Below are 71240 nucleotides of genomic sequence, written 5' to 3' on the forward strand. Positions count from 1 at the left end.
CTGTATGAAGTACTGGTATATCTGTATATTCCATGCCATTTCCAACACATTAATCAACTTTCTGCTTGTTTGCATTATTATTATGCTTGAGAAGACAGAATTTGCTAGGTGTGCATAAACCTTAGGATTCTGGTGTTCTGCTTTGTTGATTTGAGTATGGACTAATATCTTACCTGGTGTGCCTAGACTTGTCACATTTTACCCGATTCATAATCGACTCAAATCCAACTTAAAGTTAGTGGGTCATAATCTAAAAATTTTGACCTATAACCCGAAAATGACCCAACTTATAAATACCTAAAAAATTGGGCCAACTCCAAACAAAATATAATTTGACTGCTTTGACCTATTTTCAGTTTTACGTCACCATTTTTTGTCAGGATTTATTATAATTTTAGTCAATTTTTATATTTTCATTAAACATTTCTTTATTTTAACCTTAAAATATGTGTATTGGTTCTTTTTATAAGAAAATACTTTTTTATAAATAAAAATATTATTATATGTAGAGTTTTTGAAAAAGGTAACTCGGTAAGACTCAATCCGAAATTGATTCAACTCAAAATTAATCCGATCGAAAGTGATCCAATCGTAATTTGTTCGATCAACCGTTTTGACACGACTAGTTAAATCTACTCTAATATTTCCTCCGTTCTGAAATACTTATTATATATGGTTATTGACTTTATTCATCGTTCAAACTTATTTTATACATTGTGACTAACGCATAAGAAAAAATAGTCAAATAAAATTTTATTTGAATCATTTAATCGCATACTTGATAATAGTAACCTTTTATAATTTTTATTCGGTTTTTGCTTCCTATGAATCTGATTTTCAAATTAGACCCCAACTTTTGCCAACTCGAATCTCAAAAGGCTACTCGTTAGTAGTTTAGTATATTCACTCAAATACTAATGAAAGTGAAATAATGGTGAAATAAAGTCTTTATACTCCGAAAACTTAAAAAGCATACGATTATGAAGAACTTTTACTTTTATTCGCAATCGTGTTAGTAAATTAAATTTTTCGAAAAGCCATCTTATCATTGTAAGGTTGCATTAATTATTAATAGTTTATAATAATTCACAAATTTTTATATAAGACGATTTCAGCGTGAGACATTTTTCATACTAAGATAAAACTGTCCAATAATTTCATTATATTATTTACAAGCATTATACTATATTTGTGAATATTAGTCTAAAATAACTTGTTATTCAACCCGACAACCCCATAGCTATTTGCCCCCTAATATATACTACACTTCAAATTCATTCTTGATATTAATGCATTTCTAATCATGGATTGATAATAATGCAAACTTTTAAGTGAATGATACAAAACACAAAACGTTTGCATAAATGAGAGATTTGCACCTTCCTCTTTGAATGACTTTTGGTCCAACAACATTGAAACTATATACTCCATCTTATCTTATCTTTTGTTTGTCTATTTTAAGTTTATTCATTTTATGAAATATTTTATGAGAGAAAAAAAAATTTTAATTAGGTTTTTAAAGTATGTATTGAAGATAAAATATATTCATATAAAATTTTGTTAGATTTGTCTTAATGCATAATATTTGAATATATAATTTTAAAAATTTTTTATAATGTATACTTAAAGATATTATGACTCAAAATTTACATTAAAATATGTGCAAAATGTAAAATTTACAAACAAAAGGAATAGAGGGGGTATTTCGTATTTTGTCTGTTCCTCTTAATTTGGCCCATCTTTTATTTTAGTTTGCCCTAAATCCTAATAAATTTGTCCTATTACTAATTTGAAACATGACCTCATTAAATACATTTTGTTGTTCATATTCTCTCTTATTTTTAAATGAACCCGCCTCTTTAATCTACTCTATTTAACGTTTTAATCTCCCTATTATTTTTGTTTGGCGCAAAATCAGGATTACTATCTAGATAATGAAGTATATTTTGATGGATACTCGTGAGCTTGCAAATCATAAAAGGATTTTGCTCCCATTAATTAAAGCTAAATTCCAAATTACCTTTGCGTTTTGTATTATACTTTATACTATTACGTCCTATTCTTAATTAGATAACGATAGTTTTCCATGAACGTCACTTATTTGAGGCTGTGGTGATTAGTGTGACTTAATATCTTTAATTATGAGTTAATATATTGTATGTTAAGAAGGGGTAAAGGGGTAAAATCTGATATAAAGATATAAAGCTTAAAAAATAAAATGAAGATTTGAGACATAAGCAAAAGCCGAGTCAGCTTTTCCCCTGGCCAAGGGAACACCGACTAGGCGTTATGTGCTGGAAAGTTTCAATGTTCTGATTTTGCGTTTTCTTGGTTTTCCTTAGTCATGCTTGTAATAAATAGGGCTAGACACATATAATTCATATATTGCTTTCATTCCCTCATTCTCTCTCTACATATTTCACTCTCTACTCTCTTCTTCCTGAATTGTAATCATCATCATTTATACATCTCCATTGGAGAACTTATTAAAGGAGGAATAAGACATCTAGACTGGGACAGTGGACGTAGCCCAATTAGCGGTGAACCACTTAAATCTTGGTGTGTTTTGATTGTGTTCTTATATGCTTGTTAATTGTTGTTCTTGAGTTGCACATATCCATATTCAGTTTTGAATGTTTGTGTAAGGTGTGTTCTTGAGATTAAGCCTTTGATCCTTGGGCATATAGTGGGTATTTAGATCACATGCGTATATTAATTGTATCCCTAACAAACTCATAGTTTTGTTTCGTCCCTTCAAGTGCAAGTTGGGGCTCTATACAATATATAATATAATAAGACTATAATTATTAGTTAAAAATTTTAATTGAGTTAATTCTTTGTTGTGGTATCGGAAATTAAGATGATGAAAAGTTATAGATTCGAATCTTATGCACCATGCCCTTCGACTACAATATAATATACTTTTTGTGCAATATATTTAGTGACATTTAATTTAAATGTCACTACTTTAAATTTCTAATGGTATGTATAGTGGATTTAATGACATTTATTAGATCCTTTAGTAGCATAATAAAAAATCATACTAAAATTTTTAGTGACATAAAATCTAGTGACATTTCTCACAAATGTCATTATAGATTATGTCTATAGTAACACTTACGTATGTTCCTAAAGACCAAATAAAAAGTCATTAAATCACTTTATATAGTGAAGTTTAAAATAAAAACCAACAAAACTAAAGATATAAAGTAGTGAAATTTTTTTAATGTCACTAAATCTTAGCGAAAAATTAATTTTATCGTGTCTTCGTAACTTTTCTTGTGAGGAGGCATGATTGGATGATAGCACATAACATATCACAAGGCTACAAGTCTATTACAATCATTAATTTAAAATTTTTTAGTTGAATTTTACTAACAAAATATTTTCATAATACAAGAAAAGTTTGACTTTTAGAAGATTGTTTAGGTAGATTTTAGCCTAGGTAATTTTTCTTAACCGGAGGCCTTAAATCCAACAATAAAGATGCGCTTACATAAACCAAAACAAAGAGCGATAAATATGGTTGTATTATTGTATAAACCAAAACAAACAAGCTTTTTATAAATCCTAAATTGTGGCAAATTAATACTTCCTTCGTACCTTTAAGAAATTCTCTTTTGTCATATTTTTCGGGTGTTTTATTATTGTTTCTACAAAAAATCTTTCTATATATATTAACAATTTTGAATAAAAATAAACTTGTCTATCCTAATTTTAATATTTTAATAATACTTTTGGTTTTTATATATCTTCCACTAAATTTATTTTAGCATTTTTATATTTCTTATAATTCCCACATGTTTTCTACTAATTTTAATATTTTTATATTGTTTATGGTCTTTATTTTTTCTCCATTGAATAATAAAATAAATCCATTATCTAAAAAATTTTAATTTTCTTAATTTTTGTGAACATTTCCTGTGAGAACTTCAATGAGAAACGAAAGAAGTAAATCCGAATGTGTGAAAGTAAAAAAACTCAAAACTAATTAAAACATAAGATTAGTTATGATAAATCAAAACATATTTAACTTCGAATACATTACGGATTGACCATCTATGTAAAAAGTAAATAAAAATGAAGAGATTATTAAATTTTAAAAAGTCGAGTATAAATGTGAGTTCCACTACGGCCAGAAAATAATTCCCTAAAATTCCAAATAAAGTTTGAGTTTGATAATACCACGGCTACTAACTCTTAACATACAATCTTTAAACGAAGATAGGTATATGTCACACTGCTTACACATTTACTTTTTGCATGTACGACACTTAACTCATAAATATCTTGTACCACTGCGGTTATAGTGCAAAAGTACGGTTTTGATAATGGTCGCAGTAATAGTCTCGAAACAAATTTCACGACTAATACATCTATACAGATGATTTCACGAACATTGTGGCCTATATTTTGGTTGCGGTATATTCAAAAACTTTTATAATAGGGCCGTTCCCGAGGGTAGTTTTCAAGTGCAATCGACTAAGACCCAGCTCATGATGGGGCCCAAATTGAGTTAATCTTTATAGAAGTAATTAATAATTAGTAGTTGCATAAATAGCTTCTTGCATGAATCGAACTTGCAGCATTAGATTACTCAGTTAAGCGCATGATTATTGAACTACGTAGTTGGAGAAAAAAATTCGAAACTTTACTTATATAAGGGTCCTTTCTATTTCTCGCCTAGGGCCCAAAATTGTCAGGAACGACACTTAACAATACAATCGCGATATGGTGATGCAGCCTTATTTTTACACTATAGAATTTTTATTAAGCATGTCTTATTAATACAAAATGACAAATCAAGGATAAAGCAACTTAATTAATAATTTTGAGATTGAATTAGTTAGAACAATTATATTAATCACATTCACACGTACACACACTATGATGATCGATATTCAATCGCCGAGATGATAGTAAGAAGGAAGGAGGAGAGGAATGAGAAGTAACCAAGGACAACAGCAGCAGCAACCTTGCGGCAGAATATATGAAAATGGTCGCAAATGGGCATCCAACCTGCATGATCATTTCCATATTTTCCTACGTACCCTATTGATGTTGCTGCCACACTTCCAGATAGCACCAATAACATCATTACCTGCACTTTCATTAATTTGTCATTAAGCAACTTTCGCTATTCGTCTTTTCAAAATAAATTTAACTATATATCAATCAACTCAAAATACGTTCAAAATAAATTCAACTATATATCAATTAACTTAAAATACACTCGTCATCTATTGGTGTTATTAACATTACTATGCTATGGCTCCATGAAATTTTCATCTAGCTTAGAATACTACTTGACAAGGTCTATAATTATGTTTTTGTCACTTTATCCATCAAACTAGCGCTATTATATAGATTAAAATGTTGGATTTTTAAAAAGAATCATAGTAGGAAGATAGGATGGGTAGCGGAAATATGAATCATTTAATGGATGAGCGAACATACCTTAAAGGATATAATTAAATACGATATGAGAAAAGGATTGGGAGTCGTGAATATTGAGGAGAAGAGGAAAGATGATTGTTTAAGATGCAATGGGCATGTACAAGGACTGAATATTAATGAACCGTGAAACCGAAGATAAAAGGTTTGGATTCGTAAAAACTCAAAAAAAGGATGAGGAAGATCAAAGATGATTTGGAGGGAAGGAGTAGAAAAAGATATGAAAGAATTAGACTTATAGGTTGAGATGGTAGAGAATCGAAATAAATGGAGAAAAAGAATTCATGCATGTGGCCGACCACTAGAATTGATGTATTGGTTAATTCATATAGCCGACATTAATCTTTTCGTATTGTTTTTATGTAGAGATATTATTTCCTTTAGATTATCTATTCCCATCCATTACCATCTGAAAAATTAATATTAGGTATTTATAAAAATTTAGGTAGAAAAACATACTTTAGGATGCATGAGAGCTTCATTAACATAGGAAAAAGACAACACATTTTATAAATATATATACCATGCCCGTTCAAGTAATGTCGATAGTAGAAAAACAAGAATTGTCAATTAAGATACTAAAAATAGTAATTTCAAAAAAAAAAAACTTAAAAAATGAACAGAGGAAATACCATAGATGGACAACTTTTCATATAGATGTAGTTAATAATTCAATGGTGGATTTGCAAAAACTTTTGATTCCATTCCCTCTGCGTCTAGTCTAGTTTATAAACAAGCTAATAAAACAAGGAAAAAAAAATTATTTTTTTTGTTTCACTGCATTTGCTATATTTGACTTTTTATTCAATCCAATATGTTATTTTGATTATTTATATATTAAAATATGCCCATTTAAAAATTATAAAACGTTAATTTTATGAAAGTATGAAATTAGGTGATTCAAATAAGATCTCACTTGCATATATTTTTTCGTACATATAAACCGTAATATATAAATTAAGTTTGAATTATGAAAAGTGTTAATCATAATATAACGAGTATTTTATGAACAAAACTATCTTTGTAATTCTGAAATAATATTATTTCACTAAAATAATGAGATTTTAGATAATTAATTACCAAATCATGCATGAAAAAGAACCAATGATGGTTAGCTTTGGAAGAAACAGTACTTCTGCGTCGGAGAAAAAAGGTGAAGCCCAATGAAAGAGCAGAACTGACACTTGCAATTGCAGTTGCATATGCGAAAAACCTGCCCAAAAGATTCAAAATTAGCATACTTCATGCACAAAAATTTGCTGTATTAACTATTCATGTAAATCATAACAATGTAAGTATGAAAATCACGTCTTGGCTCTGTCTCAATTTGAACATGTATTATTTATTTTAGATAAAACTAGTAGTGGTTTTAGGCTCATTTAAGGTGTGCGACCATCTAAGGCCCTCAGAAACAAGAGCCTCATATATTAACAAATTTCTTATATTTCATCAGTTAAGCGTAGTTTAATTGTTGTCTTGGTGATATGTCTTGCTTTGATATTGTTGGTTAAGGGTTTAAAACCTATCAATGTTAAATTTTTTTCGAATATTTTTGTCTATTTTACCATTAATAATGGTTGATAATAAAGGGCTTTAATTTTCTAAACATAAAAAAGTAAATAGCACCCTTTACTATTTGCTCAGCCCCTAAATAAAATGATTTGGGTTCAATTATTGCTACCCCTTCCCTTGCTCGGCCTACCCTGTATTCAAAAAAAATCATAACAAATAGTAGTAGAAGAAAATATACTTGAAAGCAGAAGAAAAGCTGTATTTAGCTTCCATTTGAATGCCAAATACAATGGAGGATTGGCTTGAAGTAAATCCAATACAAGCAGCAGTAATTGAAGCAACAAAAGATGATACTCTCAGTCCTATGCTCAATGAATCAACCCAACTTTTCCCTTTCTTTATCTGGAAATTTTCCTCCTGTTTGGCTTCTCCATTTGAATGCATTCTTAAATAAATTTATTTAGATGATTTTTACTCTTAATTTTTGAGGATGAAGGAACAAGAAAGGGAGGGGGGGATTTAGGATCAGGAGTAGACATATAAAACTAACACTGTTTATGTGAGTAACTGTGTTTATATAGAAGAAAATATGTCTTTAATTTTTTTTATAAGGGAAATACTCTTGTTCCTATTAGAATGCATCTAATGTTTTTTTGGGTAAAATTCAGTGAAAAGGAGAATTAGGTTGGAGAATAAAATTTAAAAAAATAAATGGATGATAAATTTAAGCGGTTAAGATGGAGAAAATAATAAGTTTGTGAATAAAATTAAAAAAAAAAGAATGTTACTATTACCTAAAAAGAAAATGGTACAAAATGAGTAAAATAAACTAATATAAAATAAGTAAAATAAACTAATATAAAAAATAGAACAAATTAGAGAGGCATAGAGTATTACTTTGGTTAAAAAGTGACTATGTGAAACCATGTGGATCTTGTCCCTTAATTATGAGGTTAAGTGTATGAAAGAAGTTTTTAATTCCAATAGTCTATTATATAGTAATTCTTGTATGAGACATGAGCCGATGAAACGGGTTCATAAAGTGATTCTTTTAAACAAAAAAATTGATTATTTTAGTATGATAATAAATATTTTAATTAATTTAATTGGTTATTTAATATAACTAATTTAAGATTATCTTACAGTAAGACAATCTGAAATGATACAATTTTAAGAGTTTGAAAAACCGAGCAACTAAACTTAGAAGTTGGCCCAAATTTGTATTCTTTGAGAAAGTGACTCCAAGAGTCCTACTATATATAAAAGGTGAAATTGTTAACGGAAATTAAGGTGGTTAGATAAGAATATCATACTGAACTCTCCACCCTAGAAAGTATATTAGAGAAGAAGACAAGTCGTTTGTAGTTGTAATTATGCCTTTTCTGGATTCAAGTAGTCTTCGAAAGATTGCTGCCAACTTAGGACTTCGAAGTATTGTTATTTGGTGCCACCAGTTTTCTTTCTTCATGGTAATATATCGTAAGGAAAAATATCACTATTAATAATAATTTTAAAGGGATAAAAAAATTATCACTATTGATAACAATTTCAAAGGAATAGAATAGGATGATGCAAAATGACTTACATTTAGCTATTTGGGTTCGCAATTTTATCACAATATACAAGTGTATACATAGGGACTAGGGGACGATCTAATGAAAATCATTAAAATGGTAAACACCTATTTTTAGGGTACATATTTGATGTAAATTCTTCGGATCATCAACTCACGTCGAACCAAAAATCGAGAGTATCGTTAATGTGTTGATTATGTATACAAATTCACTTTTGACTTCAAAAGACCTTATTTTTTGTTTAGAAAAAATTGTCGAAAATAATTCAATTTTTTACTCATCCATTGTGAATATTCTCACCTATTGATTATTTTCTAATAATCTCATCTTTAATATGTATTTATTCTTAGTATACCCTGTGCGCTAGGAGAGAGGTGAGATTGTGGTGGTTCAGGAGGCGAGATTATAGTGGTTTAGGTCATTGGGTATATTAGGAGGAAAAGCATAGCAACAGTTGAATCATTAGAAAATTGAAAAGTGAGATTATTCGCAGCAAATGAGTGAAAGTTAGATTATTTTCGACAAATTTTTATTTTGATTATCCAAACTTATTGACCTTTATCCCAACTTAATTTTTTCTAACACAAGTCACAGAACAGTCCTACAGACTGAAAATGTGAACACAATAGTAAAATACATGTAATTTCTTGTTATAAACAACAGGTCATCCATAAACTTGAAGATCAGACAACTTTTCAAGGTTGATATATTGTTAGACCAGCAAAATGTGGACATAGAAGCCGAATCATCTATTGCTCAAGACGTCCATAGATCGAACATCGCACTTTTTCAATCGGAGGGGGGGAATGGGTATAAAAACCGAAGAACTAACTGCACAAATAAACGAATATTGAAAATGAAAGATCTGTACAGATGTAGCAAAATACATCGATCTGCTGTAGAAATTAGAATGTAAGGAGTAGGAATGTACAAAGTGAGTTTATGTACAAGACAATGACGTTTTTCGAGGTTGTTACTTGCTGATGTCGAAGTATTTTGGATCTGATGGGAAATGGTATTCAACATTCAACTGCATCACCCGAAACCAGAAAAGAACCTCATTAGAAAACACAGTAAGCAGCAGCAGCATCATCATCGTACCCAGTGTATCACGCTCATACGAAACTATAATTAGGATTTGGGGAGGGAAGGAAGGTGACAACCCATACCATAAAGGAGGATACACCCGCTCAGAAAACATAGTAAGCATCAGATATTAACAATCACAACTTTGAGAAATATGGCCAAACTCAGGACAAGAAACGCATTCATAAGTGCACAAATGATTACAGTTAAGAACACTACATAAAAAAGGTCATGGGCAGGACATATGATAGTATAACGAGATCGAACAAAACAATTGTTCTCGAATCCGACAGTATATCCATTAATTTTTCATTTTGTCGCCTATTATGGTGGATCGGAACTTCATAGTTAGAGGTTAATACGAGGTGAGCAAAAGGGCATCTTTTCAGGGAGTAAAGAATGATATGAAGTCCAACGGGCTACTCCGTTACATTACCCAAAGCCAAAAGACAACGTGGAAGAAGTCGATTTACGAGTAATTTCAACAATTCAACTTTTAAGTTCCCATCATACATGCCTTTTGTATTATAAAGTAGACCCCAATAAGCCTTACGAACATGCATATAGGACAGAAAGAAGAAATGAAATTGAAATCAAATAAAACAATGAAAGAAAAAGCGTAGAAAAAGTGTTACAAAATATTGAGAGATAATCCATACCTTGCCTTCATCCGAATCTGAATGGCGTTGAGGAAACACCACCTTTAAGTCATTATACAAATAAAATCTTCGTTCTGCTTCTGTTTTTGCGTTTTTAACTTCAGGGGCAGATGAAGGATCGGATTTGCACCTTTGGACAGACCTTGACATTCTTTTAGGATGAGGACACACGAATCGCATATGAAGAGCATAGCGCAAAACACCATTGCCATTCGAACTTTCATTAACCTTTAAAGGACCGAGTGACATTTTTCCGGTCATGTGACCAGTATCCGATACCTCATCACTTCCTTGAGCACCGGAAGTGTTGAATTCGGACAAACAGGATTCCAGAATATGATCGGATTCGACAGAAGGATAACCATCGTGACAAAGACCTTCAGTATCCAACATTTTCATTCTCTGGTTTGAAAAGTTTACGATTGTCATTTCGTTTGAATGGTTTTGCACCATTGAAGGTTTAGCGTCATCTACCACCCTATGACATCCTCTCTTTCTGGGAGAAGCCTGAAATGAGGCGAGAGCTGTCTTTTGGCGGAGAAATGTCTATTGCAAGTAGATGATATATTTAATCAGAAGGATAATCATCGTGACAAAAACCTTCACTATCCAACATGCATATAAATTTGCTCAAATATACCCTAATGTGTTCTTTTACTTCTTTATGACACATTGTTAGCTTCCAAAAAAAAAAATGCTAACAAACCTTAACAAACTGATTCTAGAACAGGGCTTTCAATTTAGGCAAATGGAGATTGATTTTTCTTTTGATGTTTACAAATCCCTAGGCAAGAACTAATCCAAATTAGTTGATGGTAATAAAACCTATCACACCTTTAACGGATGGAACCTATCAGAGGGTGTCATCGAGATAACAAAAGGACATTAGGGTGATGTTGTGAATAGGAGCCCAACCTAACGTTCAATATCATGGTTAAAAGCTTATGTTAGGTCCCCAACTCCCACCCTTCCTTATCCCCAAATAACTAAAATACAATATGTTACAGCATTTTCTGAATTCTAACACAGAATATCATCAGGAGTCGATGACAGTATGACATAGAACATCTTCACCTTAAGTTCCCTCATTTCAATTGTAAAGGCGTAAACAAGTTCTAATATGTCACCGTATCGTATCGTCCGTATCGCAAATGTTTTCAAATTTACCGAACCAGTATTACCCACACCATAAAGGTGTAATAAAAACCGTATTTTAGATCACATCAAGAGATATTTCATGGTTTAGGCTGATATTTGGCAACACAATAAAACTCACCGTGTATGTAACTGCAAACGGATTTTTGCACTATGCTAATTAGTGATGTTTATAAGTTGTGTAGACCCCTAAGTATGGCAATTTTAATGATCATAGCATGGCCTATGGTGATGAACCTTTCAAGTTGCTATTCTTTTGTACACTATTTCTCTACCACGTTAGATGGTTATATGTTCTCAAGCAGTTGAATATTCAAGCCCAGTTTCCTTCACCTGGGTTTTACTATTTTAACTTTACTTTTTAGTGAGCAAACTGATTTTATTGAATAACATTAAGTTTTTTACGTTAAAAACTGTTTTGATTGATCGAAAATGATACTAATTTCATAGTTTTTGTTATCTACAACCGTTGATTGTTTTTATTCAAACTAAATTTATTGACTAAAACTGAAATACTAAATCTAATTTGGCAAAGTTGGAAAAATAAGGGCCATAGTGAAAGACCTTCAAAAAAACACTAAATCTGCACAAAAGGCAAACGGAAGGGTTGATACACAAGTGAGTAGCAAACCAATAGCAAGAGCCAACACAAATTTAAAATACAAAATAATGTTGGTTGAACCTAGTCAATACTCTGTGAACGAACTTTTTCAACAAATGATTCACCTAAAAAAGGGTCATATATGAATGTTAAAATGATAGACAACATCAACAGATCACTCCAGTTCTCTTAACATCCTCAAAAGTTGATTCTATTTGTTGGGGTGTAATGGATGAACTTTTTTTGTTCATTAATGACTTTGACATAGATTTTTTGCAGAAAGTCCAGGAAAGATTATAAGAGTATTAGTTCCATTTATATAGGCCTCAATTTCAACCTTTCAATCAACCATAAATTAACTTCAAACCTCAAGAAACATTGATAGATTTAACACCTAAAAAAGATTTTAGTGAGAGAGCACTTCCAAGTCCCAAGCCCAAACCTATAAGCACTTATTCACAGCTCAGAATTGTTGGGGCTTTACACTCATCCTCAAAAAAATGATTCATACATCTTCATGCTCTCATTTCAATTCTCAAGATAGTAAAGTTTCCTTTCTAGCGCAACCCATTCTTTTTATAATCTTCTTAATTATTTCTCAATCATATTGTTAACAATGTCTCCCATTTGGCAAGGGTTGAATCATAATAACTGAATAATTGTGGATGTTAATGTGTATGGAGTATCAATGTTAGAAATATCTTGTATTTTTTTGTTTCTTATTCATTAATCTGAAACAATTTATTAAACTAAAGTTCGAATTAATCAAGTTCGAATTTATTTGAAAATATATGATGGTGAATGTTACTCCAAACAGATGAATTTAGTAAAACAAAATTAAGCTAGCAGAGTGAAAGAACAGTAGAACTATTCCTTTTCAGACATAGAAAGATCAAAAAGTGTGAGAGTTAAAAAAAATGAGCAAGAATACCTTTGTACCGGGTGGCATATCGCTTAAATCATAATTGCAAAGAAAGGTATGAACAGGTGTTTTTTCTGGGTTGCTAAGAACCTGCAACAGGAATCCAGTGATCAAGTCAAACCGGAGTTCCGACACCCCATCTTTATCAATTCCTTAATGCCATGTTTGGAAACAATAATTCCATTTGAAAATTTGGAATTGGCTCAAATTTATTGTTTGGCAATCAAAACTTTTCAAATTTGAATTTGGATCAAATTTGAATTTAGATCAAATTTCACCATGGTTTTTAAAGTAGTTAAAGTTGAGAATTTGAGAATAAATACCCAAACCTTGACATTCTCAAATTCTTCATTTATAATTTCATAATTAAAATCTATAATTTGAAATGAAATACTTGTTCCCAAACACTACATAAAGTAAATGTTTCATTTTTATTTTGCATATATCTATAATAAATATATGCAGATTATCTCTGCAACTCATTGTCAAAGGATAAATTTTGGTTAACTAGCTTAAAATAATTTGTTTAAAAAAATAAAAAGGAGGGAGGATACCAGTTGAATTCGCCCCTTCATAGGTATACGGAATCGACTATGTTCAGATGGTGAATCGTTTAGACTAAGACTTCTTTTTATTTCCGATTTCCCGAGCTTTCCAGATGGCAGATGCCCAGCAAGGTCTATTGAAGAATAATAAAGCAAGTAATTCCCTCCATCCACACTAGTAACCGCAAAAGGAAGCTTTTTTGCCTTTGGTGAAAAACTTCCTCCACTTATGCTGAGTACGGCAAGGAAGCCATCAATTCTCTGTACATCATTGTTTCAATGATTTGGTGTCAGACCATGGGTGTTCGCTAAACAACTAATAGAAGCTCAAGAGCATACAAAGATATTTCATTACTCACCTAAACAGGCCCTACTGGTTAAATGTATGCAACCTTACCCTTGTGATAACAAAGAGGTTCCCTTGATAGCAATCACACATAAAATAATAAGTACAAATGATTTAAAGCGGCATTTTACTCTTGTCCACTACAATTCAAAAGCAAAAAACTATAAATCTTTGGCCCATCTTATGTCTAGAAGATATTATATACAAAAATCCAGACACAAGAATCTGACCTTACTAGCATACGTTGAAGCCAATCGACCAGACAAGAGGGATTCCTCAAAGGAGCCAACCAACGACCTTCTGACGGGCAAGCCAGTCAAAGTCCTTTTTGCATTTGGAGAACCAGGAGTTGAATCATGACTCCAGGACTGGATAATAGCAGCAGACTTTTTAGGAGTAAACTGATAATCCCCATCATTTAATGAATTATCCCCTTCCATGGTCATACCTTCATTTTTGGAGGAGAAAATGTGAGGGGCAAACCCACCAAGTGAGTTCTCAACATCCTTCAAGCTTATGTATTCAACAATGGAATCTTTCTTGGTATCAGGTGTGGTTAGCCTTGTCTCATGAAATTTTGGACCCAGTGGGGACAACGATAATGGAGATGACACCACTGTCGGTGTAGAAGCTGAAACTGGTACTTTCAAAGGTAAATAAGAGTTATGACGTCCCTGCTGCTTGTCCCCAAAACTATCATTAGGTGAAGTACTTCCTACCAACAGCGATGGACACCAAAACGAAGTATCTATACTTCTCGAGCTAACTATATGAGCTTTCTTATGCTCGTGTGTCAATAATATACCGGAATTCCCACCACCATCTTGTGAATTTCTTTGACAAGCATTATCATCAATGCACAATGAATCCCCATTGAATTTGTCCGAGCATAACATAGAATTTAATGGAGACAGTAACCTCTTTCTCGCAGAAGTTCCCTTTCCAGCAACTGCATTAATATTATTCCTCGCAACAGTCATAGGTGGGACACTATCAGTCTGACTACACTCAATTACACTCTGAGAAGTGTCTAATACCTTCGATTCAAAACCAACAACCCTCTTAAGAGGGCTGTGGATAGTTCGTTCGTTTTTATTGTTAAAACAGCTATTCTGATCTGTGTGGCCAATCTTCAAACGAAACATATCAGATGTAGAACCTCTATGCACAGTAGTGTAGTCTGCTTCTTTTGGAAAATCCACAATCGGGCTCTCCTGAAAATCTCCAAAAGAAGCACACGGAAAACTTCCCGGTATGGAGTTGCTCATATACATACCATGTACTCCATTCATATCATCAAAAGTGTTAAGACCGGACAGCCTATGGGAAGGCTGTACCCATGTGCTGAGCGATGCTGCAACTTCCTCAGAAATAATACTAGTTGTCACTTGAGGCAAGCCCATCCCGAAAATTAGCAGACTACGGTACTCGACAAATACAAGGATGGGCCTTACTCTAATGTAATCTACTTTTTGACTCTAACCTAAATGTGTTCTATCTTTCTTGCTTGACTTTGAAAATGGCACCCTTTTCCAAACTAACTAAAATCACTCTCTTGTCAAATTAACTAAACACAAGAGTAGAGCACTAATGTTCGTTGCTCCTTGACTTCCATACATCTGTAATACTATCAAACTACCATCGCAGCATCTTGTTATCTATCAACCAAAGGTATCAACATTCCAAACGCACCTTCTTCTATCGATCGCATTTCATTGTTCAAGATCGAGATAATAGAACAATTCACAATTTGCATTTCCTCCTTGCCGCAGTGTGCAGTGACAAAAGAGTAAGTCATTCTACAGAGTAGTGCCTGGTCCTGAATGCATCAAACCATAACAAGAATCACTTTCAAGGGAAAAGTGTATATTTCAGCAACATATTACAACGCCTAGTAAAAAGGAGAATAGTACAAGATATCACAAGTCAATGCACTTGTATCGACTATTACATACAGTTAAACTAATGAGGGCCTCTTCTAATTTAATCGAATGACATGAACTGAATGGGAACTCAAGGAATAATGAAAATATGAGAGCGAAAGTCTTGTACTGAATTGAAGTGAATAGATTGAAGCTGAAATGAACAACACAAAAATGCTAAAAAGCCTCAATCCTAACATATGGGAACCGGAATGAAATGTAATGAAAATAAGTCCTACGCAACAATCCCTTGGTGCTATGAGAACATTGGCATTGCACTAGTAAAAAGGTTATTGCAATCACTATGAAGGTACATCCAGAATCTATGTTCCAAGTTTGCAGCTATTTAGGACATGTATGCATAAGTAAAAGGTAGTAAATTGCTCCAACAGAATGGAAGGTGATCATAAAAATTGAGCTTGACCATAAATAAGACAATGTAGTACAAAACTATATCAAAATGAAGGTGAAAAATTAAAGGATTATCACTTGCCCATCCAATAAGATACATATGTTGCAGTTGAACTATCCTGCTGCCCTTGATATGTTAAGACTCACCTAATTAAACAACAGACAGCAAATCTAACCAAACGAGACAGAAATTCAAAGCAACTCGGTTCTTAACACAAAATTCAGTTCAAAAGTTAGATTCATTTCTCAAAACAAGACCAAAAGAGCCATGAAATCTAACTCGGTGCATTGTACGCAATCCTAGAAAGTTATCTAAATGTTAACATCCTGACGAGTAATTTCAAACCCAATCCAATCAATTAACTCCTAAAAAATCTCCTGATTGCTCATAAACGAATACTAAAGAACACTAAAACACAAAGGAGAGGAAAACCAGCTTAGAACAAACCCCTTCTACACTTGTATGAAATTCTAACAGATAAGAACATTGCTCCATCAATGTACCATGTTTTACAGGTCAATCTTTGTGCATAAAAGCTGGTGTACAACAATCAACTACAGTAAGCATAAAGCATCTAAACCACACAGCAAAAGCCTTACACTACATATCAATTTGAGAAGGTTGTTCAGATCATAGCTTCAGGAGAGCAGAAATCTAGCAACAAATATCAAAATGCAAAGAATATGTGCAATAACAGCAACATCAACCAAATCCAATGAGGAAGATGAAATCAAAACCACATCAACAGAAGTAAAATCATCTGCATTGAACATTACAATAAACCCATCTAAAATACAGATGAACACACAAAAGAGCAAATAGCAATCACCCCTAATCTGCAAGTCTCATTTCCTCATAGCACAAGTATTTCTAGCTGCTGATTGATTAAAACCCACATCAAGATGGGACCAATCAAAGAAGATAACTATATCCTTATGTTTTTTTTACCAGTTTTGTCATTTTTAAAGATACCCAAGTACAAAAAAAAAAATTACAAACAGGGCAAAAGAATTTCTAGCAAAACTTACAAAAAATAATCAAATTACATTAGCAATTTCAGAACACAGATATTAGAAAAGGCTAAACCCATCATCATCATCATCCCCATCATCGTCATCATCATCAATCATCAATCATAACCAAACCCAAAAAAAAATAAAAAATAAAAAATAAAAAATAAAAAACAAAAAACAAAAAACGCACCAGCAGATTGACTGATCAAAGAATTGAATGGTAAAAGAGGAAAAAGGGGAAAACCCAACAGAAATTTGGACACAAAAATGAAAACCCACAAAAGAAATTCAATATTTTGCTATGGTTTTCAATATCATCAATTAAGTTTTCATTCAATCAGGAAAAAATCAATATTTTCCTGTTCAATGCAAGTTGTTTGATTTATATTAATAACCCTATTATCCTCCTCTCAATGGGTGCAGGATTTATACCTCCCAATGTAAACAAGGTAATGAAAGCGTAACAAGAATAGTGATGTATTTATGCATATTTTTGGTTAGCGTTGCTTGAACAAAGGAAAGGGAGGGCCACCTTTGCCACATGGGTTGTGTGCCTCTACGCCAACTTCTTATTTTCAGCATGCGCCTCTCTTTTCCTTGTGGGTGTGCCTTCCCATATCATATTCTCATCTAATCTCATCTTTTCTTTTTTTTTTTTTAAAAAAAAATATTTTTGTTGCCTTGGGTGTGCAAATGCATGGACTTCCACACCTTTCTAATGTTTTAACCCCAATTGTACTTGTTTATTGGTAAAATTCAAATAATTTGTAGATTTATTAAGCGAGCTTTTTTTATGAGCTATTTAATAGAAAATAAGGATATATTATAGGAAACATAATAATTATTACCTTAAATGAAAATAAAGAATTTATGCGAATAATACAAAAATTATAGATAGATAGAGTTATAAAGAAAATAAAGCTAAAAAAAGCAGTTAGGGTAGATGATATGCGTATTGAGGTATGGAGATGCTTGGCGACGATTAGGGGTGATTAGCTAACTGATTTATACAATAAGATTTAGAAAAAATAAGATGCCTAATGAAAAGAGAATAAGTGCTCTAATGCCTATTTAAAAAAAACAAAGATGTCCAAGATTGCTCAAATTATAGAGGAATAAAACTCATGAGCTAAGTATGAAGTTATGGGAAAGAGTGATAGACATATGTATATGTATCAGAGAACTGATTTCGATTTATGTTAGGGAGATCTACAATAAAGGCAATTCATCTTATGAGACATATGATGGAAAGCTATAGGCTAGAAAAAGAGACTTAACCATGATTTTTATTGACTTGAAAAAAGCATACAACAAGGTATCAAAAGAAGTACTTTTTAGTGGGCAATGTCAAAGAAGTGCATTCCCAAAAAATACATTAATATAGTGCAAGATATGTATAGAGAAGTAAAGATAAATATTAGGACATACGAAGAGGCAACATAGCTTTGGTAGATGAGATAATTTGATCAATATAAGGAGATGTACCTTGGTGCATGTTGTTTGCTAACAATATTGTTTTATTAGATGAGATTAGAGAGGGATAAATGCTAAGTTAGAACGATGGAAATAAGAGTTGGAGTCACAATGTTTTAAAATTAATTCAAAGCAAGAAAGTGTACATGTAGCATAATTTTAGCACAAACGAGACAACGAGAGGTACTGTAAAGCTTGAAAATAAAGAAATCGCTTCAAGTAGATGATTCTAATACCTTAGGGCCATATATCGAAATTGCGAGGACATCCAACAAGATGTGATCCATAGAATTAAGTGTGTGTTGCAAAGATAGAGAGGGGCTATTGGAATATTATGTGATCAAAGTGTGTCCTTAAAGTTAAAGGGTAAGTTCATCAAACGACCATTAGATCGATGCTACTATATGGATCAAAATGTTAAAATTAAGTGTGTGAATGTGATCAATGGTTTTAAGGCTTATAGAAATTATAGCAAGTGGCTAAGTTATTTAGGTAATTCAAGTTATACAAATGCATCGTTTGAATGAGGCTTGTGGTACACCAAGTCACTCATGCGTAGATTGTTCCCTTCAAACTCAAGAAAATCAAACACAAAGGTTGTTGGCATGAGAGATTTAATTGCACCTTATCAGAGTTCGTCGTTCAATCTTAGAGTAAAATATATAATTTTTTAATGGCTACATTTTGCTATATTTTTCAAAATATTTAGTTACGACGTTAGTATTTACTATTTACTCCATTTCAAAATACTTGTAACATTTGACTTTTCACATAATCCAATGCTTTAATTTAATCCTTAATGCTTGTAACAATAATGTATAAAAAATTATAAAAATTTATAGAGTCTATTCCCATTATATTGCTCAAAAAAAAAAATAATTCCCACTTTGCTTGAAATGGGAAAATATTTCCCACATTACCGTCCACGTCAGAATTTTTTTTTTTTTTTTTTTTTCCAGACAAAACCGCCACTTGAGATGGCGGTTTGCCTTAAGCACTAAACCGCCACATGAAGTAGCGGTTTGCTTATTAATTTTTTTCTTTTTTTTAAAAAAAATTAAAATGACATGCTGTTTTGTACTGCTATAAAACCGCCACTTGAAGTGGCGGTTTGCTTACTTTTTTAAAAAAAAAAAAAAAAAAAATTAATAATGTTTTGTACTACTACAAAACCGCCACTTGAAGTGGCGGTTATCTTACTTTTTTTTAAAAAAAAAAAAAAATTAATAATGTTTTTTACTACTACAAAAAAATTAATAATAATGTTTACTAATTTTTTTTTTTTTTTAAATTAAAATCCATAAAACGCCATTTCAAGTAGCGGTTTAGTTCAGATCTCTTAACAAAACCGCCATTTCAGGTAGCGGTTTTATTAAAAAAAAAAAAAAAAAATTCTGACGTGGACGGTAATGTGGGAAATATTTTCCCATTTCAAGCAAAGTGGGAATTATTTTTTTTTTGAGCAATATAATGGGAATAGACTCAAATTTATATTAATAATATTTGTATGGAGACGAATTAAACAATATTTCATTTAACTATGTTTTAACTTATAGATCAAAAACTAAATACAAATTAAAAACGATAAATGAGTACCGTTTGATGTTTCAAGCAATTTGGAACCGAGAAAATATAAAAATAATTTAATAGACAATTTTTGGCCGCACCTGAGTAAAACGGGTGAAGATCTGCCACTGAATACCTCAACTCTTTATAGTTTTCCTTAATTTAGCCTTCGAATAAAATTCCCTCTTTTTTAGGTTTTCCTCCCTCCATTATCAAAACTCTCAGCTTAAATTCTCTACTCTTCTACTTCAAAACCCTAAAAAAAATTTGGTAACGAATAACGATGGTGGACTTTTCAAGAGTACAGAAGGAACTCCAAGAATGCAACAAAGACGTCAATCTTTCTGGAATTAGCGTCAAACCTAAAGCAGATTCTCTATCTCATCTTATAGGCACTATTCCTGGTCCTGTTGATTCTCCTTATGAAGGTGGTTCTTTCATGATCGACATTGTTTTGCCTGGTAATTTTCCTTTTTCCTTCTTTTTCAATCGAAATTTCACTTTTTTATTATGGGTATTTGAATTTTCAAATTTTTTTTGTTAAGCATCCCATTCTTGCTCATTAATGGAGTTTTCATATGGAAATATATGAATTCTTTCCTGTACCTTTTTTTTTGGAATTAATTATTCTTCTAGTTGTTCTGGATTTTTGCATAATATCTAAGGATGTTTATGTAAAATCATTCCAAATTGGGTATTTTGTTCGTTAAATTTTTTATCCATTTCCTTTTAGGGCCAATTTGCTTTCTTCTCTATTTCTATAACTTTCGTGCTTTCCTGTATTATGTGGTATTTCCTGGATACAATGACTTTTGATTACCTTATGTCATTCAGTGATTCCCACTTGAGCAATATTATGGGTTGAATGCGCATGTTAGTGATAACAAAATTGTTCATGAACAAGGTTTGCAACATCATTTGCAAAATTGCAACTTGCTATGTATATCATTTATTAATCCATTATATAGTCCTTAATAATTTAAAACCATCGAAAACAACAACATTCCATTACCCTAATACCGGTAAGTGGCTCCCACCAAGGCGTATTTGGAGGTCGGATGGACACAACCTTACCTCTGTCGGTGATAACAAAGAAATTGTTTCCAACTGACTCTTGATTGTAAACCACATATTTACGTAAATTAGAAAAGGCACATGATTTAACGACTCTTTGATATAACCTATTATAATTCAAAATTAGAAAACTATGAATCTTTGGCCCTATTGAAATAAAGGACAAATTATGTTCAGTAACCAAGGAACTATAAATCTTAGGGCTGCAACTCTTACTTCTCTTATGCAGTGTTATAATTATTTTACTGCAATTAGACTCTAACAATTGATGGTTTATAATCAATGCACTTCTTTTACATGTGCTATGCTTATTTCAATCTGCTTAGTTAGACAATGTTCATTGCTTATTATAATCAACAAGGAAAATTTTTTAACTGTCTTAACTTTTATTGTGTACCTAATCAATTGTTTCTTAAGGTAAGAATAAAATGGCTGATATTACCAGTGCTTTGTTCTTTCTTACAGATGGATACCCCTTTGAGGCACCCAAGATGAAATTCTTGACTAAAGTTTGGTAATATATTTCTTGATCCTTTTCTTTTGTTTACTCTTGTTGTCTACATTGTCCTTGCCTTCTTGTCCATAATATAGAAAGGAATAGTGACTATTCCAGTTATCTATTTCGGTAGAGCATGCGCAAGAGTATAACTATACAACTGGGGGAAAATGTTTTAAGTATAAGGCATGATTATTATTTTGATTCTAAGTTGTTCCATCTTTTTGAACTGATAAATTTATTTTATTTGTTGCGCATTTAACGTATATATGTTTGCCTGACATTTACATTATTTTCATTAGTTTTTATATTGCAATAATCATAGGTTTTCAGCAATCATAATTTTGTTCTCCCTTCTCTCTTGGCAGTGGATTCTACAAATGATGAGAAAACTAGAATTGTTAGTGATCCCTGTCTGATGCTTTTGTCCTGAATCATTGTGTTCTGATGCATAGAATGCACTGCCAAATTAAAACTTTACCGTTTTTTAAGTTTTCTTTCCTTCCATGTTTGCTCTCATGTAATGTCATTTTAAGGATTAACTCAACATACTATGACTAGCATTCACTTCTGGATTCATTGTGATTGAATAATGGGTTTTTTTTTCATGCTGATCATAGCATATTAAAACATTGGTTATACTTGGTTTTGAAGCCTAGTTTTTAATGGGAAAGTCAAAAGCTTTCCTCTCCAGACTGAAGATGAAAATGATAATTACACATTTGAACATCTCTTTTTTTTTATTGGTTAATATTGCCAAACACGGCAATAAATTAGTAATAGTGAACTAGGGGAGCATTGTGTTTGGCAAATACTGGTCTTATGTGACGTCATTTTAAGCATTCACCCAACATGCTATGGGCTATGGCTAGCTTTCAATTTGGATTCATTGTGTTAGAATTTTCTTCATGCTGATCATAACATATTAATGTATTAATGAAGTCGGGTTTACTTGATTTGAAGCCTAGTTTTAATGGAAAAGTCAAAAGCTTTCCTCTCCAGTCTGAAGAGTGAAAATGATAAAAATTTGCAAATACCACTAAAAATTTATTAACAGCGGAGCATTGTATTTGGAAAAGAACCGAGCAAGCTCCACTTTTGTGTTCTTCTTTTCTTATTTTGTTTATTTTCTACTCAATACTGTCATTAGTCTTCTGCTGCAGTGTCCAATTTATTTCCTGGACTCTTCATATTAGGCATACACACAATTGGAAGTGGAGGATCTTTTTTTGTTATTCCATTGAAGTTTACTCTTCCTTGAATAACCCTTATTGTGGATTGTAGTAAACCAACTCTTCAGCTGCCTATTTCTTGTAGTTTCTTAACACTTGTATTAGCGTCTGTATTCCAATTTTTACACTCGCTTAATTTACATTTGCAAGCATAAGATTTAAAAGAGGTTAGCCTTTTGGCTCTAGTGACTAGTTTGTGTAAATCATGCAATGATGATATATTACAAGTCCGAAGGGTGAACGTGGTCTGGGTAAAGTGGTGATACCATGAGTCCATGATACAGAAATTTTCTGCCTTAACATTTTGAAATGGACTTTTTTTTTTTTGTGGAATTCATTTAAGAATGCCTTTTAATTAGAGCTGTGCTATCTTCCCGTTTACAGTTTGGTGGATCATTTCTAGTGCTGTTGTGGTTTTGTTTTTTGATTAAATGTACGAAATTATTATAACTTGCCATGAGATCGTGGCTTAATGTGGGTTAGGACTTCTTCCTTTTTCTTAATCTCTCTGATTCAGCCATGTAGTGTCTTACAGTTACGAGGGCTTTTATTTGATTGATTTCTAGTGTGATGGACTTGCAGCCTGCAGGTGCTCATTTTTGTCCAATGGAAGAAACCTTATTCGCTGCACTTTTTGATGCTTATTTTCTTTTTCTAAATTTCTCTTTAAAAAAACAACTTAATACGTGCTACTCTCAGGCAATTACAAGCTTAATGTGTATTCATGCATTATATTGAAGGCATCCAAATATTAGCAGTCAGAGTGGGGCGATCTGCTTGGATATTTTGAAAGACCAATGGAGTCCTGCTCTTACTATGAAGACTGCTCTTGTCTCCATACAAGCATTACTCTCTGCACCGCAGCCAGATGATCCTCAGGATGCTGTTGTTGCTAAACAGGTTGCTTTGCTGTTAACATGCTAGCCTTTGGATTATTGGAACAATTTTGATGCTCCTATTTTTGTGTTTGTCTCGTGTTAACTTTTTTGTGCTTTGTGGATGCGAGCTTCGTGAGTTCTACAGCTTATGTTCTTGCTTACTTGTGATGGTATGGATCAGTTATTTTAATTTTACTTTTACTTCCATGAGTGCAGTACCTCCGGGACTACCAGACCTTTGTAGGCACTGCTCGTTATTGGACGGAAGCTTTTGCAAAAACATCTTCAGATGGGATAGAGGAGAAGGTAGAATAATCACTCTCTTCAAGGAGGATCTTTTAACTTTTTCTATTGCTAGTTTCTTCTGTGAGTATGTCATTGAGTGAACCACATAAGGGTTGTCTGGTACTTGGCTTTTACAGTCTTTTTGGTTGGTTTTTGGTTTTTAAGCCAAAATAAAAAAGCTACTCTATTTAGTTTTTTTTTGATTGGTTTTTGGCTTGTTGGCCCCTTTTTTCCTCTGATAAATAGCCAACAGTCAATACTTAAATTTACCAAACATCTTCATAGTTGTCCTTCCTTTTAGAAGATGTCATAGGGAATTGAATATCTTGCAGGTACAGAGACTAGTAGAAATGGGCTTTCCTGAAGCATCGGTAAGGAGTACCCTAGAAGTTGTTGGTGGCGATGAAAATCTTGCTCTTGAAAAGCTTTGCTCAAGCTAAATTCACTGCATTCACTGCATAAGCTCTTTTTGTTGCCGATGCACTGTCTGCAGATCTTGGTTGAACTACATGCCAATTTAGAGCTAATATTTCTACTTCATCTTTACTCGACTCCTTGCCGAAATTTCTTCTTGATATTTTGTTGCTATTGATGATGAGCTTCTTGTGTATGTACAAGGAGTCACAAATGCTAATTTTTATATAGAATGCTTTAAGGATGAATTAAGAAATACTTAAAACGACATTCCATAGATGTTATCTGACTCCTATCTTAATACTTCTATAACCATTTTGATTTTAAGGTGTTTCTCGTAGCTTAGCATTGATTTGCCCTCTTGAGTCTCGAATCTCGATGTGTTATACAGTTATACTCCCTCTGTCCCTTGAGTTTGCACCTTAAAACTCAAATATGTGAGCATTTTTTGGTTCAAAGGGTAATTGTTTCAAGTATTTAAATAGTAACTAGAGTTAACAAGATTATGTCATGTAATGTCTCCTCTATAGAGTGCTTTGATGCTTGATATTAGAGGTTTCACTCACTAACCAATTGTATGTGTAATACCATTATACCAACAGTCTTGTATATCTGTTCAACGCGTTTTTCAACGTTAATATACTCCTTTGTCAACTCAATTCGTTATAATTTTTTTAGTTATGGCACTTATTTTGTCATGATAATTTGTGAATTATAGTCCTAAATTTTAAGTATTTTGCAAATTACAGTTCTAATTTTTTTTTTATTAAATTACAGCCATAAAAATATCAATGTTTACGACATTTAGGTCAAGTTATAAGATTTTGACCACTCCTAAAATTGCGACCATTATAATAATCGAAATTTTGTAATTTGTTTTGAACGCTGTAAACTTTAATATTTTGATCGTTGTAATTCGCCAAAAAAATATTACGATTGTAATTCGCAAATAGTTTGAATTTTAGTATTGTAATTTACAAAAATCTTTTATTATATTTCTATTATGTCTTTGGTTTCATAAATTTAGATTCATAAATTTAATTTCATTTCTTTCTGATTTGAAGTGAATATTTCTTTATCTTCTTTTATTTGTCTTACAGAATGAAATTGGAATTTACTACAAATCCCATCAACCATAAAGTGAAATAATTAGTGTAATAGAAAATAGGAATAGGATTATGTTTAAAGGTGTTGAAAATTGAAAATAACATCAAAGAGTAGTGTCTTATTTTGCCATTATTGATGGGACAAACACTTAATCATCAGTTACCTAATTAATTAGACAAGAATCCAATGACTAGAATGTTAATCTGATTTAGCATTGAATTTTTCTGAATATGGGATCACTCATGCAAATTGCATATTATGTTGATAATATAAAGCCAAGTACTACTATGACTTAGTACTAGTAGCATATTAGAGATTTTCTCCTTACATCTTATTATTCACCGCAATACTATGGCCCTTTCTTTGAATAAAAATTCCAAATAATCACTGTAATTTGTAAATCATCATAAAAAGATAAAAATAACAATAATAAAATAAACAAAACAAAAAAAGATAAATTTAAACAACAAAACTTTCACCCTATCAAATCCTACCATATATGGGTGATTTATTAACCTCACAAATAATCGTTATTTACTAAGACTTTCTATTCTTTAAAAGGGTATAAGTATAAGTTGTTTTACCTCCTAAATCCTATTTTCGAGGGGATATTAGGATGACTATGACTATGATAATGGACCTTAGTGAACTGTGGAAGGATTCCAACCCAAATGGTAAACACCAAGAGAATCAAAATCAAATTGTTGAAGTATATAATTAGGCCTCATTATAAAGGGTATACGACATATTCTAAGGCTATAACTGTTAACTAAGTCATTTGTTTGTCGTTAAATTTTCATGGAATTTCTTTTATATACAAATTAATTAGCATATTGTTTGGTTATTAAATTTTTGGCAAAAAATTTAAGTTTAGTAAACGTTTAAATTCTTACAAAGTAATTTAATTATCATAAAGAGTTGTCCATAACTCCAAATTCCATTCTTAATTAGAAGTGTCAGTATTCAGCCAAAAAAAAATACATTTTTTAGGAATTCAACAAGTAATTACCAAGAAATAAGAAATTCCCGTTGGAATTTATTTCCCATCTCAACCAAACAACTTTAAACTTTGTTAGTGTTATTTTCATGAAGTCAATATAAAAAATTTATATCATATTTACACTTTATTTTAAGTGGAATTATCAGCGTAAATTATGAAGAAAACTTATATTTACTATGATGAATTGGGTCAAAGGGTCCAAAAACGTTATCGACATTTCACATTTAATTAGTCTTTTGTTTTGTTAGCTAGATTAGTTGTTATTTTGTAATTGTCTCTTGGGGCTTAGGCTATATATAGAGCCATCTTTATAATAATGAATTAGATTTTGATGAATTGAATAATAAGAAAAGTTCTTTTGGGAGTTAGTGGGCCGACTCGAATTGTCTTTAATATCTAGTTTCGGTAACGAGTCCAACTGATTTATATCCACACTTATATGTAGTACTCCTATATACTAGTACTATATACTCTAATTAATTAGAAGGATGAGCTTTTTGATAAAGGAAGTGCAGGGTTGGTGTTAATAAAGTTGATGCTTATGGGCTAAATTATGCACCCAACAAGCAAGAAGCAAGAAGCAAGAAGCAAGAAGCAAGAAGCATTCAGTAGAATTCCTTTTCATATTTATAGGATTGTTGTCAGTTTGGCATGATTTATGAAAGGCAGAGGCAGAGAAAGTGCCAGGACCTTGTGAGTTTCCTGGCAATCTTTTGAATTTGTAGTATCAACTATGAAGGACTCTAGTACACTACTACTACTACTACTAATGCAACTAAATGTAGAATGAATAGTGTTCTTTCTCATCAAATGAAGCTCAATTGAATTATATAGAAAGAAATTTCAATTATCTAATTATTTGAAAATAAGTAATTCATTCAAATACTAAATTTTAATTTTTGAATTATATATTTGACCTTTTATTTATTTTATAAAGGTTCGATATCTTCATTTATCCTATAAAAGTTCTACTAATTTGTTGCGCCTATTATAATAATTTATTCTAAAAATTAACACATTTCTAACTATAATTGGTTTGTAGTTTTTGAATTTATAAATTTTAAAACAAAAAAGTAAATAAAAAAATATTTTTGGATTTAAGGAAAAAAATAAACTCGCCCTTCTATGTACAAAAGCCTCCCCCCACCACCCATCCTAGGCCTGTCAAACAGATAAGTTTGAGTCGGGTTCGAATTCGGATCATATATAAACAGGTTAGAAAACTCTTGACCCAAACCCAACCCATTTAGTTAATTAGGTTGAAAATCACAACCTTGATCCGACTTGCAACAGATCAGGTTAACATAATTTCGACCCACTTAACCCGTTTATAATTTTTTTGTTTTTGTTTTAAGGTTTTTAATATTGATTAAATCTAATTTTTCAGACTTTAATTTTAATTTTATGTTTTTTTTGTTTATTTTGTATTTACTATGAAAAATAAGAATATATTAAATGAACTAAGTTTAGTTTATATTTATTGATTTAACTCGAAATTAACATATTTAATTAAATGGGTTATATAAGTTTTTCTCAGGTTTAAAATGTAACACCCGAATTTCTACACAAAACCAGAAGTCGTGAAGGAAGGGAGGAAGTTCGGGTGTTACATAAAATTTTGACCTGAATCTAACCCATTTAATAAACAGATCAGGTCGAATCGATCCATTTAATTAATTGGGTCAAAAGTCTCGACCCAAACTCACTAATTTCGGGTTAGGTTCAGATCGGATTAGCAGGTCGGGTCAACCAACCCTAACCCACCCACTTATCCACTATACTTCAATCGCCACCCCTTCTTCACCCCTTTCCATGTGCCACTGCCACCCTTTACCCTCTCTTTCTCATACAAAATCATAAATTCATTCCTAATTTCCCATCCGTCTTCAAATGAACTCAAATTCTAATTGATCAAATTTCACCCCAACTTTAATAGAATTTGATTAAATTTTGTCACAAATTTAATTGCAATTGATCAAAATTTTTCCCAATTTGAAAAGGTTGAGGTTTTAGAGTCGTGAATGCAATTGGTGTGGGGTTTATCGGTGTATGTGCTCTTATAGTTCTCTTGTTTGTCCTATAACAATGGTATTAGAGCCAAAGTCAGAGTGAGTGGCCCGCAGAGTGGGTGGCTTGCGGAATGGGTGGCCAGGAAGAGCCAGTTGTGGCCTGTGACCCAATGTGATCGTAACTCGATGCAGTTGGCCTTGATTGTTATGGTTTATTACAAGGTACGGAACTTGTCTCACATCGTCGTGAATGCAATTATGGTGGGGTTTTTGGCAAATAGGCTATCTCACGGCTAGTGTTTTGGTGAGCTCTCTTGTCCATCCTATAACAGAAAAGGATGGAGTGGTGCAAGAAAAGAGCAGAAAAAGGCGTGGCGCGACTGCACGGGAAAAGGGTGGGTGAGGGCGGAGCAGTGGTGAAAATATAATGAGTGGGTGGTGGTGGAGGAAGGGGGCTGTTCGGCGGAAGGGAAGGGAGGGTACAATTAATTTTTTTGTTTTTTTTTCCCTTCTTTCTCTTTTTTTATTTGTTTTTCTTTTTTTATTTATTTTTCTACTTTAAAAAAGTAAAAACTAATGAAAATATGAGATATGCCTTTCTTTTTTTATGAAGCAATTTATTTAGGGCATGTTTGGTTGGTTTATTTTTAATGATATGAAATGGTATCACAACCATTCCAATATTTGATTAGACATTTTTATATTATTAAGATATTTAAAAGATAATGACATACAAAAGTCGAATTTTTATCGGATAAATAAAACATCAAACTTTTAAAAAATAACCATCTAAAAATAAGATCTTTAGAATTAAAATTTTCAATCATAAATAAAAATTTAAGAATAAGATAATTACTTGAAATTGATAAATGACTAAAAAAAACTTGAATTTGATTAATATGCCAAGACAGATATCTCATGAAGTAATGATTGGGACTTGTTGGTCCTTAGAATTATTAGTAAAGTTCCTTTTGAAATATAAGTACTCCATTAGGCTAACTTTCAAAACTTTATAGAAGTAGATCTTAAATTAATTTACACTCCTGCTCCTTAATTGATCTACCCAAACTATGAGTACTTTAGTTTTTTTTAAAAAAATTGACGTTAATAATCTAATTTTTTGTTTGTGTGTTGTGAATAATTTCACCTTTAGCTTATTTGAAATAATCTAACATTTATTTTTAATTCGCTATTAATAATTTAACTTTTGTTTTTATTTACTGACAACATAACTTATTATTACCTAATATTAGTAATTTGGTATGCTATGGGCAAATATATGACAAATATTAGATTATTAAAAAATAATTCAAAAGTGAGATTATTTACGACAAATAGGTAAAAAGTTGAATTATTTATGTCAATTTTTCTTAGTTTTTATAGCTAAAGGTATCTTTTTAAGTCTAGTTATAAAATACTATCTTTGTGTTTTTTAATTTGCTATCTATAGTTATAATTTTTGGTTGTTTTTATTGTATTTACCTTTTCAACTCAGGTATTAAGCAGTACATAATTTCCATTTGCCATGAAATTTTGGATATTTGTCATGAAAAAAAAAAAAATTGTTAAAACTTTTAGAGCGGATGAATTATGATCGGCCTAACAAGTCAAGAATTGAAGAAAAAATAACTTTCTTACTTTTTAATTTTTCAAAAAATATATTGCTTTTAAAATTTTAACAATGGGATATTTGTTGATTGTAGAGTAGATTGAGAAAAATATTTAAAGAGCTATGTGACAATCAAATTTAAAATCTTACACGAAAAAGTAATATTTATTTTAAAGATAAAATTCAATTCTCAAACCTAAAAAAATATAAAAATACACAAAAGGCAAAAAAATTATAATGGGTTTGATCCCATTTGTATTGATCTTTAGATTAAGTTCTAATCCAACAAATTAATTGATAGTTCTACTAGCTAGGGAGTTGGGACTAAACCTGTCCAAATTATCGTGCAGGTTTTAGGTCTGACTATTTTTAATCAGATCAATTTAGAGTCGAGTTATTTTTGGTCGAATCATGTCATATTTAGATCAATAATTCATCATGAGTGTTTTTATAATAGGTAATATTAAACTTTTTGTTTTCTATTGATAATAGTTGACTAAATACTTACTTTAATGCTGAAACATAAAAAGTTAACTCAAAATAAAAATATCTACTAAAAATGTAGTATAAGTTTAAAATCCAACTTAAAATGATGATGTGGCACCGAATAGGTTGATGAAATAAAGAAAACGGGTCAAATGGTCCGATATGGGTTCCAGTCAAATATTTTCCGGGTTGAATCATTTTCGTATCAAGGGTTAAAATTTCCGAGTTAGAACCCACTAATTTTCGATTGGATTACAGATTAGAATTTGACATATTTACAATTGGGGTAACGTATTCCAATTATACTTTGACAAAAAAGAAAGTGAAGTATAAAGGCTTAAAAAACACGGAGAGACTATATAGTAAATCAATTTATTTTACACAAATAAATTGTAATGGGCAAATCATCTAATATAAATATTTAGTAAATTAATAATAGGTTGAAATATTTAGTAAATATTTAGTAAATTTTTTACACAAATAATTTATGATGAATGAACTATATACAAACAAGCAATTAATTTGTGAATTCAATAACTCCCAATTAGTGGGTGTCTTTCATTTGCCAAGCACCGAAAAGTAAAAATTAAATCCCTTTTCAAGTTTGGTCCTTGTCATTAACGTCAACAATACAACAATCTAAGTATTCAACCCCTTTTACTCTTCGCATTGTCACCCAATTTTCTTCCTCTCTCCAATCTCCAATCTCCAATCTCACAACCCTACTCTTACTCCTTTGTCCCACTTCAAACCCAAATCTTAATTCCAATTAATATTAAAAATAATACATAAATTTTTATTTCAATACAATTTTAAAAAATCAAACTAAATCAGTTAAAACATTTACTTTTAAGCACTACTCTTGTAAGAGACCGTATTTCGGCAATCGACTTCGAAATAAAAAGTTCATTTGGACTTTTTTTGTACTATTGAGCTATTTAAAACTTACTTCATCCGTTCCAATATACTTGCTACATTTGACTTTTTAATAATTTAATGTGTTATTTTAATCATTTATTTATTGAACTATACACATTAAAAAATTATAAAAAATTAATGTTATGAAAGTATGCGATTAGATGATTCAAATATGATCCCACTTGACTATACTTATTTTATACGTTAGTCGCAATATATAAAAAAAGCTTAAACAATGAATAGCGTCTATAACCATAATATAGCGACTATTTCGGAACGGAGAAAAAAAAATGCTTCTCATGATGAAATTATCTTACACAAAAATTTATATTTGTTCAAAATAAAAAAACTACTAAAAATCATTTTTTAATTAGACTATTTAGCCTATGTATACAGTACGAATCGTAGAAAGACAATTCTTGTGAAATAGTAGAAATGAAGATAGACTTTTTCCATCTTCCCGGGCTTCCTTTTCCCACTTCTCTTAGATTCTTTCTTCCTATTTTCTAAACTCCTTCAGAACAAGAAGAAATATCAGCTCAGCCTACTCTTACAATTAGTACAAACCTATTTATTATTTTTGTCTCCTCTCTAAATTATACAAATAAATAAATAAATAAATATATTATTATTTCTTCTATACAAAAAAAAAAAAAAAAATAATAATAAGCTCCTTCATTAACTGCTATCCAAACTCCAGCTAAACTACTCTCAACCACCATATCTCTCTTCTTCTTGTTCTTCTTCTTCAGTCTTCACTATTTATTCCACTTTCCGATGAGACGGCGTCGTTTTTGAATGGGCTGTGTCTATAGCCGGCGAAAAGCCGGTATTCCTCCATCGGCGCCGGATAATCATCCTCGTCGCCGTCGTGCTTCTTCTCTCTCTTTAAGAAGGGAATCTGTTTCACCCAATCATAAACTTCCACGTCACTCATCTAATGTATCTACCACTGAGCTTCGTCGACAAGTTATCGACCCTTATGGTGGTGGACCTACTACACACCATGGTTGGCCTACTTGGCTTGCTGACGTTGTTGGTGATGTCATCAATCAGTTCTCTCCTCGTCGTGCTAGTACTTTCCAAAAACTTGATAAGGTTCTTTCTTTTTTTTGAACTTGATTGATTAACTTTCAATGTTTTTAAAAGTACCTTTTTCGTAATTTTGAAAAAGTACCTTTTTCTAGTTTAGGGTGTGTCTGGTTTGACTAAAAAATCCAATGAAAAATTAAATGATTTTTTTTTTTTGTTTGGTTTAGTTTGATGGAAAAGCGGAGGAAATTTATTTTCTTTCACATTTGGGGGAAAATGTTCGATATCAAATCTGTGTTGAACTAAAACAAAAAATGGGGATTTTCTGAAATAGCATATCCCATTGGAAATGCTGGATTGAAGAATGGAGAAAATTGATTTCCTTTTAATTTTGGAGGAAAATAATGGCAAAACAATGGAAAATACGAAAATTAATTTTGGGGAAATTAATTTTTTCAAAACCAAACACCCCTTTATTAGTGTGTAAGTAGTATTAGTGTTACCTATTTAAAATTGAAGTTGTATGATTTGATGATTATATTTTAAAATTTTCTTTTGGGTTGGATTGCAGATTGGGCAAGGAACATATAGCAATGTATATAAAGCAAGAGATTTGGTGACAGGAAAAATAGTGGCATTAAAGAAGGTTAGATTTGATAATTTAGAGCCAGAAAGTGTAAAGTTTATGGCAAGAGAGATATTAGTATTAAGCAAACTTGATCATCCAAATGTAATTAAACTTCAAGGTTTAGTTACTTCAAGAATGTCATCAAGTTTATACCTTGTTTTTGATTACATGGAGCATGATCTTTCTGGGCTTTCTGCTTCACTTGGTGCTGGTAATAAGTTCACCGAGCCTCAGGTATTTCTTTCCTTTTTTTAATGAATTTATTGTATTTTTATACTGTAGTTTTGTTAATTGAGGACCTGGGTGATTAGTTTTTTTTCTTTGGATTAGTTGTGGTTGTCTTTTAGTTTCTTGGGTTCCTTCTTGATAGCTGTTTTGGCAGTAAATAAATGGAGAATCTTCAGCAATGAGGGGCCTTAAGTTTTGTAGTTGTTTTTTTATTGAACTACAGATTTGTGTGGATATAAAATTATAAATAGGTTTGTCTTCTTGTTTCTTAGGAAAGCAAGTGTTATCCTGTCTCCTTTTCTGCTAAAAGAAAATGCAAGCAGCTGAGTGCTTGTCTGCTAAATGTGACTGTCTCACTAGATCAGATGCGTGAGTTTCCCCGTAGCGCCCTGCGCTTGGAGTGGAAATTACTGTAGTTTATTAGATATTTTGTTGCACACTTGCACTTGGGGGCTTGTATCGGATATGCATATGTGTTCATGTGACAGATTCGTCTGTTTTACATGAGAATTTTGCTTGATGGGTTGTTTCGGATTCAAAGTGAAATGCTAGTCTTAAGGATCCGATATGGGTGAATGAGGTAAAATTAAGACAGTGTCGTTCCCGATAATTTTTGGGCCCCAGGCGAAAAATAAAAAGGGCCCTTTGTCATGCGCTTAACTGAGAAACCTAATGTTGTAAGTTTGATCCATGCTAGATGCTACTTATGCAAATACTAATTGAATTATAAGGATTAGCTCAATTTGGACCCCTTTATGAGCTGGGCCCTATGCGGTTGCACCTTAAAACTACCCTCGGGAGCAACTCTGAATGAAGAGCCCATTTAACATTTAAGATTCATTTTTCAAAAGTTTCGAATTCTTGAGCTTCATACAGTACTCATTTGTCACCCTTGTGTTGGTTTTTCGTTACTAGTTTCACTTAAGCTTGTCATCTCTTCTTGGATCTGTGATGCATGTATTTGAATTTTTTAAATATAACAACATAGCATGTGCTGTGCATTAGGTGGGGTTTGGATTCCAGGTGACATTTTGCTCATGTAATGTACTTCCTGCTAACCATGTATTGCTAACCATATCTGAACCAATAGAGATTAGAGAAACTATAGTTAGATGCAACACAATTTGGCCATAAGCTATTTACTGTCATCTATCGCATGGATAACATAAACAAGCTAGCAACTTCAGCTGAAACCCATTGGTTTGGGATTATTTCGTTATGCTGGTGTGACATTTAAGACGGAATATATTATTTGGGTTTAACTATTGCTTACCCAATGATCGGGACATCATAGATCACTTGGGTTACTTGCTCCGTATATCTAAAGGCACATCCTGGGTGCGTGGTTCTTATCCTTTTTTGCATGATGAACAAGACGTTGCATTTAGTTCTAAAATCAGGTCTTTGGACAGAGTATTTCTTGTGGGTTCTTAGAGGAGTTTAGGATGACTTGGTTGATAGACGTCTTTCAGTATCCTTACAGAGAAGTTTAGATATCCTTACATAACAAAACATTTTAACCCTTATTTAGTACCTTACTAACACTAGAATGGAGGATAAACGTCCTTCAGTTTACTGAAAAGAACATGTCACCGCAGGAGACAGGATTCACCATTGATCAAACAGTAAGTCAGTACTGCAGTCATTGGTGCCTTCTAGAGTCGGAGGTCCTAACTCATGATATGAGCTTTTCTGAACTGAGATGCTAGGAAGGTGGACCGGGACTGGCAAGAAAATAATTATACAAGAACTAAACAACATTAACTAAGAGTGTACCTACTCGTGGGCCTTGTGGCTCCTTATCCAACAATAATAATAATAACAATAACAATAGAAAACCGAAAAGTAAAATTAAATTTTGTTGAGGATATTGAATATTTGTAATTTAAATTCAATGAAAATGAAAATTGTTGTTTTCTTCACATTCTAGTGTTTATGCTTAATAAATCAACATTAAAAAGTTGAAACAAATTATTCTGGGAGCTTTTGAAAATTTGGGATAAATTTAAGGACTTAATTTGTGTTTCTGTTGCTGGTGGAAGGTAAAATGTGCATTTATAAACAATTGTGATAATTACAAGGTGTAAACTTTATTATTATTGTTATTTTGCACATATAGAGCTGCTATCTATATTGCTGCTGGGGACAGGTCAAAATAATTGGACCATAAGCAAGGAGGGCAGTGTTAGCCCCCACTATAGGCTCAACCTTTTGAGCAAATCTTGTATTAGACCGTGTTAACATACAAGGAGTCCAAATTCAAAAAAAATAGTGTTTTAATATCTAAAATGTCAATTTTAACATTTAAAATGACGTTTTGAATATTAAATAATTATATATAGGTGAATATTTGATGTATAAAAAATTGATGATTTAGTTATTTTAGTTGTATTATTTAGCCCATTTTAGAACACCTCACGGTGAAACCTCCTTAAAATGAGAATTTGTGCTACCTTTTCATAGTGAGAAAGGGGTAGTTATGATTTGAGTAGCATGAGATGGAGTGGTTTAAAAATGCTGCATTTGTGCCTGTTTGATGTTTGTGATATGATGAAAAGTTATTAGTCCCTTTCAATAACAAGAGTAAATAGTAATTACGATGAAAAGCCTGAATTAGGACGGCTGAAGGAAAGAGAGCGTGCTGTTTGAGATTCGTTAGACAGGCTCATTAAACCATGTACACGTATCATATTTGTGAACTACCAAATGATGTTTGTATTCAAGGAATAACTGGAATATTCTCGTTTTTATTACAATTGTAAGGTTGCATACATTTGACACCTTTTAGACCACCTAGGCAGGATTCATTGTAGTGTCATTGGAGTGATGTAAATGTTGTTGTAAGAGGGTCTAACTAATGGGACTCACTATTTAAGATAAAAAAGCAGTTATGGAGGGCTATTGAGACTAGAGGTGGCTATTAACCAAGGAGGCTGGATAATCGGTTTAGGCTAAAAGTGCTTGCATGACCTTTATTGTACATGAATATAGTTCACAGTGAAGTTTGTTGATCCCTTATTCATTACTTTTTGTTGAAAGTACTTGTTTGGTGTTCTTTTCCATATACTAGTAGTTGCTCGTTTAAGACGAAGAGTTGACTGATTAGTTATTTACTGAATGTGACTCAGGTGAAGTGTTTCATGAAGCAGCTCTTCTCTGGGCTAGAGCACTGCCACAACAATGGTGTTCTGCACCGTGACATCAAGGGTTCTAATCTCTTAATTGATAATGAAGGAACTCTTAAAATAGCTGATTTTGGATTAGCTACATTTTATGATCCCACGCAAAAGAAGCCTATGACCAGTAGAGTTGTCACCTTGTGGTATCGTCCTCCAGAGCTGCTTCTTGGCGCCACAAGTTATGGTGCTGGTGTTGATCTTTGGAGTGCTGGTTGTATTCTGGCCGAGCTACTAGCTGGGAAGCCAATTATGCCAGGACGGACTGAGGTGTTACATATCTATAAAATTTGAGGGTTCATTTGGCATTCCATAACTTTCATTCCTGCTGCATAATATTTTTTCTTTGATGAAGTATTTTGTTGATCATTGGAGCATTATATGCATTGTCTTACATTGCCATTGATCAGATGTTCATATTTTTGAGAGAATTTCGATCTTTTTGATTGCAAGCGTTTCTTTTTTTTTTTCTTTCAATTTATGTTATAGACTGATAATTGACCTTATCAACTGTGTGGCCAGGTAGAGCAACTGCACAAGATATTCAAGTTGTGTGGCTCTCCATCCGAAGAGTACTGGAAAAAATATAAGCTGCCAAATGCAACACTTTTTAAGCCACAACAGCCATACAAGCGTTGTGTTTTAGAGACCTTTAAAGATTTTCCAGCTTCTTCCCTCCCACTTGTTGATGCACTTCTTTCAATCGATCCTGAAGGACGAGGCACTGCTACTGACGCCTTAAATAGTGAAGTGAGTATTTTTATAGACACTGCATGTTATGAGCTTCAATTTATCTATTATTTTGAAAAATGGCAATGGGAAATGGGAAAATGAAATTGTTCTTCCATAATCCTTAATCAATTTGCTAAGGATCCGTATCATCGACTGCGTATTGTGGTAAAAGTTTTCACATCACTGAACCAAGTAACTTGCATCCAAAGAAGGTGTAGCTTAACTTATAAGCTTACCTATATTTATTTGTTTGCCTGCGTATGCAGTTCTTTTCCTCCGAACCTTATGCTTGTGAGCCATCCACATTGCCGAAATATCCTCCCAGCAAAGAATTGGATGTAAAGCTACGGGATGAAGCAGCAAGAAGGTCCGTTTCTGTCACTTTTGTTACATTCGTGTAATCATACTTCACCCGAATCAGCCGCTTTCTTTTCAAGTGCTAACTGTTGAATTGCGAAATTGTTCAATAGGCAAAGGGGTTCTAGCGGAAAAGCTAGTGCTGCCGATGGTGTTAGGAGAGTTAGAATGCGTGACCGAGCTGGTCGTGCAATTCCTGCTCCAGAGGCCAATGCAGAGCTACAAACGAATTTGGATGTATGTTAACATATCTTTATTTACCTACTTGTTCTGTCATCTTTAGTTTCTGTCAATATGTTTGGTTTATTGAAACATAATTCGCTAGTTCGTTCGCCTTTTGAATTCGCAATTCGCTCAAATGGTTTAAAATGACCTAAAACCAAGCATATTTCGCTTTTTCTATTTGCGATTTGCGAGACAATTAGCGAATCATATGACACTGGTTTGGTTAGTGAAGCAAATGGCTTGCTTTTGGATCAATTATTGGGATGCCTTCTTTTAGTTTTCTTAACATCAATGTTCTAAATCTGATTTTCGATTCACTTTATTGTCTATTCTAAAACAACTAACAACGCATGCTTATTTATTGTAGTACAATAAAAAGCATTGGCACCTAAACAGCTAGCTTTAGGCATATAGCTAGTAGGGTATAAAAACATTAAAAGCATTAACAGCTAAGAAGCAAGATATATTTAGTAGGGTATTAAAACACCAACTTATATTTCATAGCAAGAACAAATTAGCTATCTTTTGTAAGGACACATTCGTTTTACTTACTTTATTTGTCTCACGAAATTTGCCCCACTTTTTTATAATTCGTTCTATCAAAATTGCTTCACTTTTATTTTTGGCCATAACTCACGCTCTTTCATTGATTTCCATCCACACTTTTAACTTGTACTCTCATCTGATTCACACATGTTGTCTTGCTTTCCCATAAAATACCAATTTATCCACTTTTTTGGTTTCACCATCAAATTTGCTTACGGGACAAATTTGATGGGACAGAGGGAGCAAGTGTTAGTCACCTAACTATTATTGATTTGCCCAAGACCCTGTCCCTCCTTTAACATCCTAGATCATACACCTTATAGATGAACGATTCGTTATAGGTTGCAGTAAATGATTATTTTCTTATACATGTATATATTTTTAACAGAGGATGAGATTTGTGACTCAAGCAAATGCCAAGAGCAAAAGCGAAAAGTTTCCGCCACCCCATCAAGACGGAGCTGTAGGGGTCCCAGGAGATACCACAAATAACGGTCCACTATCGTTTGGGGCAGCCGAGCATTCATTCGATACTGCACATTTCAAGCCAACCTTATCGAAGTCCAGAAGCGTAACGCCTGCTGAAGGGACCTCTAGGAAGAAAAGAATCCATAAAGAGCCAGAATTGGCCTCTTCATGGAAATTCTTCCATGCTTGGAAACCTTCAGCCATTGGGATGTCTATGGATCTTATGTTCAAGGGTAAAGGATCAATGACACGGGTTTCGAGCAGCCGAAAGTAAGAGAGTGGTTGAACTTGCCCCTCGTCCACAAAATTATAGGGGGTTTTGAGTTTTGGAGGAAGTTTTTGTATACTATTATACCAAATTAGTTGTACAGTGGCCCATAGCTAGTGCTCTATGTTTCTTTATGTTCATGAATGAAGAACCAAAATGATGCCAATGCAATGCAATATTTGTTTTTCTCTTTCAAACATAAACATGTGTAGCAAAATGCTAGATTATATCTTAATCCAATCACTCTTTTACCCTTTCGGGATGCTATTTTATCTTGTTCTGATTTTACCTGATAAAGTATATAACATATTTTAGGATATAACTGTCAACTTAAACTTTATTCTTCGATATTATATCAAAAATCAACTATAACTTTAAGGTGAATGTTGTAGCTTGATCTTGAAATATGTTATACACTATTAAATTTGTTTATTTTTTTGATGTTTCTGGTGCTTCTTAAGGATTTAATTACATATGAGGTTTTGACTTTTGACTTTATTTTAGTCAAATGTGATCAGTAGATTGCAGCTAAGATTAGTGGATTTCTTCTCTTATTCATTATATCTTTCAAGATTAGTGGCTTTAATATTTGACTGGTAATATTGTTCCTTATTTCCAGTCAGGAGTCCGGATATCATGTTTCAGCTGTTGCATACAGACAAGAATCAAGCACAAATCAAATACCAAACGCTGAAAATCTACAATAAAAAGTGATATTGCGGAAATTTTCTACACAAGTTGGCTTTAAAATTAAGTAGTCTCAAATGATCGGTTTCTGGATGCCATTGCATTCAACATTGATATGGAAACTTATTACAAATTATCAAAGAGTGGTCCTTTTTCCTTACTGAAAAAATTCTTTTACTACCAACTATCAAAATTTGGACGTATGATTAAGATTCGAGCGATTATTTAATGTAAAAGTTCTTTACATGAAGAATTATCAATGTTAAGTCTTAAAGTTTAGAACTTTTACGAATTACAATCATAATGTTTATTTTTTGTAAATTACAACCACCAAAGTATCAAAGTCTATAGTGTTTAGACCAAAATTCTGACCCTTTTAATGGTTGGAATTTAAGGCTAAGTGGTTAGAATTCTATGACTTAACTTGAATGTTACAAACTTTGATATTTTAATGGCTGTAATTCGCAAAAAAATAGACAGGCCGCAATTTAAAAAAATAAACATGGTGTAATTCACAAAAGTCTTAAAACTTTAAGAATGTAATTTGCAAATTATTCTAAATTAACCTTAAACAGTTCTTGAAGGCCAATATGTTATGTATACTCTATAACGCTCCCTTAGACGTTAATGGTTCAAACCCCATGATACGATAAGGGTTATATACTCAATCAACAATCAAAGCTATAGGAGGATTTGGCAACCGATAGTTTAAGTAGTAAAACTAATCAGGAATCCAAATACAATCAGTTAGAAGTACTCTAAAAATTGATCGGAAACTTGGCACATGTGCCATCATTTTCAAAATTTACTTGAACCGAGAAAAATCAGAATTCACATTCAATCAACCATTTAGTAAAGTATAGCTAACATCATCCCTGTTGTCAGTCCCATTTGGAATTTCTGACGTATGAATGTTTATCAAAATTTATTTCGGAGACAAAAAGGCAGCTGCTCACCCCTCAACAATTAACTCAAAGCAGCCACGCCCAAATCCAGCGGCATCAATTCATGAATAATAGATTACATCAATATCAGTGTAGGAAATTTGAAAATTTTGATAGCTACTGAAAATGCACTACTTAGCAGATCTGAAGCATGCTCGTTTGGCAGCTCGAACGATATCCTCAATCTGCAATACAGTAGGAAATAAGGTCGATAAGCAACATAATTTTCACATATAATCTGCTTTTACAATATATGCACTTCAATTTGAAAAACTAAAATTCTATTTCTACATTAACATTTTAATGTTTTAGATATTTAAATTTTTCAGTAGAACCAAAAAAGACAGTAGAAATTGATCAAGCAATCATGAAAGACAGAGAAGACTGACAGTTCTTAGTTTCTAAGCATGAATGATGAATTATTATGAGCAACAAAGATGATATAATTTGGACCTGCGGTACAGCCATCTTTTCAAAATTTGCGGCGTAAGGCATGGGAATGTCTGCACCAGCTATCCTCTCGACTGGTGCATCAAGGTAACCAAAGCTATCTTCAACCACTGATGCACTGCAGGGGCAGAAATAGAATGGTTGAGCAATACATTTGCAGCAATATAAGACTCAAATGAAAACAATTGATCAAACTTCAACAATTGCTACAATTCAAGATCCAACCCAAACTTGAAGGGAAAATTATAGTTGACATGAGAACTAGTAGCTAAATCAGCTAAAAGCTTAATAGCTTATTGTACATTGAAAACATAACAGGTATACATTTAACACAAAAAAATTGGACTTGCAGGCAGCAAACCTAAATAACTAAAGACACAATACCGCATTAACATCAAAAACAGAAGTTGACCAATTCCAATCATGCATTACTCAAGGAAACTAAAGAGGCCAAAATAAACCAAGATATTCAAAGTGATGAATACCATATTTCTGCACCAACTCCATGCTGTGGAAAACCCTCCTCGACAGTTACTAGCCTATTTGTTTTACGGACAGATTCATTGATTGTCCCTCTGTCAAGGGGACGGATTGAGCGAAGGTTTATTACCTGAGCAAATTAAGGCATCATTTAAAGTCCCAAAAAATAAACAGTACACACTGGAAAGCAAACGATTGTACCAAGTAAGAAAACCAAATTGATACCTCAGCACTAATTCCTTCTTCAGCCAAAACTTCAGCTGCCTGTGGGGAAAAAATTGCAAGATCATGAATGTGACTCACAAAAAAATGAATAAAATTTTTATTTAAAGATGTGAAAGAAAGTATGACACTGAAGGGAAAATATTTTATGACAAACATACCTTGAGAGCATAGCCCACCATCTTAGAGAAAGCAGTGATAGTGACATCCTTTCCTGGTCGTTCTATCTGTATTTCATGGCCACGACAATAAAGCATTTGTACAAATTTAAAATCAATGTTCAATAATGAAAAATAACATTGAGAAAGCTATAGAAAGCGTAATCTGCAATACCTTTGCTTTCCCAATCGGAAGGGTGAAATTGGGGTCAAGAACTTCTTCTGAAACAGGAAAAGATTCCCCATATCTGCAGAAACATGCACATCAAAATTTCATAAGTAAGACAGAGAATAAACTGACAGTTTACACTTACAAAAACTTGACATAAGTATAACTAGTCACTTACAGCAACTCATTTTCCAAAAACACGACAGGGTCTGGATCCCTGATGGCAGCTTTAAGCAAGCCTCGTGCGTCTTCTGCTGAATACGGAGAGAGTACCTTTAAACCAGGACATGAACCATACCAAGCTGCGAAACACTGCAAAGACAAACAGCAGGAACCATTAAATGGAGGATTTAAGTTGATCCACAGAGCAATCAACATCCCAATTCCACTAGTTTAAACAAGAAATTGATAGAACTTGATGTAGAAAAAAAGTGCAATATAGAAAAAGAAATCGAAACAAAAAGGGATAATTTCTTAGATATGACCACTTGAATATAAAAATCCCATAACAAGATTGTCAAACCTTGCATAAATGATTAAAATATTCACAAAAATAGAATAGTATTTTGAAGAAAGTTACTCATGTTTTATTTTCTCACAAAAATCACTTTCGGCCCGTCATTTGTACACTGAAATTATTTCTAAAAATGTTTAAAGGTTGGCAGCTTGGACAAAGGTGGTAATTTAAAATGTCAGTAAATTTCCAGGCTGTTTTTGTTCTTATCTACAAGGCGCTTTAGATTTCCAAATTAATTTAGCCGCAAAAACTAATAAATAGATGAGGGAAATTATACCAGGCATGAGTAAAAAGACGCACAAGAGAAGCCTTTAGAAATGTCAGGACTCCAAGACCATGAGTCCGAATTCTCGAAAAGGGCAAAATTTTGAAGAATGGATTACATGTCAACAATCGTTTCAAGGTCTCTTTCAAAAGGATGATGTCTAAAGAAAAAAGACCACGCAATTTGGTTATCACCCCCACATATGAATAGAACTCATTAAAAGACCTTTGTGCTTGTTAAATTATTGTTTTCGTGTGGTCTTATATTCTCTCTTCTGATTTCATCCATAAACTCATTCTTTCTCTTTATTTGTTTGGATAAGTAAAATGACCTATAAGGACATGAAAAAAAGTGATTAGTTGTTTGAACATTACACCGTACTCCCTCCCATCAAGCCTAATTATCCTATCACCTTATTTGGCTAAGTCACCCTAATGTTCCATTTTTTTGACCTTATTTGGCTAAATCACCCCCCATTAATTTCAATTAGAATTCCATTCTCCCTCGTACACAAGTGGTCTTATTAGAATTTGTGTAAAATGAAATGAGATCATTAGGTTGAATAGGAGGAAGTAGTAGGTTTCACAAGTGCCTATTCAACTTTTATAATACAATCATCCATCTCAAAATACTCTCACTTGGCATATATTTGAAATGAGAGGATTTATCTTTAGCAAATATCTTCAAGAGTGCATTTGACTAATAAAACGTCTAAATTCGGTCCATTCATCTAAAATTTTGATGTATCCTCTATATTTTCCCCACCAAACAAGGCAAATAACTCATTTAATTTGCTGAAATTGTAGTCTCCGATTGCTAAGAGTAATATGCATTTTTTAAAATCTTGAAATGGCATTGTGGCTATATTTAGAGAGATTGTTTTAGAAAATTTTAAATATGAAGACACAACAAGAGTTTTGCATTTCACTTAGTTGTAAACAAATTGAAGTGGGTGGAGGTTTTCACCTTTACAAGAAGGCGGTTTCCAGAATCTAAGTTACAATTTTAAGAGTCTTTTAAATTACTATTGTCTTGTCTTTTTCGTGGTGAATAAAATCATTCTTAACCAACGGGGAAAATTAGTAGTGGTCTAAGTGCGACATGAATCACTTATTGTTCGAGAGTTCTTTGACTACTACAAATTTTTACTAGTCAGCTATTTTTTTTTTCATTTAATTATAGAAAAATTTGACTTCTAACCTAAATTAAATTTGACATCTAACCTCCTAGAAGCCCCCATCTAAAGTGTGAGAAAATACAACACAATTACAACCTTTGGTCACCTTTAATTCAAATTTCAATAATGAAGCAAAATGAGTAAGTCCAACGGTAGAAGTGTTTTTCATACAAATCCCTTCAAATAATGAGGATGTACGAAAGTTGTTAGTATTATCGTGATGCAATTGTGTAACAATTCACATGGGTTCAAGATTTATTGGACTAGAAAGCTACTATTATACTTTCCATTTCTTTTGGTATCATCATTTGTTTCAACATTCCAAAACACTGAGTATAAAAAAATCAACTAAAAGATACTTCTATGTGGGACAAATAAATCAGACATCTTTAATAGTAGTTTAGAAATTATCTTGAAAAATGATAACGCAATTAATTTCATTCCATTTATATGTCAAACATCAAAAACACCTATCCCAAGCCCCCAAACCACCCTCATCCCACCATCTATCCCAATTGCAAATATCCGGTTATTAAGTCTGAGTAGAAGTCAATTATCTGGAGACTACAATGCACAATATGTCTGATGTTGAGGCATACATTAGAGAAAGATAGAGGCACGAATTAGACCTGGGAATGTTGAGCACCAACTCCAGCAGCAGCCCCATTTGGACCTCTAAAAACAATAGGTACAGATATCTGCCCAGCAGACATGTAGTTTGATTTTGCAGCAGAATTTATGATGTGATCAATGGCCTGCAATAGGTACGATAGACACTTGAACATAAATCACACGAGCAACACCACATAAGAGAGTAACTTTTTCTGTTCTACTTTACAATAGATTTTGCCATCATCACACCAAAATGCATCCAAGAAAGAACATTAAGATGCCAAAGATACACAACAGAAAAGTCATTGTAAAGGAAGGGTTTTCTGCAGAAAAGGTGATGCCATTATGAGCAAAATAGAAAAAAATATGCGAAATAGGTCTTAATGCTCAACTCATATTTGCGCCACTGCATCCACAACATAATTATGTGAGAGAAAAAAAAAGTTTACAACAAGTGAAAGGTTGATCACACTTCTCGATTATTATTTATCTTCTACTTTGACCATAGTGCAAAAATGCGTGTGGCCGCCGTAAGGGAATGGGAATGATGCAGTTATTGTAATGCCTAAGTATCAATCAAAGGCAAGAGGTATTCCTTGATACAACCCAAAACACGATTTTTTACACCATTACAACGCAGGAAATATCAATACGTTATTTTCGAAAAATCTTTAAAACAAAGCCGATACGATGCTACCTTATTTTTGCACTATGGCTTTGACTCGTCTAGATATTGATTCCCAAATACCGACTTATTTCAAGAAAAACAACTATAACAAAGCCTTTAATTAGCTATACGAACCAAAATAAATCTATGTGGAAATTGTAATAAGTCAATGTGGGAAATCATAGCTAAGATAGACTATTTGGCCTTCTAATACAAATAATAATACCACTTACTTGTCAACAGCTAACCAAATCAATTCCAATGAACATCTACATATATTTTCCTCTAAATATATAGTCTTACAAAATCCCAATATTCCTATCGTTCTTTAATCTTCACTCCTATTATCATGTCATATTCAGCCTACCTCATTCTGATTTAAGCTCTTCTAACATCCAACATTTCACTCTTCTAATTGGTGTATTTATCAATCTTCTTTGCATATAACCAAACAAACATATATTGTCTCACTTCTCCTCCAAACGACACCAAAACACTTTCTTATGTCTTCGCTTCAAACTCTACTCTTTTTGACATATCCACTCATCAATCTTAACAAAAGCATCCAATCACCCTTATTTTCTAACATTCTAACTCATATCAATGTTAGATCGTTAGTCCAATGAGAAGTCTCATAGAATTTTCCTATTAGCTTTAGTGGCATTACTTGATCACACAATTTCCCGGTTATACCTCTATTAGAGCCACACCGCTAAATCTTATGATTAACAACTTGATCAATATCTGTTTGTAGAAAATTAAGTAAAGATACTTAAAACACCTACTTGGAAGGAATTACTCAAATTTAACTTTACAGCACCTTTACTATGATCGTGCCAAAAGGATATTTTGTATACTATGTCTTACTTCGACTTCGTAGAAGCTTGTTTGAATTTAACGTTTGTCTCCACATTGAGCTTATCTCTAGTTTTGTCCACTGATACAAATGGTACATAAATTCATGGTGTGACACAAAACCTAGATTTCTCTATAGTTAAAATGATTTTAAGCACCGTCGTTTTTTTCATGGTGTGTCACTTAAACTTAATTCCCAAGCATCCCCTTTGTTTGTATAGATAGATATTATAGTGCTTATCATCAAGTCTTTTGGCATCTTTGTCACTCTACATATCTTGTTAAAGAGGCTACCAAACCATTTCAATTTTTGTTTCCCTTAACAATGTCAAGCCTTAATATAAATGCAAATACCATCAGGACCCACATTTTTCTTTTGTATCATCTACTTTAAAAGTTCTTATCCCTCTACTTTGTTTGCTCGTCTCATGAATTCTCTATTGTCTTCCATACTTCCACTAATTCTATCAATATGACTCATGTTGCACCCTCTCAACAACTGTGTTTGTCCTTAGCACACTTCACCTAACTACAATCATTTCAATGCGCTTGTCTCTTTTTGTTTATATATTTAAAAGTTTCTTCCCTTCCTTGATTACAACATATCGTATAACTTTTGTACACTTTTAACTTTGTCTTACATATTGCTTGTTTTATCTTTGTTTTGACTTTCTTGTACTTAAAAATATTTTCCTCATTCCTACACTTTTCTAAAGTTAAATAACATTATTTCTTCTTTATTGTGACTTTTAGCATTACACCACATTAAGTCCATGTTCACCATCATATGACCATTTCTTTCTCTATTTTTTCAACATTTATTCTTTTCGCTTGTCTAATCACCTTCTTTAATAACTCTAACAATAATTTTTCTTTTTTGTATTTCTTTCTTTTAGATTCTACCATTTGATTTTTACTTGTTCTTGAATTTTATTCTCGTGCTGATTCGGTTGCATACAAATATCTAGCACTAAATTATGCTTTTATGTTGGGGTATGACCTTAGACCCCATCATTTAACCTAATCAATAAATAAATGATTTGTATAACATTCACTCCGCTTTTATAAATCGCTAAATGGTATTCATGTTTTATATACCACGTGTTAGGTGCTAAAAAATCATTCTTATGCAAAATCCAAAATCAATCTTCTTTATTCTTTGTTTCGTATTCAGCCTCCATGAACACTCTCAAAGCCAAATTGTATAACATGACCAATCTGATCACTTTCAACATACAAATTTACTGATGTAGAGATACTTTGAATCACACCATCTAAGTCCTTTGAGTGTTCCCTCCACTCTTACATGAGGTGCATATGCACTAATGACATTCAATACTTCTCTTCCAAATACAACTTTCACCTCCTTAAATTCATCACATATTCTACTCATCTCTAACACAACATTGCCTAACCACTCATGCACCACACTTCCAACGTTGTTTCTTGCTCAAGTTTCTATCTTATCCTGCAAACCACAATTAGATATATTTGCGTTTTTTCTAAAATGTCATTGGTTCTCTAAATCAACTTGTTTCATTCATACAAAGAATGTTAATAACATTATTCCATAACATTAATCAACTCTAAATACTTCTCCAGCTTTTTAAGATGTCATATTTAGCATAGATCTAATTCTTATCGTTGGTCTTTAAACCCTAAAAATAATAGCCTTTACTCATCGACACCATATTCGAGGAATGTGGCTCGCAACTAAGAGCAACGACCTACAACCCTAGCACACTTCTTCGAGATGAAGCTCTTGCTCATTTTACACCTAATTGGGCAAAGTGGTGTGTCTCTTCCAGCCACAACAAACACGATATACTAATCATTACACCAAGGTATTGGAAGTGCGTTGTGTCACTCACAAAGGGACACCCTCGCATCAAATTGGATTTGACTTGTGGCCGAAAATGAATGTAAGATTACTTACATGCAAAATACATTCAAAATAATTAAGTGAGGCAAACTAAAGAAATTTCCCAAGGATTTTCATATTCAAATTTGATCTATAGAATCAAATTATCAAAAGCAATTATGAAGAGAATAAAACGTGAAGGACAACTAGTGTAAACACAAGTTTACATAGGCACACAAATCCATGAAAACATTGTCGCGTGATTTCATGAACATTTTATATAGTACCTCAAGCCTTGCATTGCCTTGGAATGGTACCTCAAGCCTTGCATTGCCTTGGAATGGTATTATAACCTATTTGTAATAATTCTTTAATTCAATAAACCTAGTTAGATTTAGCCATAACCTATCACCGTAGGTGCTTAAAGTTCGTTTTCATGGTTTTATATGTGATTTCATGTAGCTCAAAACAAAAATCAAATAAAGCCATTATCTTTCAAGAGAAGCATTCAAAACTATGCTTAGTATGATGTTCACACATCATGAACATTTTTCTATAAGCAGAAAGACGAATAATTGTTAAAATCATTCCCCAAGCATATACTAATTATAAAAATCGTGCTCTCATTAATCTCGCTAGCCAAGAATTATAAATTGTGACAAGGAAATCCAAATTTGCATAAACGAGAAACATTAAATTCAAAATCAAAGAAACTAGGAGAATGTGCAACAACCATGAGCAGATTTAGAGGTCAACGAGATCAGTTGACATCATTTAAATCCAAAATAAAATCAAATAGTATAAAGAAATATATGTTAGATCAGTGTTAGTACTCTCATCTCTCACAGCATAGACCCAGGTACAAAACTTATTAATAGCATTCACGAATATTTTTTTTCTATTTTTATTACCCCTATTAATTATCCCCAATTCCTAAAGAAAGTAAAAGCCCAATGTCGAAGCAAGACCCAAACCCTCTGTCGGCTCTATGGGACTATGATAGTCATCTGACCGGCACCATCTGACCGGCGACCGGCGTCCACCGCAGCACCACTCCACTTGTCGGCTACCGCGCTGCACATCAGTACATCACTGTCTTTTGTTGGACCATTTATGAGTGTGATTTGTTTCATAGTTTGTCAAATGATAACATTATTCGTCGCTTCCAAAATATGAAAACACGACGTAGGCATTTGCCTTAATTTATTCAATGGTGATTGTAATTTTCTTATTATTGACATTACTTCTTTTTTTTCTGGATCCGTCACTGGCAACAACCTTTTAAATGAAAATTAAGGTCACTCTATATACCAACAAAATGAAAAGAAAACTTCTAACAAGAAAATTGCTAACCTGCATTGAAAAGTTGAATGTCATAAATTCTACAATAGGTCTAAGATCTTTGTATGCTGCACCAACTCCAATACCAGCAAAACCAGCCTAGATAACAAACAAACGTATCCAAATTGATCAAATCATTTTAACAAGCAAATAGAAAGGATGATAAAGCATTAATTGAAAGAAAAACTTCTACTCATCTCAAGAAACAAACCTCTGTTATAGGAGTATCAATAACCCTTTCAGGGCCATACTTCTCTAAAAGCCCTTTGGAGATCTAAGGTAAAGCAAAAAAATAACTTTAGCACCACAATTTTATGGTACAAGCCATAAAAATAGTATAAATTGAAATGAAAAATCCTCACCTTGTAGGCTCCTTGATATTCACCAACCTGTTGATGTGAAAAATACAAAAGTTGAGCAGCAAATGACTGGAAAAACATTCAATACATAAAAGGAAAGTAAGACAATTTACAAGTATTCTAATTCTACCTCTTCACCCATCAAAAACACTTTAGAATCTGCAGCCATTTCTTCATCTAGTGCAGAATTTAGAGCCTCCCTAACCGTGATCTGCAAAATTCACAACAATGTGTCATCATGAAAATCAAAAATGAAATTAGATAGGGTACATAACCATAACATTAAAAGAAAGAAATCATAGTATTTCTAAGTACACTAAACTCCTGACTCCTCCAATGGCAGTCAAAAGAAAACAAAAAAGAATGAGAACAATTATACCACTCTTAATTGAAATATGCAACATAAGATGTGAGGAAAATATGCAAAAAGTTACTCCCTCTATTCCACCTAAGTGTCCCATTTCATTTGGCACACATCTCAATGCATTTTCAAGTCTTAAAATTTCTAATTAAATAATTTAAAATTATAATAAGTTAATATTGATAATTTTTAAATTGAGACGATTTTACTATATTTTAATTTATAGATTAAAATTGAAATATAAGATGAGAGTGATTGGCAAATATTGTCAAAAGCAAATCCAACACATAGGCTAGAGCACAAGGTTAATAAGCATCCACATCTAGAACTCCATTTTGCAACCATTAAAATAAACCCATCAAACATAATTATGACGTTTAATTCATTAGAGTTGAGTGAATTATACTCCAAGAATTTTCTACCCTAGCAAACTAAAAATTGGCAACAATCATGAAAAACTAATTATTAAAGGAAAATTTAATTTTAAAAATCCCACCTTTTGCTCGTTGTTTTTTAAAATTCCCACCTTTTAATTATTTTTTAAAAATCCGACCTTTATATTGCGTTTTCTTTTAAAGTACTGACCTCGCATTAAACAAATTAAGAACCAAAAGGTCGAATTTTTAGAAGAAAACGCAGTATAAAAGTTAAATATTTTAAAAATAATTGAAAGGTGGGATTTTTAAAAGACAATGAGCAAAGGGTGAGATTTTTAAAATTAAATTTTCCATTATTAAAATTAACATCAATGAAGATGATTTTGCATAACTATCAATACAATCAGGGAATCTAAGCCCAATTCTTCTTCATGGCCGTATCATTTGATTAAAAAACATTAATATTAAATTTGAATAACATGTAACTCTAAACATTAGTAGCGGAGATGATTCAGCAGTAAGTCTTCGGCCAACAAAAAGAAAACTGACCTCTTTCCCAGAGGTTGCATAAGTTCTGGCAGCATGTTGTAAAGCTCGAAGTCTCTGCATAAAATTAAATAACATTAGCATTCAAAAACAGCAAATTCAAATCCAAAATCTCAAGAAGTTGACAAATTAATCAATACCGAACAAGATTGAAGACGTCCAGTATGAACAACGTGCTTCACAAGCCACGACATTGTTGGTATAAAGTGGTACTATTACTAGATTCTGAAGAATACAGAAGCAGAATCACATTAATTGGAGAACAACAGATCGAAAAATCAATGTAAATCTGGAAAATGAAAGCAAAAGGAATTTGTATAAGTCAATGGAGATTTATCAAAGAGCAAGTAAAACCTTCAATGAAAAAGTATAAGTAGAGAGAGAAAATGATGAGAGAGAGACAGAGACAGTGAGAGACTCGTATAAACGCCCAAATCGGCGGCTTTGAGTTGCCGATGAAATTGACATTCCTTTTTTTTTCGTGTATTTTCTTTGTTATTTTCGTTTTATTTTTTTTTTCTAATTTCAATGTTGGCTATTTGGTGCCGGAGGAGTCAATGAGATCTATTTTTAGTTGAATTTGACAGCTTACATTTTTATTCCTTTTTTATAAGAAAATCGACAATTTATACCGTTAAATAGATAACGATAATGATTTTATCTTTTGGAATATTTGAAAGCTAAGTGCTCTAATGTTTATTCCAAAATAGTTCTAACCAATAACTACATAATTTATTACATATTATCAATTTATTACTCCATTTTCCAAATTAAATATATTATGTTAGGTAATAAACTTATGTTATATAAGGTAATAAAATTAATTCTTATATAATTTGATGTTTAAAATATGTTCTAATTTACTACTTAAAATAGATTTATATTGTTATTAATAAACGTCGCAAATATCAATAAACCAACTCAATCAAAAACTTAAGCTAATGGTTGCAACCTCATATCATGTTATATATTCTAACACGCCCCTTATAAGAGTCCTTTGGAATAAAAATATGGATGCAACACATGTCCTCATATCCGGTGCTGAATATTTCATTCTAAAAAGATAATTGAAATTCGAACTCATGATATCTTATCACACTAACTTCAAAGCAATCACACCAATAACAACTCTAACAATAGGTTTTTACAACGTTATGCAAAAGAGTTATGCAGATCAACGACGTCGACCTCTTGAATTTCAAGTTGGAGATAATGTCTTTCTTCGAGTTTCACCAACTAGAGGTGTGATGAGGTTTGGGAAGAATGGTAAGCTCAGTCCAAGATTCATTGGACCTTACGAGATCCTTGAGCGCATAGGCGAGGTAGCGTATCGACTTGAGTTACCTGCGTCTATTGATCGAGTGCATGATGTGTTTCACGTATCCCAGCTGAGACAGTACATCAGGGATGATTCACACGTTCTTCAGCCCGAACAGTTGACCTTGGATGACACCTTACAGTATGAGGAGACTCCCGTTCAGATCCTAGATAGGAAGACGCGTGATACACGTCGGGGTAGTGTAGCGCTTGTGAAGGTGCTATGGTCTAATCACGTTACCGAAGAAGCCACGTGGGAGGCAGAAGATGCCATAAGACGTGATTATCCCTGGTTGTTTGCTCAGGTATTTCTATGTTTATCGCTTTATAGCTATTACATCTCCTTAGTCTTAGTGAGTTAACTTCGAGGACGAAGTTCATTTCAAGTTGGGTAGAATGTAACATTTGGGAAATTAATATTTTAAGACGAGTAAGTTTAAGAGAATTATCAGTATGAGAATGATCTTAAATACACATGACATGAAACATTCTCAATTTAATTTCTTCCCTCTTTTCCTTTTCTTTTATTTTGATTAAAATACCTAAACCCTTTCTCCCTCTCTCACTTTGTTAAACCCTGAAACCAACCAACCTTCCTCCTTGTTCATTCCTTTGAGACTTTGAATGCCACAAGCAAGATTCATTCTCAATTCTCGCCTTGATTTTCGATGAAGCAGAATCTTCATCCTCTTCCTCTTGATTCAAAATCGTCTTTCCCTTTTCTTTCCTTTCTGTGCAGCAGAATCGGGCAGCAGACCCAGACCTCACTGAAGCCACGAACACCACTTCTCACGGTGGATCTACAATCCTAATCGGCGTCCCTCTTCTCGATGCTAGCACTGTATTCTCTGAAATTTGGTAAGGAAACAACCTTCATCTTTAATCCTTGTCTATTTTTTTCGAATATAGAACAAATTTATCTCCTTCCTCACTTTATATGTTTCAATATTATTATAACCAATTCTTTTTCATTCTTGAAGATTCAAGACACATTAATTAAATTGGATTACTGATTTTTCATGAGGAAACAAGCAATTTCTACAAAATACAATCAACACTCAATAGTTGTTTCTTTTGGGGCGAACATCAATCCGAAAACCACTCCATTTCTCAAAGGCTCCTATTCGTTTAGGATAGGGTAATAATCTCTATTCTTTTGTTATTTTGAAATCCTCCTGCAAGTTCTATAACATTGTGACTACACTTCTTTCCCTCTTTTTATGCAAATGTTAATACTCTTTTTATATTATATCCAAATCAAAATAATTTGAAGTATGAGAATTAATTAGTGGATTTCATGATTTTGTTATATATACATGTTTTAACTAGAGTAGATGAATATTTTAATTTGTGATGTTGAATTGGTATTTCTTTTAAAGAATGCGAATGATCCTAGATAGTGTTGGATTCATAAAGTCTTTATTTCGTATTTGATAAGATTAGTAGAGCATGTATAATTATTATGAATTAATGGTAAAAGAATGGATGTTGGAGAAAGTTTGTTAAATCTTGAAGACTAGTATAAATATTATGAGAATTATGAAAATTGGTGGAAATGTTTTAATAGTAGGTTATATAAGAGTTTAAACTCTTGTGTGAAGTAGGAGATTCTTTCGAAAATCATTGATTATGGAATAAGAGCCTAAGTTAAACTACGGTCTTAAGAGGAGATGTAATAAGTTATACTAGTATAGTAGCATAGAACGCCATTTTATGATATTGTGATTGTTATGCTTCAGGAGATGACATCATCGAGGAACCCTTCTAGTGATCGCGGAGTACCAGACTTAGCTTCTTGAAGAGTTCTTTTTGGTGAGTAATAGCAGTCCCTTAAAGGGTCTGGCCAGACTACATTCTTGGAAATAAACTTTTTACTAAAACTCTTTGAAATTGAAAACTGTTGAGACAAATGTTGTTGTGAATGATTATGTTGATATTATGATATGGTCAATGGACCAGACTTGCGAGCTGTTCATTGACGGAGTTGAGGAACATTGTTCCCTACTCCCTGTTTTTGAAGCGAATTGTCATTCAGATATTGACTAGCTTCACCCGAGAGTGACATAGCCTTAGAGCTATGGATGTTCCTCTCAACTAGACTCCCTGTGCGCACATAGATCTGGGAAACTGATGTTGCTTTTAAATCTATGATTTGAATTACTGTGTTTTGTTGTTTTGGATTGTTACTTCGCATTCAGTTTAATCTGATCTTCTGTTGTTTCCAACTTTTAGCTTGTCTACAGATCGGAACCAGCCGGGAATAATGGGTTAGCGGAGGTGATTAGAGGTTCCAAGGAGGTATATTGAGCTGAGCACTTAGGAATTTATAGTTTTGTATTAGGATTTTGGATAAATGTAAATTTGATTTGGCGGTGTTGGTTATATCGGACTTGTAGAGAATTGTATGATTATCCTTTGTTTTAGTTAGATGTTTTTTTTGAGATATAGCGGAGTTAGTTACGTTAAGAGTTGGTGATCCCTTTACTCAAGTTTTGGAAGTGTGATTTCAGTTTCTTGGGAAAATAAACCCCGTGATGACCCTGTTTACTCAGTCAACGGTAAGTCGGGTTGTTACATCAAGTTCCAATTGATTCAATGGTTATCTTAGGAGAAATTGCTGAGATAGGACCTTGGGATGATGGAAATGAGAGTAATATATATATATATATATATATATATATATATATATATATATATATATATATATATATATATATATATATATATATATATATATTTCAAACATTTGTATATATTTAGTTGTTTATTTATGTTTATTTACTTTATCATAGTCTCCATTCTCCAAGCTTTGACTTACGAATGTTCGGAGTTTTGGCAATGAATCATCTCCCCTGAAACATACATTGACTTGTAATTACTTAATCTAATGTCTCTAATGCAAATACAACAAATAACAACTCAAAAATTAGGAAAAAAAAAAATTATGTCAGCTATCTGTTCGCTGTTACTAACTGCGAAAAACTCCAAACCTCAAGTTTGGAATTTTCACGCTTACTTTTGGAATAAGTTTGAAAGTTGTATTATTTCGTTCATTTTTTTTATTTTTAATCATGACTACCTACGACACGTTTTATTATCAGTATTAATGGGTGAAAATGATGATTAAATTTTGGTGTAATTTAATTGAAAAACCTCTTAAAAATTTAATGATTAATCTTATTTTGTTCCAATCATCTCTTTTTATTTATAATATTCATAACAATGCATGGTATTAAATTGTAATTGAAAATTGTAAACAAAAATTTTTTTATGATTAGGAATCCATCACCATGAGAATGTTGTGACGAATTGCATGGAAATTTATTCTACCAATCATTCTCATTAGTCATTACTATCATTTAATACCAACAATCAAACGAAGTGTTACAATTTATACCGCAGAAGTACATTTTGTAACATCTAAAACAATAGTTTCTCTCATGAGACACTGTCTCTCAAAGAGACAACCTCTCAAAATAAGTAACTCATACTCTTATTTTCTTATTAATTTGTGTTAATTTGGTTATTTAACCCATATATCTAATGCGTCATTCAGAGAGACTATCTCTCACAACAATTTGTGCTAAAAATACAATGAGTTAAAATTTTTTAATGGCCCGTTTGGTTAATGGTACTAATTGGTGGTAATGAGAATGATTTATAGTGTAAACTTTTATTATATGTATCACGTCATTCCCATGGTAATGATTGTTTGATCATAAAAAAGTTTTTTTGTTCATAATTTTCAATTACACCTAATACCACATGTTCAAATGGTAACGCATTGGAATGAATTTTGTGAAGAAAATTAGATTATTGAAGAAGAATTTTGACCTTAAAGGTATCAATTTCTACTTAAAGTAAACCTTAAATAGTTCAATTAAAATAAAAAAAATTTCAAATTTTGACCAATAAGTGATCAATTTTGACGTTAAATTGATCAATTTCTACTTAATATATGGTTCTATTTTCACAATTTTAGAACGGTGTTAAAAATGGTATTATTCTGTCATTCAAAGAATGAATTTCAAACAACAAATAAATAATCAATAGCACTATCAATAATAGTGTTAAAACATTGCACAATACAAGTACTTTTATTTAATGCAACATGATGGTTCTAATGGAACATAAGAGTACTCGTACTCTTTGGTCATCGATTAATAATAGTGATATTGCTCTTGCTTTCCTCAACAATTTATGTTCATAATGGACATGGAAATCAAGTTGTAGGTGTAGTGCTTGCTTACCCTTGATATGAAGGCAGAAGAAGTGTCTATCATGAGTTATATTTTGCCAAATGATTCAATGAAGGCTCTTGGAACTGATCAAGAATTCATGTTTGCTTTGTTATAAAAATTTCAATTTTGATCTAAAATTTAGACCTTAAAATGATCCATTTAATGAATGCTTTCTGAAAATTATCAAAAGTTCATAGTTGCTTTGTTATAAAAATTTCAATTTTGATTGAAAATGATCAATTGAAAAATTAATTTTAACTTTAAAGATATGAATTATGACCTTAAATAGATTAAATTCTAAACGCATATTGAGAAAAAAACTATTTTTGAAATGATTGAGCTATCCCTCATACTGAGACGGTCAAGTCCAAGACCAGTTAATTAAGTATATACAAACTACTGAACTACACCTTCCCCAGGCCCGACCCATCATGAGCACTATGAGTAATGACACACGGTCTTGGTGTTTAGGGGCTCAATTAAATAAAAAATTAATTTTATAGAATTTATGTTTTCTACAACTATCAATACTGTCATGGAGAATTGGAGATAATCTAAATTCACATTTTCTAGATTCCCCCAATTAAATTTACTTTTTTTTTTTTTCTATCTTTGACATGAACTCACTCTCTGAATTACTCACATTCTCATCTCTAAAATTTCATTTCCCCCAATTTACTTTGTATTTTTCCCCATTGAGAAGAACTCAAGAAATAACCATTAAATGTAAACTAGTAACGAAATTGTTCACCTATTCTCTATGATTTTAACTCAAATCCGACCCTGTCAATAGCACTATGAGCAATCACTCAAAGTTTCGAATTTTTTGAGGCTTAATTATTAAAAAAATTAATTTCATAGAATTCACGCTTTTCTACTACTATCATTCTTATATATATATATATATATATATATATATATATATATATATATATATATATATATATATGTATATATATATATATATATATTTATATTTTTTAAATTTTCATGAAATGAACGATATTATTTTCATGGTAATAAACAATTGATGATAAAAAATTATTTTGTTTCTAATTTTTGTTACCACTTAATACAACCTTTCCAAATGATAATACATTCGAATGCAAATTTTTGTAAAAACTGAAATGGTTGAAGTAAAATAAATATGATCATTAAAATTGCATTGTCAAGAGACGATTTTCCCACCAAAATTACATTAAATTTTCATTATCATTTTCACCATTTAATATCGACTATCAAATATTCCATAAATGTAATTGTGAGGGATAACTACAAGCTTTCAATAAAAAAAAAGTGAATTATTTTAAAAATAATTTATCCCATAAAATCAAAAGTGATGGTAAACTAAAAATCCATTATATAACCTTTTCTCATCCATTGTTATCAAATATGACGAAAAACTCGTTACACCCCTAATCAATTCATTCACAAAATATTTCAAGTAAAATATAATCCTCAAAAAAAACATTTTTCCTTCTTAAAATTTGAAAAAACTTTTAGGAAAAAATAAAAATTAAATAACTCCCGTCTCCTTTAGAATCTATCCCACCCTTTTTATTTTTTCTTTGTTGTGCATGTGTACGTAACATCACTTGAAGAAAATATAAAATGGGTTGCGCGGTATCAAAGTCGGAGCACGTACAAGAGTTCGGGCTCCGACCCATGCTCCGCCAACGACTAGAGGAGTTTACGGCTAGGAGGCATGGCGGCCTTTCTAAAAAACAGCTCCTTGCAGCTGATGCTATCCTCATTTCTCGGGATTCCGTAGGTGAAGAAGATGATGATCATGATGATCATAATGATATTCCTAATAATCAACAAATTATTGTGCCTCCATTGAATGATGATGAATCTTTTCAATTTACCCAACAATCTCCTCCAACCCCTCAAATTATTATTCCTACTATTGAAAATAATGTTAATTTTTCAAGTTTATTACCTGATAAAAATCATGATCATGATCATGATGATAGTGATCATGATAAGGTAAATAATGATAATGATATTAAAGAGGAAGAAAAAGATGATGATAAAATAATAAAAGTGCAAGAACTGAAAATGTTGTCTAAGGATTCATCATCACAAGAAGAGGAGGAATTAAACTTTGAAGAAGTTGAGAACATGAATGTTTGTCCTGGTTCTCCTAGTTTTCGAGTTTATTGCATTCATTCTGTTGATGATGAGCTTGAAGGTAAATTCTTTTACAATCTATTAATTTTTAGCTCCATAAATTGAAAATAAAAATATTCCATCTGTCTCGGTGAGATTGAATTAAAGAGAAAAGAACTGATTTTAAGGAAAGTAGGATTGAGAAGTTGTGATATTTTGTAATAAATGTGATATTAAATGAAAAGAAGATAAATTGTGTGAATGATATTAAAAGAAAATTTAAATGGGTAAAGATTACAAGTATGTTGTGGGGGTGGATTTTCAAATAAGGAAATAATGCAATAAAGATAAGACAATACACAATAAAAATCAATGCAAATTAAGTGTGGTAGGAGAGTATACAAAATTTATTTAATCTACTTTTTATGATGTATTTTTGTTGAGAAAATGTCCATATGTAATCTCATATCTGCAATTTAGTGAGATGTTAACTAGCATATAAGTTTTAAAGCCTATATGATTTTGTAAAAAAAAACTAATCAAGCTAGTGTGTAGTTGATGATTCTCATCTTATATGGGTACGTACACGTACATAAGCCCACTAACGGTCATATGCCTGCCCACACGAGCCCGTAAATTTTTGTCAATTTTTTAAAAAGTAAATTTAAATATTAAAATAATATTGATGCATATTCTCCTATTTTTATAGCTCTAAGTAAATAGTGACAAATATTTTCAAACAAAATGTGATTTGATCCATAGACTATGATGTATATTGCTATTTCTTTTTATGAAAGATGAAATAAATATCAAATTTGTATCTTTTCTTTAGAAATTGCAGGGCACTCGGAAGAATCAAAGGAAGATGATAAAGAGTGCATAGGTCAAGAATCAAATGAGGTAAGTGTACTCTTCCTCGCCTCTAGAGCGTTTGTTGTATACGTACTCCGGATTTTAATAGTTGCTATAAGAAGTAGCAACTATTCTTCATCAACTGATTCTATTTGATATGTATTTCTCCATGTATAATGTAAAATATAGTCAAGTGAGATCTTGTTTGCTTCGTTTTAATGCATATTTTCATAATATTAACTTTTTAGAATTTTTTATAATATAAAATAAAAGATAATAAAAATTAACATTATGCATTAAATAGCGTGAAAAATTAAATGGGTAAAAACTAGAGGAAGTATATATTTGTGCGTAATAGGATGGGCATGCAAAGCAAGCATACCTACACAAGCACCCACATGCATTAATGTAGTCAGGGTCGTATATCGAGTAGGACGAGAGGGCTTCATTTTTATACCAAGAACATATTCTAGTAAAATAAAATTATTTTATGTGAATATTAAAAAATTTAAATGATAGGTGGTTAAGATTTTAATTAGTAATCTTTTGTTATAGTTGATTTTAATACTATGTTAAAGAACCAATTCAACTAAAAGTTTAAACTGATGGTTAAAGTCCTAAGATATGTTATATACTCTAATAAGGCCGTACAATCTCTAAATTAAAGGGTCTCAGATCATGTATAAATTTACATAACTTACATTACTTTTCTTCAAGTTTGTGTTTGGGTACACGTTTTTATTTCAAATTTTACATTTTAATTATGAAATCATAAATTAATAATTTGAAAATGATTAACTAGGTTTGCTAAGTCATTCTCAAATTTTCAATTTTAATTACTTTTAAAGCAATGTTGAAATTGACTAGATTCATATTTGAATTTTTTTTTATAATTTCCATACGCTATCGTTGAGTCAATTCTTAATTTTCAAATGAAATCGTCATTTCCAAACATATATTAGAGAATTTAATTAGTACAAAGCCCCAAAACTTTTGGAAATATAAGATACACATAATTTCAAAGCTTTTAAGTAAGTGCACCATGTGTTTATACGTTGGCATCGACCTCTAACATTATTTCTTCTTAAAATATGAGGAACAGGTGGCAGCACTGAAAAAAGTAGGAGTGACAAAGAAGCACAAAAGAGGGATAAATAAGTTGAAGTTGACAGCAATCCCAAAGGGAGCGGGGAAAAGTATAAAGAATAACATGCAAAATTTATACAACTTTCCTTGTAGTTGTACCAACAATCGTTCCCACCAATTAATATCAGAAGCAGTTGCTTGATTCGTTATATGCATGCGGCCCCCTACTTGATTAGGAGGATCATCTCAATTCTAGCTAGGAGACTAGCTTATTTTAAGAAAAAGAGGGACTAGTTCTTGCATCGAATACAGGAAGATCAGGGTGTATGCATTGTATTTTTGTTGCCCTATCTTCTTTTTTTTGTGTACCGTAGAAAGAAGAGAATTGAGAAGTATGGTACTCCCAAAAGTATGCATACGTAGCATCGTAAGTTTGATGATTATGTATCGTTGCATCATGCATGTCTTTCGTAAATGGGAAAAATGAAAACATTTTATTCTATTAATATCATCGATTACTTCCACTTAATTAGAATTTAAGAGGATTTAATAAACCAAACTTTATTTTTGTTATTGATAATAAAGAGAACATTTTGGATTGACTCTTAATATATTATATTATGTGCAGTGTGCAATTTTAAATGTGTTTCATAGATTATGGTTGTATGATAGTTTGATAGAGATCAACCCACAATAAAAAGGGAAATAATATACTCATTTTGTTTCATAGTATTCTTTATTACATTTTGATTAAAACTGTGAAAACTTATTAGTCAAATATATAACAAATAATATAAAACGAAAACAATAATTTATAATTAAAAAGTTATGATGCAAGGGACACTCTTTTCACTTGCTTTTTTGTCAAGAACTCAAAAATAAAGTTACATTTACATTTCCCCTCTTTTTAGACTTTTATTACTTCCTTAGCATGGATGTTTCTTAGCACTTAAGCAGCATAAAATAAAATAAATGAACTGACTTTATGCTTTATTAATGTGATAGAAGTCAATGCATGTGGTTGTCAAAAAACACGTTTCATATCAAGTATATTGACTTTGGTGCCAACTATTAGTCAACACTAAAAATATATTAGGATTGGCAAATGACTTTTCTTTTTTTTTTTTTATTAATTTTTGATTTTTAATTTTTTTTGGTTAAACATAGTTAAAATTATTTGTTTTAATAACTTTAAACCGACTGTAAAATAAGATTTTTGTTAAAACGCTAATGAGAGTATTTTTTTCATGGGTTTTAGCTTTTCACCCATTTTTTCCTAAAGAAATTATGAAAAAACATAAATGCTATACTAACTCGTCTAAATCAGTGAGTCACCTCGCTTGTTTTTAAGTTTGTAAGGAGAATATACAGAGAGCTAATATTTTTGTCCTTTTAGTTTTATAAATTTGATACTTTCTCCTGTTACAAAAATTGAATTTTCTCTTAATTAGAGAGTAAGTATTACTTTTTATGAAAAACCTTGAGTTTAATTTTCACCTAACGCTCTTTTTCAGCCTACCTTTAATCTAAAAAAATTGACATGATGGTCTAAAAAGTAAATAATTTTCATAAAATCCAATCAGTTTGGCAGTTACATTCAATTTATTACTATTATTATTATTATTATTATTATTATTATTATTATTATTATTGAGTAGTAGTATTTCACGTGATCAAATGGCAATAAAGTGATATAATAGAAAATTAAGTAATAAAACAAAGGCCATTAAAAATTGGGAAATAAATACCATTTTTCAGGAAAGATTTTAAATTCGATTCTCACATAGTCTACTCCATCCCTCAACCTACACTCTAATACAAATAAGCTATCTTACAAAATAAAAGTAATTTGAAGAAAGTTGTAAGTAATTTACTCTCAGCAAATTAAAGCAATGATTACGAAAAATAACTGCTTTCTTCATCAGATTGTAAGTCATTTGAAGAATCTTCAATAATTGAATTTGAGGAAGACGAAGACGAAGAAGAACAAGGGCTTGAATGGTTGAACAATGCCATGTCATTAAACATGCAACTAGTTGTACGTAAATTATAATTTCCATGACCATCATCTAGCACAATAGCTTCATTATCTTCTTCCATTCTTTGATTAAAAAATATATGGCAAACTACCCAATCTTCTATTTTATAATTACTATCGTAATTCTGTGTTAAAATACAAAAACGAAATAATTTTATTAGAAAATATATGAGATAACATATGTAATATATTTTGAAACTATAATCATTGACACACGTACATTGAGGCCTAGATTGTGTATTTGGATTCTGCTGATTACTTTCTCTCCATTACTTATATAAGATTCTAAAACGCCTATTTTAAAATGAAAAATAAAACCCTAATTTTTTTTTTCTATCAAACAAATTCAATTAAGTAATAAACTCTCCAAAGGATCATAATTCCTAATCTATACTTAATTTGTTAAGAGTAATTGTAAAAAATGTTGAACATATGTAAATGTTAAGGGACCAACTCAATCAAAAGTTTAAGCTAATGGTTGAAAACTCAGGATATCTTATATACTCTAACACACCTCCTCACATGAAAACCCTTTGGGCTAAAAGTGTGGATGTAGTCCTCATACTTGAGGCTGAATATTTCATTTTAAATGAGAGGTGGATGAGATTCGAACCCATGACCTCATGTCACATTGGCTTTTAATTTCATATTAAGGGACCAACTTAACTGAAAACTTAAATTGATAATTGAGGTCTCATGTTATATACTCTAATAGTATATATATGTTAAATAAAAACAGCAGGCCATCCAATTTTTATCAATTTTTTGTTAGGTTTTTGTTAGGTTATTATGATCAATATGGAAGACCCCTTAGTGGCGTTAGTTAAAATCCGAGGTCCACGATTATGATAATTAGTTTAATAAGCTTTTTAGTTGAGTTAGATTCGTAAGATAATATTAACTTTAAATTAAATTAATAATGAATGATCCAATATAATGTTTAGGAAATGAAACTTACATGATCAATATTGAGAGCTAAGCTATATTCATGCATGAACCAATGAGTTGGATGTTGATTGTTAGCAGATCTTCCAAAATGGAACACCCAAGTTTTTTTGATGCCCTTCATTATCATCCTTCCTAAGTTTGTGTTTGGAGAAGGAAACATATGTTTCTCCGAACCATTAATAATATCCCAATAACCGGATCTTGTTGCCCTTTTATATTGGCTCTTGTTCTTGTATTTTGTTTCCTTCTTGGTGAAGACATACTTCTCTTCCATGGAATCACCTATTACATGCATAAATGAATCATGCATTCATATTATATGCATTTATGTGTTAAAGCTACGTTTAATTTTTTAAACTTAAGTAAATGGTTGGGTTCAGTTAAATCAACTGATTAAACTCATACTAAAACCGCTCAACGTCTATGAAAAAGTTAATCAAAAAAGAAATATGTTAAGTTTATTAATAAAGTAAATATATTTACTATAAATAAGGCGTAAAATAAAAGTTTTGCGTGCTCACTTCAAGCAGCGCTGTTAATGTTCATAGCGTCAAAATAGAGAACTCAAATATATTAAAAATTGTTGCTCATTTCTTGTATATATAAACCCTAGCGGGTTGCATAGTTTTTCATACCAAGACTCTTACTTGTCGCATTCTCATTTCTTGATCATAAATAGTTTCTATAAACGGAATATATAGAATACAATGACGATGGTAAAAACTAGTATATGAAACTAGTTTGTTTTTAGTATATAACATATTTTGGGGGCCTCAACCTTTAATTTAAGTTTTTGGTTAAGTTGGTTCCTTGACATGGTATCAAAAGTCTGCGTGACAAGAAGTCACGGGTTCGAATCTCAATCATCCCTCATTTAAAGTGGAAGAATATTCAGCGCATTTGCGCATCCACTCTTCTTGCCCAATGGGCTCTCGTGTGAGGGGTCTGGGCGTGTTAGAGTATATAACATATCTTGGGCCTCAACCATCAATTTAAGCTTTTGGTTAAATTGGTTCCTTGACAGTTTGATAATTATTTCAAATCTTTTAATTTTAGAGTGGTTTAGCTTGGTTAGTGTAAACTGTAATTAGCTAGTTAGCATACAATTTATATGGACATTGTCTTCTTAAAATACTTGCACTAGTGACTTCAACAAACTAACATAGCAACAAGCAAATAAAAGTAATAATGTAGCATGCCCTTAGACATATAGTAGTCTTATTGGCCATTTTATTTAAGTTTTGTTATCATAACATTCATATTAATTTTATTATTTTAATCAAAGTGAAATATATCAATGAAACAGAATAAAATATATCTAATCTCCTTATATTCTTCAATAAAAATAAAGTATACCGTCTTTCATATCTCGTCCTAGATCCTGATATGATGATGACGATGATTAAACTATGAAATATAAAAAGATAGAGGAAAAAAAATGACATACCAGGCAAGTCCCAAGGATCATAGTTAGAAAAAGAGACCTCAGGAATGATAGAAGCAGGGAGAGGAAGAGAAAACATTTTACATCTTAAGTATTCAAACAAAAGCTCCTCATCTGTTGGCTGGAATCGAAATCCTGGTGGCAATCTGTTCATTTTCCTTTCACAATAATGTTATGTGATGATTCGTAAAATTTATATTATTTCTAATAATTACTTGTAGATGAAGTTATTATATGGTCTATTTTTGAGGGAATTTTGAGTAGTATTCACAGACTCTTTCTTTCTATATACAAAAGAAGTGTAGTATGTCGTGGTTCACCTAACTTAAAGCAATTAATAAATGGTTTGATGAGGACACTATTGAATAAAAAATTAGATTTCTTTGAATTACATTATGGTATCTTTAATCTCCTTTTAAGATCCTTTGTCCGGATCAACAAATTTACTTTTCAATTGCTCTAAATTGGCTCCAAAATCATGTCAATCTTTTTTAATTTAACTCTAAGTTGTTTTATTATGTTTTATGTATATAAACTAAGGCCAAATCAGTACAATAAAATTAACTTTTTGTGTCATATAAGATTTAGTGATATTAAGAAAATGTCACTGATTAATATTTTTAATGTAATAATTATTGGTTTTTATTTTAAGTTCTACCATAAAGTGATTTAGTGATACTTTATTAGGCCTTTAGTGACATATGTAATTGTTACTATAGTCTATAGTGACATTTATGAAAAATGTCAATATATCCTATGTTACGAAAAACTTTAATATGATTTTTATTATACTGCTAAGAGTCTCATAAATATTACTAAATCCACTATATATATCATTAAAAATTTAAAATTATAATATTTAAATTAAATGTCACTAGATTTATCTCGTTAAAAATGTGTTGTAGTGGTGAAAAAAGGTTATGTTGATAATTAAACTAATGATTATTATTATTATTACTTAATGATATATAGAGTTTATTGGTCAACAAATATATGAGTTAGACGATCAAATTAATAAGTACGGACTATATATTTGGATAAATGAATACGAACAACAAATGAAACAAAAATCCAGACCTCTCAAAATGGTCGATTGAGTGGTGCAGTTGGTGGGTCAAGTCATTTTTAGTCGGGCAAATTTTGAGTGTATTGGATTAATTTTAGGTCAAGTCTAAATCGAACTAATTAAAGATTTTAATATATTATTATATATTATCATTAATTTTTTTATATTTACATATTTTATAAAGAATTAATCATAAGAAATAAATTTCTTTAAAAAAGGACCAATATACATATCCTAAAGCCACAATAATAAAATGTTGGCTCAAAATATAAAAATTGACTAAAAATATAGTGAGTGCCGACTGAAAATGATGACGTGAAAATAAAAGTAACGTGTAACTGAAAATAATGATATTGAACTGATAACATGTCAAATTGGTTAGGTTCGGATTTCAGTAGGTTAGACCTAATTTTTCTTGTATCTTTGAGTTTGTTCATTTTTGGATTATAGGTTAAAATTTGATTATGACCCACAAATTTTTAGTCAATTTTAAGTCGGATTAAATTTTAATAGATCTAAATGGAACATATGTGAGAATCATATAGGAAGAAATACTTTTGTTCATGAATAATTAAAAATAATAGGCTTAATAATAAAGATGGAAAATGAAAAATCATGGGTTAGTAAGTTTTATCTTTCACCCTTATGAGGAATGTTCGGTTTTCACCAGTCACCACTTCCTCCTTAAAAAATGAAAAATAAATTAAGAATAATGAAACACGTATCCCAACCTAATTTTATTGTTTTGAGTTAGGTTAAAATCTAATTCCAAGCTTGTAGCAAGGATGTCCAACATGCAACACCAAAAGATCCTCTGAAATTTCAGGTCTCAAATATTAATTTACAATTGACTTATGTTTAAGCATAAAAATTTCAAAAATTATTGTGTAGTTTTTCTCCCTTCTTTTAGTTCACAAGTCACAAGGCAGGTTCAAGAGCTCACCAAGGTTGACCCGATTCATGAGCCCATCGGGCATGGCCCGTCATCAATTACATACTACTATGCTAGCTAGTATTATTATGCTAATTGCTAACGTTGGATTATGCATGGATGAGTCGTAAAGACTAAAGACTATTTCTCCCAACTGACGTGTAGTAGGCCAAGAGGACTAATTTTTAAGATTTTGCACAATATTTAAATTTCTCTTTTTTTTTCCTTTTATAATGAAATGAGCTGTACATCTAAATAAAGGTTAAACCAGATTAAAGTATAGTATGAAGCACCGATAAAGCCTTTCATTTTTATCAACTATTTTTTGCTCTAGCTTTTGTACTTTACTTCATGGTTAAGATTGTTTTCCTTTTCATATTTTTGTCATTAGTTATGGATTTAGTTATATGTGTCATATTTGGAAGTAAGAAAGCTTGAACGAAAAAGTTTATATATATATATATATATATATATATATATATATATATATATATATATATATATATATATATATATGAACAATTATAAAAAATTAATAGTAGCGCTCGATTGAACGAGCATTCTCTACGGTTGATCGCGTAAATCTAATTCTTGGACGGACAATTTTATTTTTATATACTTGTTCTAGAAGTTAGTACTTGTATGATTGGATGCTAGGCCTAATGCTTAAACGGTAAACTTTTGTATATACTTGTTATAGAAGCAAAGGGATGTTTGAGGGTGTGCGAGATGATTGACCGCACATGGCTTCCTTTTTCACCCGTATATGAAAAAGTTAATAAAAAAAGAAATATGTTAATTTTATTAATAAAAATAAATATATTTACTATAAATAAGATGTAAAATAAAAATTTTACATACAACTCTTAAAATTTTCAAAACCGCTTTGTTAATGCTATGGATACGTAGGCCTAATGCTTAAACGGACAACTATTGTATATACTTATTCTAGAAGTTAGTGCTGGTATATTGTGAAGATTAATTCAAAGTTTAAGGATGTTGATTTATGAGGTTGTGTGAATGGATGTCAAATTTTGAATCTTTGTAGTGATTGAGAAGGGAGAAAGTCACGGGTAGGAGATATAGTTGTAAAAAATGTCAAAATGATTTTAAAGGTTGTGAAAGCCAATGGAATTTGTTAAAACCGAATAGATTTAGATTGTTGGAAATGTCAAGATTATAATTGAGTTTTCAAGGTAGAGGGATAATATGTTGATATGGAATACAAAAGTCAACAAATTAAAATTGTGTTTGATGATAATGGTGAGAAATTCAACATATACATTCTATATCGACTAATGAAGTTATAGATTGTTTATTTTATATTCCCTCCTATTCACCTTAAGAATCCCATTTGACTTTTCACGGATTTTAAGGAGAGTCAAAAGTGGGACTCTAAAAGTAGGAAAGAGAGTAGTATTATGGGTTTTTAATGTAAAGGAGGAAAATTAATATGGGTAATGGAGGGTATAATTGAAAATAGGATAAAGCTACTAAGGGCATAAAAGTCAAAAACCCATATCAAAAATAGAAATGGGACAATTAAGGTGATTTGACCATAAAAGGAAACGGGACACATAAGCTGAATAGGAGGGAGTATTACATTGATCTATATTCGATAAGATAAATTCGTTCAATTAATGTTTAAATGAAACCTAAATTATATTAGAGTGCTTATTTGCTCTTGATGGATTTAGCAATAAGCAAAGAGTCAAAAGTGTTTGTTCTGCGTGGAGAAATGCAATATTCATAGTTGTGTCTCGCCTTAGTGGATCTTTTGTAACATCGTACAATTGAGTCGAATTATCTGTTGATGATCGAGCTATCTATTTAGACTAGATGTTTGACTGTATACGAATTCATGAATCTATCTTTAGATATTTAAAGTCTTTTGTGGACTTTGAATTGGATTAATAAGGCTGATTTGACTTATCAGGCCTCATATCGACTCGAATGCAACCGATAAACTATGCAAGCGCAGCTGCAATTAAAACCAAATGTGTAAATTATATAATATCAATTAAAACCAAATGTGTAAATTATATAATATTAAAACCAAATGTGTAATGATCATATGCCACAGGCCCACATTTTTAATACTTCTTATTCAACATTATACAATGTCTCAGCTTTGATTTAAACTTTATTAATAAGCGGAAATTATTCCATATCCAAAATATAAGATTAAATTTCCATATTATAAGCGGAAATTTAAGATCAAGACAAACCTAAGTCATGACTAGGGGAGATTTGATTTAAACTTTATTAATGTTAAATAATAACATAAAATACAATAAAATAGCTATCAAATTAATTATGTATGCATACAGAGATGAATTTTTTACGAACCGTATCTTAATATATTTGTTATGTTATTGACAGCAAACAGAGAAACTGGTCAAAAAAATCAAAATTCTTTGTTCGCTCTTACTAACAGCGAATATAAGGGAGATAATATTATAGCATTGTAAGAGACCAAAAAAGCATGTTACATATTTATTTTTTTGTTCTTTACAGGGCTATGACATTGTCTTTTTTGTTCGCTGTTACTAATAGAATAAAAATAATGTCCGCTGTTAGATCAACGTACAAACTATTCATAGACTCGGACACAAAGACGTTTATTATGGAAATTAAATTTGCTGAACCTTTTTTTTATTAGAATTTTTTTTAAAAAAAACTTATTTTATTCGGTCTTTGACACCTCGCCACTAAAATGCCCATACGCATCTTCCCCATATCAGTTATTTCAAAGTTACTTTGTTCACTTTAGGTAGGGTTTATGAGCAGGGTTTAAGAGCAGGGTTTAAGAGCAAGGTTTAAGAGCAAGGTTTAAGAGATTAAGCGAGAAAGAGCTTCAAAAACCATGGACTCTTCATTTAATTCACCTGAATTGCAAAATCTTCTTGAAGTACGTCTCTCTTTCTCCCTTCTATTTTTAACTTTTCATTTACTATTGATTTTGTTTCTTTGTAGATTGTTTTTCTGAATTAATTGAATCTTAATGGGGCAATCTATATACTTGTCGATTAGATGTATTTTCTCCCGCCTTTATTGGTTCTTCCCAAGATTGGGGCTTAGGTATGAACTGAATTGAATTTAATGCAAATTTATTTAGTAATGAAAATGATATTCTAAACTTCTTAGAACTAATTTGAAATGAAATTGAAATGAAATGAAATTGAGCTGGGCCTGTTAGAAGAACTGAATCAATTTGAGCTTCTTGGATTTGTAGATAAGTGGGGTTAATAGGATAAGCGAAATTATAATACAGTCTGCGCTGATTTAGGTTATTGAATCTGTTGGATATCGATGGTTAATTTAAATGAATATTTGTAAATAAGCATTTAGGTCATTGAATTTAATGCGAATTTATTCAGTAGTGAAAATGATTATCTAAACTTATTAGAACTTATTTTAAACGAAATTGAGGTGGGCCTGTTAAAACGGAATTAAATTGAGCTTTTTGGATTTGTAGATAAGTGGGGTTAATAATACAGTTTGCGCTTTCTGTCTGAATCTGTGGTATATCGATGGTTTATTCAAATGAATATTTGTAAATAAGCATTTAGGTTTAGTTGCTTGATCTTTAGTGGAAGCTGGGAAATCCCCGCCCTCTCAAAGAAAATAGTGCTGGTTTGATTGTCTAAAACTTTAAAATAACATAAAGTTTCTATGATAGTAAATGGGAAGATTATTTGGAAGTTGTCATAGTGGAACTTTTGTATAAGTCTTATAATGATATTGTT

General features: G+C 31.7%; 8 protein-coding genes across 13 annotated transcripts in view; 4 read left to right on the top strand and 4 right to left on the bottom strand.

Annotated features, from left to right (window-relative positions):
- Positions 1-4671: 4671 nt before the first annotated feature.
- Positions 4672-7506, bottom strand: LOC130798222 (CASP-like protein 1F1). Its single transcript, XM_057661123.1, has 3 exons — positions 7205-7506; positions 6535-6667; positions 4672-5101 (listed from the first exon to the last, which is right to left on the bottom strand). Exons 1-3 carry the CDS (start codon positions 7408-7410, stop codon positions 4886-4888), a joined length of 555 nt encoding a protein of 184 aa, XP_057517106.1. The 5' UTR covers positions 7411-7506; the 3' UTR covers positions 4672-4885.
- A 1136-nt stretch (positions 7507-8642) lies between these two features.
- LOC130797921 (uncharacterized) lies at positions 8643-17813 on the bottom strand. Of its 6 annotated transcripts, none has more exons than XM_057660717.1 (6): positions 17392-17720; positions 14085-15673; positions 13518-13769; positions 12973-13053; positions 10286-10687; positions 8643-9570 (listed from the first exon to the last, which is right to left on the bottom strand). In XM_057660717.1, the coding sequence occupies exons 2-6, from the start codon at positions 15255-15257 to the stop codon at positions 9514-9516; spliced, it is 1965 nt and encodes a 654-aa protein (XP_057516700.1). In that variant the 5' UTR covers positions 15258-15673; positions 17392-17720; the 3' UTR covers positions 8643-9513. The 6 variants fall into 6 exon arrangements, with proteins under 6 accessions (XP_057516700.1, XP_057516698.1, XP_057516696.1 ...); XM_057660715.1 differs by lacking the exon at positions 17392-17720 and adding an exon at positions 17734-17813 and having other exon boundaries at positions 8648-9570; positions 10286-10831; XM_057660713.1 differs by having other exon boundaries at positions 8648-9570; positions 10286-10831; positions 17634-17798.
- A 2529-nt stretch (positions 17814-20342) lies between these two features.
- LOC130798275 (ubiquitin-conjugating enzyme E2 27) lies at positions 20343-24946 on the top strand. Its single transcript, XM_057661199.1, has 5 exons — positions 20343-20701; positions 21780-21828; positions 23783-23942; positions 24137-24226; positions 24538-24946. The coding sequence occupies exons 1-5, from the start codon at positions 20524-20526 to the stop codon at positions 24643-24645; spliced, it is 585 nt and encodes a 194-aa protein (XP_057517182.1). The 5' UTR covers positions 20343-20523; the 3' UTR covers positions 24646-24946.
- Positions 24947-32108: 7162 nt separating this feature from the next.
- Positions 32109-39675, top strand: LOC130798782 (probable serine/threonine-protein kinase At1g54610). The gene is made up of 7 exons (XM_057661878.1): positions 32109-32846; positions 33352-33642; positions 36765-37082; positions 37335-37562; positions 37811-37911; positions 38015-38138; positions 39061-39675. Exons 1-7 carry the CDS (start codon positions 32547-32549, stop codon positions 39412-39414), a joined length of 1716 nt encoding a protein of 571 aa, XP_057517861.1. The 5' UTR covers positions 32109-32546; the 3' UTR covers positions 39415-39675.
- A 1185-nt stretch (positions 39676-40860) lies between these two features.
- On the bottom strand, positions 40861-52015 carry LOC130798784 (pyruvate dehydrogenase E1 component subunit beta-1, mitochondrial-like). The gene is made up of 15 exons (XM_057661879.1): positions 51811-52015; positions 51597-51681; positions 51460-51513; positions 50303-50383; positions 50176-50202; positions 50025-50087; positions 49826-49912; positions 45107-45232; positions 42697-42830; positions 42525-42597; positions 42353-42418; positions 42195-42233; positions 41975-42099; positions 41493-41607; positions 40861-41224 (listed from the first exon to the last, which is right to left on the bottom strand). Exons 2-15 carry the CDS (start codon positions 51648-51650, stop codon positions 41171-41173), a joined length of 1098 nt encoding a protein of 365 aa, XP_057517862.1. The 5' UTR covers positions 51651-51681; positions 51811-52015; the 3' UTR covers positions 40861-41170.
- A 6496-nt stretch (positions 52016-58511) lies between these two features.
- LOC130798304 (uncharacterized) lies at positions 58512-61660 on the top strand. Its single transcript, XM_057661235.1, has 3 exons — positions 58512-59208; positions 59959-60026; positions 61081-61660. The coding sequence occupies exons 1-3, from the start codon at positions 58626-58628 to the stop codon at positions 61264-61266; spliced, it is 837 nt and encodes a 278-aa protein (XP_057517218.1). The 5' UTR covers positions 58512-58625; the 3' UTR covers positions 61267-61660.
- Positions 61661-62784: 1124 nt separating this feature from the next.
- Positions 62785-65823, bottom strand: LOC130798305 (NAC domain-containing protein 83-like). Its single transcript, XM_057661237.1, has 3 exons — positions 65498-65823; positions 64061-64332; positions 62785-63227 (listed from the first exon to the last, which is right to left on the bottom strand). Exons 1-3 carry the CDS (start codon positions 65646-65648, stop codon positions 62961-62963), a joined length of 690 nt encoding a protein of 229 aa, XP_057517220.1. The 5' UTR covers positions 65649-65823; the 3' UTR covers positions 62785-62960.
- A 4390-nt stretch (positions 65824-70213) lies between these two features.
- Positions 70214-71240, top strand: part of LOC130798306 (mitochondrial import inner membrane translocase subunit TIM8) — a 9094-nt gene continuing 8067 nt past the window's right edge. Inside the window, exon 1 of the mRNA XM_057661238.1 lies at positions 70214-70402. Within this exon, the coding sequence (XP_057517221.1) occupies positions 70358-70402 (45 nt within the window). The 5' untranslated portion in view covers positions 70214-70357. The remainder of the gene's footprint in view (positions 70403-71240) is intronic.

This window comes from Amaranthus tricolor, chromosome 13 (genome assembly GCF_026212465.1).
Source record: "Amaranthus tricolor cultivar Red isolate AtriRed21 chromosome 13, ASM2621246v1, whole genome shotgun sequence".
In the NCBI taxonomy this organism is placed as follows: Eukaryota; Viridiplantae; Streptophyta; class Magnoliopsida; order Caryophyllales; family Amaranthaceae; genus Amaranthus; species Amaranthus tricolor.

Bases quoted from the DNA above. Each gene is read 5' to 3' on its own strand.
- LOC130798222 (XM_057661123.1), bottom strand. From the start codon at position 7,410: ATGCATTCAAATGGAGAAGCCAAACAGGAGGAAAATTTCCAGATAAAG. The intron at 6,668-7,204 runs GTATATTTTCTT...TCTTTTGGGCAG, and splicing joins AGCTTTTCTTCTGCTTTCAA to GTTTTTCGCATATGCAACTG. The intron at 5,102-6,534 runs GTAATTAATTAT...ATGAAAGTGCAG, and splicing joins TCTTTTTCATGCATGATTTG to GTAATGATGTTATTGGTGCT.
- LOC130797921 (XM_057660715.1), bottom strand. From the start codon at position 15,257: ATGGGCTTGCCTCAAGTGACAACTAGTATTATTTCTGAGGAAGTTGCA. The intron at 13,054-13,517 runs GTATCCTCCCTC...TTCCTGTTGCAG, and splicing joins TGAAGGGGCGAATTCAACTG to GTTCTTAGCAACCCAGAAAA. The intron at 10,832-12,972 runs GTATTCTTGCTC...TACTTGCAATAG, and splicing joins ATATGCCACCCGGTACAAAG to ACATTTCTCCGCCAAAAGAC.
- LOC130798275 (XM_057661199.1), top strand. From the start codon at position 20,524: ATGGTGGACTTTTCAAGAGTACAGAAGGAACTCCAAGAATGCAACAAA. The intron at 21,829-23,782 runs GTAATATATTTC...ATTATATTGAAG, and splicing joins AAATTCTTGACTAAAGTTTG to GCATCCAAATATTAGCAGTC. The intron at 23,943-24,136 runs GTTGCTTTGCTG...CCATGAGTGCAG, and splicing joins ATGCTGTTGTTGCTAAACAG to TACCTCCGGGACTACCAGAC.
- LOC130798782 (XM_057661878.1), top strand. From the start codon at position 32,547: ATGGGCTGTGTCTATAGCCGGCGAAAAGCCGGTATTCCTCCATCGGCG. The intron at 37,563-37,810 runs GTGAGTATTTTT...CTGCGTATGCAG, and splicing joins CTGACGCCTTAAATAGTGAA to TTCTTTTCCTCCGAACCTTA. The intron at 37,912-38,014 runs GTCCGTTTCTGT...ATTGTTCAATAG, and splicing joins CGGGATGAAGCAGCAAGAAG to GCAAAGGGGTTCTAGCGGAA.
- LOC130798784 (XM_057661879.1), bottom strand. From the start codon at position 51,650: ATGTCGTGGCTTGTGAAGCACGTTGTTCATACTGGACGTCTTCAATCT. The intron at 45,233-49,825 runs GTTAGCAATTTT...TACCTATTGCAG, and splicing joins CATTCAACTTTTCAATGCAG to GCCATTGATCACATCATAAA. The intron at 41,608-41,974 runs GTATTCATCACT...CTGCCCCTGCAG, and splicing joins GGAGTTGGTGCAGAAATATG to TGCATCAGTGGTTGAAGATA.
- LOC130798304 (XM_057661235.1), top strand. From the start codon at position 58,626: ATGGGTTGCGCGGTATCAAAGTCGGAGCACGTACAAGAGTTCGGGCTC. The intron at 59,209-59,958 runs GTAAATTCTTTT...TCTTTTCTTTAG, and splicing joins TGTTGATGATGAGCTTGAAG to AAATTGCAGGGCACTCGGAA. The intron at 60,027-61,080 runs GTAAGTGTACTC...TATGAGGAACAG, and splicing joins TAGGTCAAGAATCAAATGAG to GTGGCAGCACTGAAAAAAGT.
- LOC130798305 (XM_057661237.1), bottom strand. From the start codon at position 65,648: ATGAACAGATTGCCACCAGGATTTCGATTCCAGCCAACAGATGAGGAG. The intron at 64,333-65,497 runs GTATGTCATTTT...TGCATGTAATAG, and splicing joins TGATCCTTGGGACTTGCCTG to GTGATTCCATGGAAGAGAAG. The intron at 63,228-64,060 runs GTAAGTTTCATT...ATTTTAACACAG, and splicing joins TAGCTCTCAATATTGATCAT to AATTACGATAGTAATTATAA.